This window comes from Pecten maximus, chromosome 15 (genome assembly GCF_902652985.1).
Source record: "Pecten maximus chromosome 15, xPecMax1.1, whole genome shotgun sequence".
NCBI classification, from domain to species: Eukaryota; Metazoa; Mollusca; class Bivalvia; order Pectinida; family Pectinidae; genus Pecten; species Pecten maximus.
The window spans coordinates 5,628,860-5,700,948 of NC_047029.1; the positions used below are offsets into that span (position 1 = coordinate 5,628,860).

At 36.8% G+C, this 72,089-nt stretch overlaps 3 protein-coding genes and 1 long non-coding RNA gene across 4 annotated transcripts in view; 3 read left to right on the plus strand and 1 right to left on the minus strand.

Moving 5' to 3' along the window:
• Nucleotides 1-18,368: 18,368 nt before the first annotated feature.
• LOC117344111 (protein SPT2 homolog) lies at nt 18,369-20,683 on the minus strand. The gene is made up of 2 exons (XM_033906759.1): nt 20,584-20,683; nt 18,369-20,119 (listed from the first exon to the last, which is right to left on the minus strand). Exons 1-2 carry the CDS (start codon nt 20,681-20,683, stop codon nt 18,369-18,371), a joined length of 1,851 nt encoding a protein of 616 aa, XP_033762650.1.
• A 15,406-nt stretch (nt 20,684-36,089) lies between these two features.
• LOC117344378 (solute carrier family 23 member 2-like) lies at nt 36,090-49,852 on the plus strand. Its single transcript, XM_033907124.1, has 11 exons — nt 36,090-36,339; nt 41,710-41,867; nt 42,760-42,848; nt 43,552-43,658; nt 43,944-44,125; nt 44,559-44,679; nt 46,876-47,032; nt 47,399-47,652; nt 48,153-48,426; nt 48,723-48,818; nt 49,139-49,852. The coding sequence occupies exons 1-11, from the start codon at nt 36,163-36,165 to the stop codon at nt 49,357-49,359; spliced, it is 1,836 nt and encodes a 611-aa protein (XP_033763015.1). The 5' UTR covers nt 36,090-36,162; the 3' UTR covers nt 49,360-49,852.
• Nucleotides 49,853-54,279: 4,427 nt separating this feature from the next.
• LOC117343189 lies at nt 54,280-55,252 on the plus strand. Its single transcript, XR_004536003.1, has 2 exons — nt 54,280-54,467; nt 55,053-55,252. It is a non-coding gene; the product is annotated as an uncharacterized LOC117343189 (long non-coding RNA).
• A 6,316-nt stretch (nt 55,253-61,568) lies between these two features.
• LOC117344112 (solute carrier family 23 member 1-like) overlaps nt 61,569-72,089 on the plus strand; it is a 17,190-nt gene continuing 6,669 nt past the window's right edge. The window contains exons 1-8 of the mRNA XM_033906760.1: nt 61,569-61,742; nt 63,156-63,313; nt 64,940-65,031; nt 65,166-65,296; nt 65,504-65,685; nt 66,049-66,169; nt 67,259-67,415; nt 67,656-67,850. Coding sequence (XP_033762651.1) covers nt 61,569-61,742; nt 63,156-63,313; nt 64,940-65,031; nt 65,166-65,296; nt 65,504-65,685; nt 66,049-66,169; nt 67,259-67,415; nt 67,656-67,850 — 1,210 coding nt within the window. The remainder of the gene's footprint in view (nt 61,743-63,155; nt 63,314-64,939; nt 65,032-65,165; nt 65,297-65,503; nt 65,686-66,048; nt 66,170-67,258; nt 67,416-67,655; nt 67,851-72,089) is intronic.

Sequence of the window (72,089 nt, forward strand, 5' to 3'; positions counted from 1 at the left end):
TCGCTCGTCAAGATGTCCATGACAGAAACAACTAAGAATACAGACATAATAACGAAACACCTATTTTTATGTCATTTGTGATATTTTTCGTCAGAATTTGACATATGTCAAGAAAATCGTGATAACGGAAACAAGTCGACTACAGAAAAAAATAATTTCAGGCTTTAAGAGATGCAGGCTGATAACGACCAAAGGAAAGTTTCCATGATCTACATTGGAAATGTTTTATTTACTTGTGCGATATGAAGTCTGAAAAGAGCGATGCTTGTTGATATGCCTGATGGCTCCGCTTGTCACCACCCTAGTTCTCTATTCCATGATGCGACATAACCCGGATATGGGCTAAATTTGCATAATATGTGTCATTGGACAAACAGTAGACGTTTCCCCCTCTGAAACGCCTGTATTATTATCCTTTTAAGCGTCGCAATGTAAATGAATTTTGCTAGTATTTTTTCTTGTTTAACGATTTCGAGTTAGAACTGCAGTTTCGTTGTTATTCACTGTTGTTTTTGTAACATGCATTGTAAAGCATAATGTGTGTATTCTCTGATGAGAGGGATATAGGTGATGTATAGCAACAGATCAGTTAACCCTTGACTTGTGGACATAATATATAAGCAATCAATGCATCAAATCATGGCTTGCTTTTTTCTTTCCCTTGTGTTTGCCATTGTGAAGAGAATCGGAATTGAAGGAAGGGTTTTAAGTTGATTGGCGCCGTGGAAATATAATCCAACGTGCATGTATGTGGCTTAATACTGCACATGCTTTTGAAATCCACCGATTTTGCTGTATATTTAAGTAAACGTGTTGTTCTCTCTTCTTCTCGTTAATTGTACACGTTTGTTCATGTGGATTCGACCGTCGACTTGCAATTAATGTGCCAAATACATGTCAAAAGTACAAAAGCTATCATATGATTCGTAATTAAATATTATTGTTTTATCCATTCCATACTAGCATCGGTGGTACCAATTTGTGCATGTTTGCCCAACAAGAATACAAGTTATTGCATGGAAACTGACTGGTGACTGCAAGAAACCGTTAAAATCAAACGTAACGAGTATGGGACTAAACAACCAATACGAGCAGAATCAGCAGGGAAACCTAACAATTTGTCGTTGTAATTAGTTGGAAATAGCTCGGTGTAATATACAGTTTTCTATTTATTTTGTAGAGACTCTGGAGAGCCGCTCCCTCTACAACGTAGCGTTGAATAGACCAACAAGTCAGTCGTCGACATTCAATAAATTGGGATATAAATGTTCATCTGGGCACGCCGTGGATGGCGTTCTTGATCCTGTATGGGGGCATAGATCGTGCGCATCGACGAAAGTACCTAGATGAAGAAAACTGGTGGCAGGTGGATTTGGGTTGGAGATACAATATAACACAAGTAACCATTTTAAACAGATTTAAATATCGTAAGTATTTGTTTAGAATGTATTCATTAATATTTGATAACAGCAGCCCGTATACAATTACAATATTGTTTACGCTAAATGTAGCATTTTTTATTATCTTATAATTTTGCTTCGCTCATTAAGGTTTTTAGCTCACATCCCTCATTTAAATCCCTACAAGACCTGATCTCCAGAACTAATTTTGATGAAATTTAGTCAACAGCATTGTTTTGGCAAAGAAGATTTCATGTTGTATAAGCGGAGGATTTGACTCCCCATGGGCTGTAGTATCAAGACCAAATAAAGGGAAATAGAGATAAATCATTCAAATTGCTACTTCTCCTGAATAACTGAATATAAATTGATGAAAGTTCGTCTGAATCATCATTCGGCAAAACCGATTTAAAGTTGTATAAACGAAGGATGTGGTACCCTTGGGTCAGGAAAGAGGAGTAAAATAGCAAAAGTAAAACGCTTTTAAAAAATTTTTACTTTTTAAAAAATGACAGGACTGTGTTCACCTGTTGTTTTAACTATTGCTGGGAGAGCCAATTCAAATCTAGTAAAATATTTGAAATATAACGGAAATGAGAGATTTTGCCTTAACTGTTGACATATCCAGATACATGTAAGATATGCATTCCCTCTGGGTCTCTTGTTTCTGGTTTTCAATCTAAAAATGATATTAATTGATATGCTGTATCTGTGATTTTGACTCTTTTGGTCTCCTCTGCAATTTATGACAACAGTTTCAATCATAGAATTTTTTTCAATCATGTCAATATTTGTATATTGTAATATTAAAGGTGTAGTATAAATGTACATAATTGTAAAAATAAGGTCTGCCTGGTTATACACCATAAAGAGTTAAAAATGTACTCGACACGGGAGGGCTTTTATACTCCATTGACCTCAGCTTCATCAACACATTCCTTTTTCAGAAAATGTTGTTCCTGCATATTTTAACACATTTAACCTTTCTGACATTGAAAGTAGGTCAAAGGCTTCCAAACTGAAAATTTAAAAAACTTTATCCCTTTATATAATTAAGTAATAGCATTGCCCAAGCCTCCAGTTATTAAGAAGTATTTTAGCAATTTTGATACATTTGATATCTGTAAACTATAATGTGGTTAAAACTCATTTATTTGATAAAACGTTAGACCATATTGGTTTTAATAGACATAAAATATGTACATTTTATATCAAAATTAGGCCGTTGACACTGCGCTATATAATCGGTTATGAAATATGTTTCGAGTGATATTATAAAGTTTTTATGTCAATCATGTTTGCAAACAATTTTTTATAATTAATTTTAAAAATTGATTTTTTTTAAATTGGAACATGTTTTATGCACAATTTAACTGATCTGGGGATTCTTTTTCGTAAATCAATACGCAACGCCAATGGCCGTGTTGTAACGTCACTTTTTTCGTGCCATTTTGTGGATTTTTCTTCACTCAACCAAACATTAAAAATTTAATTATAAGAAAATATCACTCGTATTCTTCGAATACTAAAATTATTATAACCACCTTTGGTTCAATTCTCATGTGTTGTAGCTGAACGCTTGTCGAATTTCAAAATAGAAGTGGCTGAAGACATTGAAGTATCGACAGATAGTATGATTGAACCACAACTGTGCTACCATTACGCTGATAAAGATATTGAAGCAGGGGAAATAAAGACTTTCCAATGTCAAAATAGTACAGACGGCCGCTATGTGAGGATAACAAAAGTCAAACCCCATATCACATCTGCTGTTCTAACCCTCTGTGAAGTAATCGTAGAAGGTTAGTATTGTTCTTCTGTGTACCTGGTTTTTCTATTACAACATCAAGTATAATTGCTTCTTTTCTGTTTATTACATGTATATTTACCTGTAAACAACACCTCTATATACAAATATAATTCTTAAATGTTTGTTATCTTATAACGTTGTATCATAGCGACAGCTAAGTCGATAGAACATCAGCCAAGAAGACCTGAAGTGATTATCCGCGTGGATAAATATTCGATTCATATCCGGAGAGGTCCATTTCTCATGAAAGGTCTTAGATAAAATTAGTCAAAGTTGTAGTTTAGTATTGTTTGCTTAGCTTCTATCAACAGCTAAGGTAATTTAAGGACGTCCTCGCCTGTGTGCAAGATGCATGCCTGTGGCTGTATGTTCGATTTTTAGGTGGCTGCGGTATGTTGGTGTTATGACTCCTTGTTACTAAAGCCCACTGCCGGAGACACCTAACAGGACACACCACACGGTCACATTATACTGTCAATGGACGAACCAGTTGTCCCACTCCCAAAATGCTGAGCGTTAAGCAAGAGAAGCAACTACCATCTTAAAATAATCTGGTATGTTTCGGGCAGGGTACAGAGCCAAAAGACATCTTGTGATCATGCAATCGTGGCAGGGCATGTGTCAGAGAGAAAAAAATTGTGCAAGATGGCAAAACTTAAAGACAGGAATTACCAAGGACATTACCAAATATCTGTAGAAAGCATACGACATGAGAGCCGATAGTGAATGTGTTACTCCAGAATACCAACCCCTCTATTCTTGATTAACGGAATCGAAATTAGTCTCTCCGTAGTATTATATTAATAGGTCAATTGAAAATTTAAAATGAAGTCCGCTGCACTCCCTTTGATCTTTAGGTGCCCAATTGAAAGCCATTTTATTAAACAAATGATATCAAATTAATACTTTGCTGGGTTCCAAATCAATACAGAAATATAGGTTGACAACACTCACATAACCGATTCTCTAACAACAAATGTGCTTCCAGAAAATGAGTGGATCTGTGTTGCTCCAGATTGTGTTCCCTTTACAACGAAGTTTCGTGCGAGAGTTTTTTGGATGATTTGGCATAATCCATTAAAATATATATTTTGTACTAGTTTTTATTTAACGCTATTTTGATAATTCAAATGGTATTGTTACTAGTTTGCATGATTAGCTCACTTGGACCGAAAGACTGGTGGGCTTATGCGATGGCGCGGCTTCAATCCTCTTGTTATTGTTTGATATCGCTACTTGTCATAAAGAACAGAATATGTTTTTACCAAATATGGTCAGATGCATCCTTACCAGAAAAAGCGGTCTTTTACATCGCTACATTACATGAACGACTTACAGGATTTTGGCAAACAGCTAAGGTCATTTGATTGGGTTGCCTCCTCTGAATGTACAGCTAACGTCATTGGTCAAACTAGGGTCATTAATTAAAGGAAAGTGTTGACTACAATACATAGTACCTAGAGGCAACGCTGAAAAAGTATCTGTGATAAGTGCTTTGACATACTCATTAAAATATCCAGGTGAGCAATTCATCTCCCATGGGCTCTTGTTTCCTTTACAAGTGAGAGAAGATCTGTGTACCAACCTAAACTTGGCTGTGAATAAATCGGTCATCCAGACATCCACGTACAGTGATGCCAGTGGTATCTATGGAGACGCCTGGAGATCGGTGGACGGAAACCTAGCACCAGATATGGATGTCAACCAGTCGTGTTCCCACACAGGGAAAACTGGGTATCAATCGTGGCAGGTTGACCTCGGCAGACTTTATCATATCCAACAGGTGTCCATCCAAAACAGAAACTCACATGGTAATTACGTTCTTACATTGGGAAGCGGGTTTGTATCCCGGTTTTTTGGTCTTCGTTTGAATTCGCCTTGGTTATATGTAAAATCACGCAAAGGTGACGATAGAAGATACCTTTTAAACACGTGCCCAAGCTTCGCTTCCAACTCTGGCTCCAATTCTCTTTTGAATAACCGTAACAGGTTGAAACCATAAGTTTGAATGAAAGGGCAATGCCAAATATTTGATCGACAATACTGAAACAAAGTATAGCTCATCACTGTTGACTACTTATGTGGCATAATTGAATATAAAAATGTTGACGTTGACAAGGTATTTTCAATTAAAACTTGCATATTTCGTTTTAGCCCATAGGCTGAGTAACTTTACTGTGGAGGTATCTGCCGCAAACCACTTTGACATCAATGACCAGTTCCGTGATGTTACTCTGTGCTACAACTACACAGGGTCTGTCCCTGCTAGTGTGCTGGTAAATCTACCGTGTCCAAGTAACCTAGTCGGACGGTATATTAGGATCTCGAAGTTCGTTCTACCATCGGATGATGCTTTGACTTTTTGTGAAGTCGTGGTGGAAGGTAAGCGGAATGAATAATGAAAGAAAAGCAAGAACGCTGCATCGTTTCACAGTCGTGTGGCATATAAATTTTTAATTGTGACTATAGTTAAACAAATCAAAATGTCATTAGGACAAAAGTTGGTTGATAAAAGTTTTGTAAATGGAAAACTAACGTCGACGTTCCTGAACAATAATGTATATATATTTACATTTGCTCACTAATGTCAATATATAAACATACCAATCAAATTAGAAAGTTACATTGTATATCATAATTATCATATTTTTCCCATTGGTGTAAGGATATGACGAACAATGTTAGCGACGTTGTTAATAATGACGTCGTTTTGTCTGACGTCGCTAATGTTAAGTGTATTTGACGTTATTTAAAAACCCCGATTGTTCAATGTTACTTGCAGCAATGTATATAGTTCTGTTTTATAAAGGGTGAAAATCCTCACGCTGGAATATATTGGTAAAAATGTTTGAATCTAATTGTTGATTTTGTGTTTATTTCAATGAAATATTAATAAATAAATATATACTATATATTAATAATGCTAGGGAAATAAAATATTTGTATCAAAATATATATATATACAATATAAATCGCTTCCTTCGAACGTTTTTGTCCTATAGTTCTCATATGATTGAAGGCAAATTAATCATAACGCGCGTTTTATGAGAATTATAGCACAATATATATTCAAAGAAGGCAGTTTATTGCTAAAGTATAACATAACACAAATGACGAAGGGAAGCACTTTTTTGATTCGTGACCTGACCGGACGTCGAACTGACAACAGTCCCTATCAGTTCATAACGGTCCCCCTACCATGGAAGTCCCTAGAGATCCCCGTTTGTGCCATGGTCCCCGTTTTAGATATATATATAGAATCTATATATTGACTGAGGTGTCTGTTCGTTTCAATCGATGGCTCAAGCTCACATCGACCAAATCAAGAAAGAAGACATCAGTGTAACAGACATTTCAACTATTTGATGCACCTAATCGCTGGAAATTCCCGTCCGCAAACAGATTTTCAAAATAGTGACTACAGTTAATTATTTCGTGTCGAAAGAAAGATTTCAGGTGGTCTAGAATATTGTTACTGTTGGGAGTTTTAAATGATTTTATTTGCGATGAGGTGATACAATCATGTCGTGGTTACAAAAGGTCAGTGTAGTCCAGTGACCAGAGCAACTATTTACTCGTTGAAGGATTTTATAAAAGACGCAGCAGATATTAGCATCATTCAAACCAAATTGAGAATGTGATACATTACACCTATGAATGGATCATGTAGCTGATTTGTCCTTCAACAAAGGTGCCACCGGTGTTCAATCATACATCATCAATTATATTTGATTATAAAGATGTAGATATAGGATCGGGTGTTGATGATCCTATAGCTACATATCTAAATAATTTAATATCTTTTATGGCGACGCGTTCTGCATTGCTAGTCAGTTTAATGAATAAGGAATCGATATTCCTGAAGTGAAACGAGGAATAAAATGCGAGTTTTTTTAATTATAAATGTACCGAACTACTCGACAGGTTCAACAAGACAATAAAATGTATCCAACTGAGACTATGATGTTGTTAATAGTTTTCAGTGAAAGCACAAACCACCACAGGTAGAGGGTACCGCAACACACACTTGGGATCTTCACTTTATGTGGCCATCACTTTAACCAACTGAGCTATCGTAGCCCCTTAATGAATTAAAGGCCAAGACCATTTTGGTCCAAAGCTCAAAGACAATGGCATTGGCTCTCGATGGAGGAGGATTGAAAATAAAAAAGCAAAGCAAACAAATTAAGGGTAATGAATACTGCAAAATGTACATGATTTTTTTAAAAAGTTTTTTTCTCCAAATATGTTGAAAAAATATATAATGTGATATATCAAAATGTTCGTCTAAGTGTCTTCTATTCATCGGTGTCAATTCCAAAGAGGCCAGTATTACTGACAGCAACAAATACTTGCAAGAAAAGTCCTTCTTAGAAGTTTCTAATAATCCTCATAAAATCACAATTCTGAAAAAAATGAAAAGTAACACAATTTTCAGATATAAGTCAAGTTTGTGGGACCCCTAAAATATTATTTTATGTCTAAAGTCTTAACAAAGGAGAAGCTTTTATTATGGGTGATAACATCACCAGAAGCCATTTGTAATTTATATAAGGGAGGCAACTCCTATGGGACTACTTTATACTACAATGTATGGTGGCCCATCAATGCAATATTATATTTGTTTACAACATTATACATCATTAAAAACGTTATGTGAATTTAACTGTGTGGATTAAAAAAATGATTGTGTTTATATTGTATCATATCAATACATACTTCACATTGTCTTTTTTATGGTGCAAGCTTAAGGAGGAGGGAGTGGGAGGTGTACACTGTACAGGAAGGAAGAGGGGGGGGGGGTTCATAACAAAAATCAAAATGCTATAAATTTACAGGGAGTGTTGTAGGATAGGGAAAGAAAGAAAGGAAAAATACTTACACATTTCAATGAAAATGTTCAAGTTTCTCATAATCTCCATAAAGTCACAGTTCTGAATATCTGTATACAAATGGTCTATGTGGTCATCTCCATCACACAAAACTCCATAGACAGCACTGGGGTCACCATTTCTTCCAAATATATATACAAAGTATATACATCAAAATGTTCAAGTTTCTCATAATCTCCATAAAGTCACAGTTCTGAAAAAAATCAAAAGTAAAACAATTTTCATGTATTAATCACATTTGTGGAACCAATAAAATATTATTTATTTGTGAAGTCTTACGAAATGAGAAGCTTTTATTATAGATGGTAACATCAGCAGAAGCCATTTGTAATTTACTTACACATGTCAATAAATTTCATCAATAAAGACTGAAAATATTTATACAAATGGTCTATGTTGTATAACAGGTCATCTCTATCAGACTTGGAGTCAGTATAATGTGTCTTGGTGTTGTATGGTATAAGACTGTGATACTGTACTTCAGTGAACTGGCACTCAAGTCAGCATCAGTGTGCACCAAACAATGCAGTCCATAAGCACACACCCTACACGTATCATGCACACATAATACCATCTACATATGACCCCCTAACAAACAAACTTACACATGTCAATGAATTTGACCAATGCTGACAGAAAATCTTTATGCAAATGGTCTATGTTGTAAAGGTGGTCATCTCCGTCATACAAAACTTCATAGACAGCACTGGGGTCGCCATCTCTTCCAGATGTAACAGTTGTCACTGTACCGTTGTACCACTTGGTAGTGCCTTTTTCGTCTTCCATCCATTGATGCGATATACGTCGACCAACAAATTTTGTTCTTGGTAAGCGACGAGACCTGCATGACATAAACATATATCACATGAACCTTTAAAATTGAGCTGGATCAAAAATGCATAGCATGGAATTTATAACTAAATGGTTGTGTTCAAAATTCAGACACTGCTTGTTCACTGCTTCTATGGCAGCACACCACAGAAAGACTGGGTGGCCATGGGTGGGTTTTTTTGTTAAGCAAATAACTGTATTATGATATGTATACAAAATTTAAATGAAACAATAAATGGACACTGATTTTCCAAACGTGTGTTTACATAGGAAATTTAGTTGTGCGAAAAAAGAAGTGAGGCTCATAATCAAGGTAAGATAGCTGGATAACTGAATGTAGTACATATGTCAAAATAAGATTAATTCTGTCTTTGGGATACGGATGTTTAATTTCAAATAGGTTTCAGAAAAAAAAATTGTAGAGAATTGTGTCATTTTGGGTCAAATATAATATTTTGTATTGTTTAAGTTATTTTAAACTTGTTACCATTGTATTCATAGGTCTGAAAGACATAGACAAAATAAGTTTACTTATCCTTCAGAGCTGTATTAGAATTGCAAATTTACATACTTTATTAGAGGTCATATGTATGGTTAAATGGCAATGTTTACATATCTAAAATATGTGCCATATTTTTCAGAATTAGGTATTTTTACGGTACACTTTTACCTCTATATCAATTATATGTTGGCACCTGTCATGAGAAACCACCTGCTGTGTAACACCACTTTTCTTTAACAGAAGGGGTGGTGTACAAATACAGGTTTCACTTATTCCATACGAATAGTTATAAAGTACTGAAAAAAGTTGCCTCTGACTTGGAGGTGGACAAGCATTAGTTGACTGCCTGTTGCTGGTACTACTACGGGTACTTGATGCAGATGGTTTTGGGTCCTTATTTGAGGCTTTCTCTGTTGATTTTCTACTCTGCTTCACTTGGAGTATTTTCACAGTAGCAGACGTGGTGGCTTTGGAATTTGTAAACTGCAAAACATGATATAATAGGATTGATAATATCATATATACATATGCATTTTCAACAAATCATATCTAAACAATAAATGTTTCACATAAATTAAAAATGTAATGGTTACTATTATTTGTCATAGGTGTGCAATAAATAACTTTTTTCCAATTTTTAGCAGGTTATCATAAATGAGTGCACATAAAGGTATTTTTCGTTAGAAACAGTTGTTTCAATTGAATCTAAACATATTTTAACAATGAAATACATTTATAAAAGAAAGAATGTTATGCTTCATTTTACATTAAATTCATGAACCAAAAAACAAGAAAAGAGCAACAAAATATTACGATGCAATGTACAAAGCCTGTGAATGGATAAATCATGTAGTGTCAAATGACGGGACTGTAAACAAATTTGTTATTTGGTATGACATGTGACGCTTTTATGACCTATATAAATGTATATACAATATGCACTCATCTATGTATATACATTTAAGTGTGTTTACATTTCCTTACATACCCAGCATCCTGGTTCCCTGATCCCTAATACAGTGTTGTATGTTGGAACTGCCAGTTCGGGTAACACGGCCAGGTTATAGAACGCATCAAGCTTAGGTAGCATTAGGTTTCTCCATAAACTCTCATCTCTATCGATCCGTTCAATGAAAAGGTGATATGGATTTTCAGTTCTCACCACAAAATCTGTCCAAGGCAAGTTTGCGATGTTCATCTGACCTTGTAGCTGATTATAATAATCATGCGTTTTCTTTAAATGCAGTGTATTGTCATTCAGTTGCAAACAAAAAGCACTTCCGAGAGTATTTGCTGCTTGGAACAGATTAATTGGCTTGTTTTGTAGCAAGTTCTTGATTTCTAAAAGCCCAGTGTCACCATTCTGTTCTATGACTTTGCCATCGGGACTTGTTGCAAGGAATTTCTTTTCCGGGTAAACAATGAGACCAACTGGTTCTACTTTCACCATACAATTTTCTTCTTGCTTTTTACAAACGTACTCTCTGATGGACATATGTTCTGCTTGGATACCTTTTCTAGTGAAGCTGTTACCTTTGAAAGTGCTATACAGCAACTTTTTTACCAAGTTTTGGACTTTTATTTTGGGATTCCGCCTTACCACACAGCCAAAATTTGAGGATGTTATTCTTTTCTTGCGTTCTTGCTGCCAAACCGAATACTGTGATTGCTTTCTTGTTACCAACTCAATAGATCTTATCTTTTTTTCATCCAAGTCAATGTGCCTTTCCAAATACTTCAGCTTGAACTCCTCTAGCCTGTCAGGTCCAAGATTAGGGGCTACATCTAAAGCATTTTCTCCATATTGCTGTTTTGCCTTCTTTGATTCGGACTGCTTACCACTTTCCATTTTCCTTTTCCAACGCCTGGCTTTTCGTTCTGGCTTACTCTGGTCTTTTGTTGTCTGGATGAGTGCAGAATATCTAGTCCTGTACAGATTTACAAAGTGCTTTCCAGCTTTGGTTGATGTAGACTGCTCCCAGATTTTTGAAGACCATTCTGGACCAAGGTTTTTTCTAAGTGCCCCACCATAACATCGGGAGTGCCACGAACCACGATTGCACCGGTTGTAAAGTTTGCCTCCGTCAAACTTTGATCTTAATGACATCCATGATTCAGCAAGATTAGTTGTTGAGTTACCCAAAAGACGTGACGACTTCATTGCTACCCTATTTAATATCACACTTATGTCCTTGATCATTATTGAGTCTAATGTGCTGTCGATGTTACAGTCACCCCTGGACATTTCTTCTTCCTCAATGTTCACAGTATCCGACCATATATTTGATAACTCCTGTAGCACGGCTGGTACATTATCTTCTTCCTCGAGCTCTGTGGTGTCGATGTTGTCATAATCATTACTTGTGTTGGGCTGCTCACATGCTTCAACCTTCCTTGCCTTACAGAAATCTGTGCAGTTGGAGTGTTGGCCAAATACATGGTGAACAGAGTTGGTTATGTCATTTTCCAACAGTCGCGCTGCTACAGTCTTATTTGGTTCTTTTGATCTATACCGAATGGCACTCCGAACTGCACTGGTGATTTTCATTCTGCCTGCTTTTACAAACGTGATTTGCACATTCTATTTTGTTAACTTTGCGACCCCATATTGGCACTTTCTCTTGTATGCTGGCATACACTGATGAGTCACCGTCGGCAATAAGTTTGGTATATCTCAATCCATGCGTGGTTTCTGCCTTCATGAAGCCCTCAACTATGATATCTGCCTACATAGCTTGTGAACTTTCCTTCCAATTACGAAAGCATCTATGTGGAATAGGCTGAGTATGTGTGGTCTCGGCTCTTGCAAATGTAGCAATGCTTGTTTCTTACACCAATGTGCAATAATTTACCTGTTTCGGCACCAATAATGACCCCCTACACCACCAAGGGCATTGTACGTATGTTTATGTGCACGTTTACTCCAGCCTCCGTCAGCTACGACTGTTATGCATGGAATACCATCATCATAGTTTCCCTTCTCGATAGCAATTTGCCTCTCTTCAGCTCCAGCATCAAGCATTTCCTTTTCCAGATTTGCTGCCCACATATCACCAATTTCTTGCTCTTGGTGGTAAAGGTACTTTGTGACATTCCTGGAGAGTTGATAGTACCCATTAGCTCGTTCAAATTCGACATCCCTCCTCCAGTAACCATGGACCCCCACACTGCACGCACATTAATGTCATAATGCCTAGTGTTACTGGGTAGCGGTAATTGGGCACTAGATTCAAACCTAAAAGTTTGCTTGCATCCTTGACACTCCGTTAGCATAATACTTGCCAGTCCATTGTTCCTAATTTCCCTTACAAGCCTTAGTGGGGGTACATTTGGACACACTTTATGCATTAATGCAAACCTTTACATGTGATAGGGAACAACCAACCAATTGAAAAAATATATTTTTGAAACAGCCCCTGTGTATAGAAAGTTGAGCCAAGGATAAAATGTCTGGCAGCCACTGATTGGCCAGTATGTTATGAAGTGAGAAAAAAGATATGTAGCCTGATAGGTAACTATCAATAAGAAATGTTGATATAAATTTCGTAAGCCCGATTGATTTTTTCCCCAAAAGTTCACGTAATAATAGCAAACAGGTAAACATTTAAAATTTTTGAGAATTTTTACTGCGAAATTCACCCATTTTCAAAATGGCTACCCTGGAGAAAATTTGAGCTGAAGGCCCCAACTTTTTCTTTTGATTAGGTGTTATATCAGACCCTAAACTTTTGTTATAAACCATAATCGTCATATTGAATTCAAGGGTTTGAATGAAATAATCCAAAATGTTAACACTAAAGTCTATGGGAAAACAATTGGTTGGTTGGTCTCTATAGAGTGAAAAGTAACAACACTTAAAAAATCTTGAAGCTGATTTAAACTGACCAATCGGTAGCCTTCATATTCCGATGAACTCAAACGTTTTAGCTTATATTTCAATCCACCGTCCACAGAATCGACCACCACCTTTTGTATACTGTATAAATTTTCAAATTCACTGTTGAAATATAGGCGTTTCAATGAATTGTTTTTTTGCCTTGCACGGATGTTATATTTTTACAAGCAATTTGTCTCTGAAAATTATCAATTTGCTCTTGTGTTTATTTGTTGTTGGATTTTTAGTATGTGTCACCTTCAGTTTGTAGTAGTTCCTTCTTCTCCATTTTCTCTCGTTTACATATTTCCCAGTGGCTAAACCAAATCGTCTTTTGTTGTATTTTTTTTATTTATTTGCCATGTTTAAATTTTACCATAATGACAGTAGCTTGGTTTTGTTGTTTGTCACGTTGATGATAAACTCCGAACATGTTGATGAATTGTTGATACCTGTGACTCTCCACACATTGTTGATACTATTTGCTGCCTTATCTTTTATGAAAAAACGTTGGCTCTTGTTAAAATTACTTTTTTTATAGCAATTATTTATTCATTTTAATACATAATTTCATTTCAAATAATTTTTAAGAAGTCATATTTGATAGCATAACAATGCAATCAAATGCGGAATTGTCGCGGCGGCCACATGTCAACACCATCATCTACTTACCTTTTAGTACCTATAAAACTTACCCAATATAAGATCGAACAGAAATCACATTTGATTATGGTACACATTGTTTACCTGTATATACTTCGGTAGAGATGAGCCATGATCAGTATATTGGAAGTTCTTTTTCAGCTGTGTTTACATTCTCTCGTTCGACTACAATGGGCAAAGCACAACGATACACACCGTTCCGGAAGTAGTTCCGCTGCCAAAAAATGCACGCTAATTACACAACTATTGTCAATATAAATTTTGAAAGATCTTCCAAAATTCCTTAAATCAATATGTTGTCAATTACTGAAACTAATTGTGCTAAGAATTAACGCTGACAATGTTCAACTTACAAGTTTAAAGAAAAGTTAACCCGATATCACTGCGCGGCAAGATGGCCGCAATGAAGTTTCGTGTTGTGATTCCGGCTGGTGCAAAATTGGCTGTCAAAGCGATCAGATCCGCCAAATGACATTATTGAAGCAATGGATAAAGAATTTGTTGTTCATGCATGAAATCTGCACAAAGGTTAAGTTGCCCCAACTCATAAATATCCCAGATTGGTCAGGGACATTTACCACGTCAATCGAAAAATACTGCCATTCTGTACATGACTTTTCCATGGTGTACAGAAAGAGAATGATCGCTTGTTTTATTAAGGTCCATTAGGCACAAACAAGGCCTCGCACGTACTGCCTTATATTCATAACAATGGATATACACAAATGTTATAAATTTTCAAACTGTATTGAAAGAGTCTTAAAACTTATCCAGAAATGTTTTTTTTTTAAAGTTTTTACACCAAAAATGGATTTTCCCAAGATTTTTTTTTAAGTACGTTCAAAAAGTTTAAAATATACTTCATTAAAAGTGATATAATTTTGGGAGCTAGATATTACTAGTTCTTTGTTATATTGCAAGATTTTCATATAGGCTTTATTACACTATTTTGCAGTATACATTACCCTTAAGATTGCACAAGTATTGAAATTTCAGTTAGCCCAGCAAATATGGAGGTGAAAGGAAAAAAGAGTAAGAGTAAATGTGAAAATGTATATTTTACTTTCTTACTTTTTAAAATTTAAATGTCAAACGTCAATTTTGGATATATTGGCAGTTGTCTTTTTGATAATTAGAGGGCATATATTGCCACAATTTGGGGCCTTTGCTGACCTTAAAGTTTTAACGTATAATCACCTCGTTGCATATAGCAATGCTTACGTATTACAACGTTTAACGATTACATCAAGCCATAGCTCTCACGCGGGAAGAACTGACGCCAGGGTACCGTTTCACAACACAGACGTAACTTTACGTGCCGAGGTTATTGTATAAATGGTTCGTAATGAAGTTTACCTAGGAGTCCTTGTTGGTTATGTCATTGGACCAAATCGCTCCATTACCATGTGTTCCTGCGTCGTTAGCAAGACAATCAATGGAAATACACTCTTGAATTTAATCATAACGTACTCAGTACGAAATGATTACATTAATGTATACCATTTTTTCAATTTATTTCCCTTTTATGAGGATTTTTGAAAGATAAATACATTAACTTGAACTTTTGTTTCATTTTAGGCGGAGACCCATCCTGCGTAGGTTTCACTACTGAAGGTTATTCTACTACGACAATGTTCGAATCGACCACACCAGTCCATACAACAGCGACAACGAATACTGAGACAAGTAGTCAACCTTCAACCTCACTCCCTCCGCGATGTCCCTGTAGCTGCAACAAAACAGTAGCACTTCAGAAATATTTTAACAAGACCAAGGAGATTCTTGTTCAGGAACTGAAAGAAAAGTTGACGGTGAACAAGAAGCAAACGAGCTCCTACATACGGAAGCTGGTTAGTGTTGACGATGGTAAGGCGTCTTCACGGAACATCGGATATATAGGTATCGTCCTCCTGGTGACCGTGGGACTGACCATCGTCATTCCCGATGTGGTCAGTCTGGTAACATACATCAAAAACAAATAAACTAAACATGCCATTACCGGATGTGTTTAGTCAGGTAACATACATCAAAACAATTAATTAACAATGGCATCACTGGATGTGGTGAGTCAGGTTACAAACATCAAAACAAATAGACTAACCATGACATTATCGGATGTGTCTAAACAGGTAACATACATCCAACATAAATAGACTAACCATGACATTATCGGATGTTTCTAGTCTGGTAACATATACCAAAACTAATTTACTAGCCATGTCATTTCCGGAGGGGCGACATATGAAAAAGTAGGCTGTCCGTCATCTTATAGGATATGGTCAGTCTGGTGAAAATACACTTACCATGACGTAGCCGGATAAGGTCAGTCTGACAGCGTACTTCGAAAACAAGTGAACTGGCCATCATCTGATCAGACGTGGTCAAACTAGTATCAATTATACAAAAAAAAAAGGATCTTCGTCTTCACCGGACGTGGTCAGTCTAATGACACATAAAAAAATGAACTTAAAATCATCTTATCGGACGCGGTTTGCCTGGTGATATACATCAACACCATTTAAACTAACCATACCACTGGAATCCCTCTATAGTGATATGATGAGAGTCCCTCGGGGTCCCTCTATAATGATATGATGAGAGTCCCTTGGGGTCCCTCTATAATGGTATGATGAGAGTCCCTCGGAGTCCCTCTAAAATGATATGATGAGAGTCCCTTGGGGTCCCTCTAAAATGATATGATGAGAGTCCCCCGGGGTCCCTCTATAATGGTATGATAAGAGTCCCTCAGAGTCCCTCTAAAATGATATGATGAGCGTCCCTCGGGGTCCCTCTAAAATGATATGATGAGAGTCCCTAGGGGTCCCTCTATAATGATATGATGAGAGTCCCTCGGGATCCCTCTATAATGGTTTGATGAGAGTCCCTCGTGGTACCTCTATAATGGTATGTTGAGAGTCCCTCGGGGTCCCTCTGTAATGATATGATGAGTGTTCATCGGAGTCCCTCTATAATGATATGATGAGAGTCCCTCGGAGTCCCTCTAAAATGATATGATGAGAGTCCTTCGGGGTCCCTCTATAATGGAATGATGAGAGTCCCTCGGGGTCCCTGTGTAATGATTTGATGAGAGTCCCTCGGGGTCCCTCTATAATGGTATGATGAGAGTCCCTCGGGGTACCTCTATAATGGTATGATGAGAGTTCCTAGGGGTCCCTCTATAATGGTATGATGAGGGTCCCTCGGGGTCCTCTATAATGGTATGATGAGAGTCCCTCGGAGTCCCTCTATAATGATATGATGAGAGTCCCTCGGGGTCCCTCTATAATGGTATGATGAGAGTCCCTCGGGGTACCTCTATAATGGTATGATGAGAGTCCCTAGGGGTCCCTCTATAATGATATGATGAGAGTCCCTCGGGATCCCTCTATAATGGTTTGATGAGAGTCCCTCGGGGTACCTCTATAATGGTATGATGAGAGTCCCTCTATAATGGTATGATGAGAGTCCCTCGAGGTACCTCTATAATGATATGATGAGAGTCCCTCGGAGTCCCTTTATAATGGTATGATGAGAGTCCCTCGGGGTCCCTCTATAATGATATGATGAGAGTCCCTCAGAATACGTCTATAATGATATGATGAGAGTCCCTCAGGGTCCCTCTATAATGATATGATGAGAGTCCCTCGGGGTACCTCTATAATGATATGATGAGAGTCCCTCGGAGTCCCTTTATAATGATATGATGAGAGTCCCTCGGGGTCCCTCTATAATGATATGATGAGAGTCCCTCGGAGTACCTCTATAATGATATGATGAGAGTCCCTCGGAGTACCTCTATAATGATATGATGGGAGTCACTCGGGGTCCCTCTATAATGATATGATGAGAGTCCCTCGGGGTCCCTCTATAGTGATATGATCAGAGTCCCTCGGGATCCCTCTATAATGGTATGATGATAGTCCCTCGGGGTACCTCTATAATGGTATGATCAGAGTCACTCGGGGTCCCTCTATAATGGTATGATGAGAGTCCCTCGGGGTACCTCTATAATGATATGATGAGAGTCCCTCGGAGTCCCTCTATAATGATATGATGAGAGTCCCTCGGGGTCCCTTTATAATGATATGATGAGAGTCCCTCGGGGTCCCTCTATAATGATATGATGAGAGTCCCTCGGGGTCCCTCTATAGTGATATGATGAGAGTCCCTCGGGGTCCCTCTATAATGGTATGATGAGAGTCCCTCGGGGTCCCTCTATAATGATATGATGAGAGTCCCTCGGGGTCCCTCTATAATGATATGATGAGAGTCCCTCAGGGTCCCTCTATAATGATATGATGAGAGTCCCTCGGGGTCCCTCTATAATGATATGATGAGAGTCCCTCGGGGTCCCTCTATGATAATATTACACTCTGTGTAAGGTCCCTTACAGTCCCTATTGTTTCATAATAGACTCTACCATAGAAGACCCTAGGGGTGCATGTTTGCGCCCTGTAGAAGTCCCTAGGGGTACATGTTTGCGCCCTGGAGAAGTCCCTAGGGGTCCCTGTTTGCACCCTGTAGAAGTCCCTAGGGGTACATGTTTGCGCCCTGTAGAAGTCCCTAGGGGTGCATGTTTGCGCCCTGTAGAAGTCCCTAGGGGTCCCTGTTTGCGCCCTGTAGAAGTCCCTAGGGGTCCCTGTTTGCGCCCTGTAGAAGTCCCTAGGGGTCCCTGTTTGCGCCCTGTAGAAGTCCCAAGGGGTCCCTGTTTGCGCCCTGTAGAAGTACCTAGGGGTCCCTGTTTGCGCCCTGTAGAAGTCCCTAGGGGTCCCTGTTTGCGCCCTGTAGAAGTCCCTAGGGGTACATGTTTGCGTCCTGTAGAAGTCCCTAGGGGTACATGTTTGCGCCCTGTAGAAGTCCCTAGGGGTCCCTGTTTGCGCCCTGTAGAAGTCCCTAGGGGTCCCTGTTTGCGCCCTGTAGAAGTCCCTAGGGGTCCCTGTTTGCGCCCTGTAGAAGTCCCTAGGAGTACATGTTTGCGCCCTGTAGAAGTCCCTAGGAGTACATGTTTGCGCCCTGTAGAAGTCCCTAGGGGTCCCTGTTTGCGCCCTGTAGAAGTCCCTAGGGGTCCCTGTTTGCGCCCTGTAGAAGTTCCAAGGGGTCCCTGTTTGCGCCCTGTAGAAGTACCTAGGGGTCCCTGTTTGCGCCCTGTAGAAGTCCCTAGGGGTCCCTGTTTGCGCCCTGTAGAAGTCCCTAGGGGTACATGTTTGCGTCCTGTAGAAGTCCCTAGGGGTACATGTTTGCGCCCTGTAGAAGTCCCTAGGAGTACATGTTTGCGCCCTGTAGAAGTCCCTAGGGGTCCCTGTTTGCGCCATGTAGAAGTCCCTAGGGGTACATGTTTGCGCCCTGTAGAAGTCCCTAGGGGTACATGTTTGCGCCCTGTAGAAGTCCCTAAGGGTACATGTTTGCGCCCTGTAGAAGTCCCTATGGGTACATGTTTGCGCCCTGTAGAACTCCCTAGGGGTGCATGTTTGCGCCCTGTAGAAGTCCCTAGGGGTGCATGTTTGCGCCCTGTAGAAGTCCCTAGGGGTCCCTGTTTGCGCCCTGTAGAAGTCCCTAGGGGTCCCTGTTTGCGCCCTGTAGAAGTCCCTAGGGGTACATGTTTGCGCCCTGTAGAAGTCCCTAGGGGTACATGTTTGCGCCCTGGAGAAGTCCCTAGGGGTACATGTTTGCGCCCTGTAGAAGTCCCTAGGGGTACATGTTTGCGCCCTGTAGAAGTCCCTAGGGGTCCCTGTTTGCGCCCTGTAGAAGTCCCTAGGGGTACATGTTTGCGCCCTGTAGAAGTCCCTAGGGGTGCATGTTTGCGCCCTGTAGAAGTCCCTAGGGGTGCATGTTTGCGCCCTGTAGAAGTCCCTAGGGGTCCCTGTTTGCGCCCTGTAGAAGTCCCTAGGGGTGCATGTTTGCGCCCTGTAGAAGTCCCTAGGGGTCCCTGTTTGCGCCCTGTAGAAGTCCCTAGGGGTCCCTGTTTGCGCCCTGTAGAAGTCCCTAGGGGTCCCTGTTTGCGACCTGTAGAAGTCCCTAGGGGTACATGTTTGCGCCCTGTAGAAGTCCCTAGGGGTACATGTTTGCGCCCTGTAGAAGTCCCTAGGGGTGCATGTTTGCGCCCTGTAGAAGTCCCTAGGGGTCCCTGTTTGCGCCCTGTAGAAGTCCCTAGGGGTACATGTTTGCGCCATGTAGAAGTCCCTAGGGGTACATGTTTGCGCCCTGTAGAAGTCCCTAGGGGTACATGTTTGCGCCCTGTAGAAGTCCCTAGGGGTACATGTTTGCGCCCTGTAGAAGTCCCTAGGAGTACATGTTTGCGCCCTGTAGACGTCCCTAGGGGTCCCTGTTTGCGCCATGTAGAAGTCCCTAGGAGTACATGTTTGCGCCCTGTAGAAGTCCCTAGGAGTACATGTTTGCGCCCTGTAGAAGTCCCTAGGGGTACATGTTTGCGCCATGTAGAAGTCCCTAGGAGTACATGTTTGCGCCCTGGTCCCCAATTTAGATTGATATGTATGAATGGGCTGAGGTATCTGTTTGTCACAATCTATGGCTCAAGCTTACATCAAATCAAATCAAGAAGGAAGACATCAGTGTAATAGACATTTCAGAGTCGTTCGTCGTCTCAGTCTTACACAGGAAGTTATCGTCAGAAATCTTAGAGATGAGCTTAGGATTTGTTTGATTGAAGAAGGAAGAATTTCTAAAGAAACTTTTAACTTTATCGGAGAACATGTGGTGTATCTTTGCATTTGTAGAAAAATAGTAGAGACAATGTTGCAGACAATTTGAGTGTTAATTGTTGTTTATCCGTGATAACACCCCGTCATCCATAATCATATTAATGTTGTGATCGTATGAACACTTTTGTACACTGGTCAAGACATCATCATCAGACTCCTCAATAACTAGGCACAGCTGGATTATTTTATACTTGAATAGAAGACTGGATGGCACATGTGGCGTCATTTAAAGCATAATCAAGTAGGACATTCATTTGTGGTGCTTTCAGGTGATGATTCTATTGATTAATGTTTTGACGAAGCACTGGTTTGTGTTAATCATTTAAAGGTTGAAAATATTTCTTGATGTGACTTTGTCGTAACCCGTGTATACATTCAGATAAATTATATCATTTAATGCAGGATTAAAGTTCACGAGACGGGAATGTCGTGAAAAAACGTTATTGTGATAAAATAAGTGAAGAAAATGAGTGACGCTGAAAAACATCGATTCATATGACTGTGAACAGTTGTAGATAACAGATGTACATATACTTCATTATCTGCGGAGTCCAGTATGTAGACATTGAAGTTGATAGTGATCAGATTTCCGTAACCGTTGACGAATATGAGAGACGTCGTAGGTGCATTTGCCCTACTGTGTGTGTTATCGTGAACACTCCTCTGACAGAGGTGAGAAACGACTAGTGAAACACATATTGGAAGAGCACCTGAAAGATACATATAATGAGGTAACAATATGGGAAAACATTAGCAACGTATCTATTCATTCTACTCAAAGATGAATTATGTTACCACTCACTCAGTTCATTACCATATGACAAGCTTCGTTGATCGGTTATAAACGTTTTATTATTGGAACTCTAAACTTCATCAATTTCGAATTTTATCAGCTAGCTGCCGGTTTTTTTTGTTGTTTTTTTTTGTTTTTTTCTATGATTATGTGACTTGTTATAAGTGTTGGGGGGAATATTGGAAACCTACAAACTTTCCAGTGGAATTATCAGTTATAAAACATTTTGTTTTACCATATCTTCCTGGTTCAATCATTGTGTAAATATGGAGTCATCAGAAGTCTTCATTATGGACAACGTATAGAAACTGTCATATGCAAATCATATTAGCGAAATCATACGTGAAAGACATTGTTATCTGAAAGATGTTTTTATTCACGTAGACGACATAAGATTGATACGTGTCAAATTCAGCCTAGTCCTACAAACAGTTTCATTTCACAGTTGTGTTATGTGGAGTGGAGAGTAAAGGAACTCAAAACAGAAAAATGGGGGGGGGGGGGGGGGGGGGGTGTTAGTGTAATATGGTAAAATATATTAATCGCGTTTAGACTTGTTTCACACATTGTAAAATTCATAACAACAAAATCCTGAATGTAAATACATGTTGTAATAAATCAATGAATATAGATATTTTGTCTGATTGTCATTGTAACTGTTGACGAGGTGTAATAAGGTATATTACAATTTTAAAATCGGAGGTAGTTTTATGAGTTCAACAAAAGCAACATCAAGTGATTCACTTCTCTATGTATATACAAGATTATACTATCTTTTCATAGTCTGGACGATTATATCTTACAACAACCAGTCAAGCGTTCCTTTAAGAGAGCACGAGTGGAAGAAGCCGGTCCTTACGTGGAATCCCAGCCGATCTTGCCAATGTTGCAAACCTTTCAAACACAATGACGGTAGCAGGTTCCTTCTCTTGACATAGATGTATTCAGTCGCTTCTTATGAGTGTAACCTACAAAAGCAACAAAATATGTATTAGATGCATTCAGAAACATCATCGATAGGAGCAGAAAGCCGAAACGATTATTTACAGACAAATACCAGGGATTTACCGGTAAATTAATGAGATGGTTTTGTAAAGACAATTACATCAAATACTTTACCAGTCAAAATGATACCATCGCTTCTGTGGTCGAGCGTGTCTTAAGAGCGCTAATGATAACAATGTAAAGTTATTTCTCGAAATATTGGAGTAATGCATATGTACACAAATTGCAAGATTTTGTCCAAAATTACAATGCTAAACCTAACAGATCATTAAACGGTACAGCTCCAAAATATGTTAACAAAACCAACGAAGCAGACCGTTTTTTCCTATATGCACCTTAGAAGGACAAGACGTAGAAAAAAAAGAAAACCATTGTGTAAAGGAACCAAAATTGAAGTTCAAGATAGAAACTCTGGTTAAAATATCACCTTTAAAACAATCATTTAAACGAACCTAACATCAACGATGGTAAAGATCAGCAAACGTTTCTCACGACAAGGGATACTACAATACCAATTGATTGACATTTTAAACGAACCAATAACAGGGAACTTTTATTAATCTGAACTGTAGGGAATGGAAAAGGACGAAACTGTTTGATGGAAGTAGATCTTGAACATCCAGACGAGCTCCACGACAGTCATTCCTATTACCCCCTTGCCCCAAAACGCAAAAAAAAGTCTCCGACAAAGAATTGTCAACTATCATTAAAGAGATGTGGAAAACATTACATCCAAATCCTAAACACGCCGATGACAATTTACACGGATGCGTATACACGTACCTACAGAAACACTTATACCAACTTTAGAAAACAAGACCAAGTACATCTGCCGTGGTAGAAATATTCAATTGTACGCGGAACTGAATCGAAAAACTACAAAAAAAAATTACAGAATTCTGAAAATCAAACAAAAACCTTGGTTACACCTGTAAATAAAATTCAACACATCCAAAAAAGCTTCGTGTAAGAATAAATTCGAGAAAGTTTTCTTTAAACTCATGAATAAAATGTGTTCGGTAAGACCATGGAGAATGTGCGATCTAAAGGTGTTCGGTAAGACCATGGAGAATGTGCGATCTAAAGGTGTTCGGTAAGACCATGGAGAATGTGCGATCTAAATGTGTTCGGTAAGACCATGGAGAATGTGCGATCTAAATGTGTTCGTTAAGACCATGGAGAATGTGCGATCTAAAGGTGTTCGTTAAGACCATGGAGAATGTGCGATCTAAAGGTGTTCGGTAAGACCATGGAGAATGTGCGATCTAAAGGTGTTCGTTAAGACCATGGAGAATGTGCGATCTAAAGGTGTTCGGTAAGACCATGGAGAATGTGCGATCTAAATGTGTTCGGTAAGACCATGGAGAATGTGCGATCTAAATGTGTTCGGTAAGACCATGGAGAATGTGCGATCTAAATGTGTTCGTTAAGACCATGGAGAATGTGCGATCTAAAGGTGTTCGGTAAGACCATGGAGAATGTGCGATCTAAAGGTGTTCGGTAAGACCATGGAGAATGTGCGATCTAAAGGTGTTCGTTAAGACCATGGAGAATGTGCGATCTAAAGTCGACATCAAGCTGGCCCACACGGACAAAAATTAAATAATATATGCAAGACCTTCGTTTCGAAGATTCACCATTTTTAACGAAGACTTAAAAGCCAATTCAGAACGACAAAATCAAACTAGTTTTCAACAAACCCGTATATGTAGCACATGCCATTATAGATCTGTCGAAATGAATAATGTTTTATATGTTTTATTACAAGTACGAGGGCGGATTGATATGTTGTCAGCCTCATATTGAAGAATTTGAATTTTACCGGACATATTGTATTATTTTTCAACATAATCCCCTTCAGAATCTATACATTTTTGCCAGCGGTGTTTAAGGGCCTCAATACCACTTTTATAGAACTCCTTTTCTTGGCTGTTAAGAATGTTATCCACTTCATAAATGACGTCATCATTGGACTGAAAATGGGTGCCTGAAAAAAGCTGTTGTCAGTTATGGAAAAAGATGAAAGTCTGATGGAGCGAGATCAGGTGAATGAGGCGGATGCTCAATCAATCTAAAGCAACAACCGTGAATGGCAGCCATGGCAATGACAGACTTGTGAACAGTAGCATTGTCCTGATGGAATAACGCACCTTTAATGAAGTTTCCGCGACACTAATGTTTAATATTTCCCCGTGACTGCCTCAGAAGTGGAGCATAGTATGTGCCATTGATTGTTCCTTTTGAAGATAATCTATTAGCAGAACACCATCTATGATAGTAATGTGCGCCTGGTGTGCTATTGAGCAACTGTCAGTAGTCTTGGTACCCATCGGACCGAAAGCTTTCTCATTAGAAGATCCTCGGAAAGAATCGAAAGTACTTTTTCTGTGAAATGCCAACTCTACTTGTTATACAACTTTCTGTGACTCGTCTGTCAGTCTTAACAATATCCTGAACTATATTGACCATTTCTAGGGTTGCAACATCAACAGCCCTTCCAGGACGGAGTCATCCTCAAGGCTATGCCGGGAGCGATTAAATTCTGCTAACCACCTTTGCACTGTATCACATGAAGGGGCATCTGTCCCTAGTGTTGCTACCATATCATTATAGATATCCTTAGGTGTTAAACCTTTTTACGCAAATATTGGATCAGTGCTCTTTCATCGGTTTTGTCAATTTTGCAAAGGCCGTTTGTCTTGTTTACTAAAGAGTGCTACTTCGTCGATATAAACTAACAAAATGATAGCAGTTTTTAGGTACACGGTCCTATATAATCAGAGAATAGTAGGATTTAAAAAGAACAGCATTGAGTACCTCCTTCAATACGAGGCTCACAACACACGAATTAGTCCTCGTACTTAAAACCCATCTACGTTGATGGATGAAATTACACATGACAGATACGGACAGTCTAGTATAGCACGTCCATTGTCCAGACGTCTATGACGACTTGTATCGGAACAGCAGACACCTGTTTGATCTGTCAAATTATCCGACAAAACACCGAAAGGACACCTGGATATATTTAAGGGACGAAACGAGAAGCGAACAATTTACAGTGTGTTTAAAGATCCATGCAAAAGTGTGCTAGTACGTCAATGACGTGCGTACACATATATAGATAGAAGACATTTCACAGTCACTCAGAACGATAAAAAAGACAATCAGGGGTAAGCTGGCGTAATTTCGACCACGTGGGTATTTCCGACCACTTTTGTTAAGTATCTCATACTGTAATAAATATACATATGAAATTGTACTAGTTTGGCGAATAGTACTCGTTTTCACTTCTGTTTGTCGTAAGCAGTTTCCATGGCAACTACTGTGTATCAAACTTTAAAAAATCTCGCGTGATTTTGCGTTATTCTGCTGACATCCGGTCATAAAGTTGAAAGCCGCGAATTTCAGAAGGTAAGTGTTATAGCCATGCTCTGCTCCATTTGAGATTTAATGCAAGTTTTTGATATCTTGTCGATGTAATGTGTTTGTATAAGTTATGTCCGCATTGTTTACTTCATAATTATATGCACTGTTAAACTAAAAGTTGAAATAAATAACGATTATTTGATTTTTTTTTGAGGGGTCGAAATTACCCCTATGTGATTTATATAGATGGCTTAACTTCGACCACCTGCTCTACGAATAATTTACTAAAATTGATGTCGTAGCTTAACATTCTTCAAAACTGTATACCACATATTGATGGATTTAAAAAACTAAATATTCTATAAACTATTTCATAATTTTCATATTTCATTACAGGTCTTTGGTCAAAATGCCACGAAAATCGAAGAATATCTACATGCAGTACACAAGAGAGGCGTTAGATTCAGCGGTTTCGGCAGTGCGCAGTGGGCACCTTAGTCTTCGCAAGGCCTCAAAGAAGGATGCTGTGCCAAAAACTACATTGATCGACCACGTTTCTGGACGGATCGAGTCTGGGGCGAGGCCAGGGGGGAAACCATACTTGACTCCAAAAGTAGAAGAAGCACTAGTTTCGAAAGTCATCAGTGCAGCTGACAAGGGCTTCGGAATGTCAAAGTCCCAACTGATATTAAAGACGGCCCGTCTATGTCAATCTGCTCAGATTCCGCTACAGAAAAATGTTCCAGGGCACGATTGGTGGAGAGGGTTGAAACGCAGGCACCCTGAGCTAGTTCTCCGTAAACCGGAAGGCTATTAACATCTCGTATTAGAATGTTGAACAAGCCTGTCATTGACAGCTTCTTTGTTGATCTTAATAAAGTTGTCACTGAACTGAACCTCCAAAAGAAACCCCATCTCATTTGGAATGCCGACGAGACAGGCAAACAATTTGAACATTCACCAAGCAATGTCTGCACCAAGAAAGGAACAAGGGCTCTGCAAAGTAGGACCAGCAATTCTAGGGAAAATGTAACCATTCTTGCCTGCATCAATGCCACCGGAAATGCCATGCCCCCGCTATGTGTTGCCAAAGGGAAAACACGAAAATGTTTACAATCTTTCAATATACAGTAGACGCCCCAGATGGTACCTTATGGACTTACCAAAACAAGGCGTGGATGTGCGATATTCTTGGGGACGAATGGTTTAACAACGTTTCCCTAAAGCACTGTGGTCCAGAACGACCTCAGTTGTTAATAATGGATTCGCATAGCTCACACGAAGTTCTTTCTCTGTTGGAAAAAGCAAAACAGGAAAATATCCACATTCTGGCGTTGCCTCCCCACTGTACACATGCACTACAACCACTGGATAAAACGGTTTTTGGACCTTTTAACAAAGCTTATAATCGGCTTTGTTCAGAATTCCTCGCTGCAAATCCAAACCATGTGGTAAATAAGGCATCGTGGCCTCGCCTGTTCAATGGGGCATGGACAGCAGCAATGACGAGCGCTAATATAACGAAGGGCTTCAAAGTGTGTGGCTTGTATCCAGTGGATCGTTCCCAAATTCCTGATTCAGCTTTCCTCCCATCATCAGTCTATGATACACCATTAAGCGATCACACTCAACCCAAAGACGGAAGTTCTTCCGGGACATCTCTTAATGCTTCTTTCGTTGAAAGTACAGCCACAACATCTCCCCGCCTGGTATCCCAAACAATTCCTGACTCAGCTATAGCATCACAAACAGCTATATCTCAGATTTCGCCCGAGTCTCCGTCACATGTACCTGAAACAAATCCTATCTCTGTTTCTACGATTTCGCCCGAGTCTCAGTCACATGTACCTGAAACAAATCCTATCTCTGTTTCGTCAGCGGCAGCTTCCCCTGGTGCCTATGAAGGAGTCAATATTCCCAACGAAGATATAGAACCTTTGTTACAAGCACTTGCCACTGGAGCAGTGTCTGTACACGAAACAGAAGAAAAGGAAAATTTGAGTCTGGAATATACAGTTTACGATGATATTGAAAACATGTTTAGATTACCAACGCCGGTGAAGAAAACTACCGCAAAAAAGACCGTAACAAGTCATCGTTTACTGACCAGTAACGAGGTTATACAAGAAAAACAGAGAGCAAAAGAGTTGAAAGAAGAAAAAATGAAAGCAAAGGAAGAACGACAACAAAAAAGAAACATCAATAAAGCAGCAAAAGAAGACAAAATGAACAAGAAACGCCGTGTTAAGAAGGAAAATGTGTTAGACAAAATTTGCTTCATTTGCCTGGGGGAATATACCATAGGCTGCAAAGAGCTAGACTGGGCAAAGTGTGGATCATGTAAGAAGTGGATGCATTTGGAATGCATTCCCACTTCACATGAAGTAAATGTACCATTCCAGTGTCATCTTTGTGGTTAAGATCACATTGTCGGTATACATGAATATATCAGGCCTCGAATTTGACATTTTTTGTCACTTGCTAAAAACAGCAAGTGCCCAAAATTTCTACTTGCTAAAATACATTTTTACTTGCTATTAAGCCTTCGTTTGTATTTAAGGATGTATATTAATATACATGTACTTGTTTCTGTAGTATAAACATTATAGTAATATCTAACCACATATTTTCGTTTGAAATCAATTTATTAACAGTAGCATGCATTGTAATACAGTCTCAGATACAATCAGTTTGTAAATTGAAGAGTCAAGTAAAGTTGATTAAGAAGAGAATATATAATATATTAGCATTTATTAGCATGAAATAATGGACGCAGGCTTGCAGTCTCTATATCCATATCAATATCAATACATAGTATAATGTAAATATTTCCTTCGTAATTAATGGCTTTATATTAGTTCCTGTACATTCATGAATAAAAACGGTTATTTTTCCAATGATCATCTAACATTATTTCAAATTTTATGACATAATCAGCATCGACAACAATTTGTGGCAAACTATTCCATAAATCAATAACTCGGTATCCTATTGTTTTATTTGCATTTTATGCACTTTTTAACTTTGAAGAACTTATCCTGAAGAATTAAAATATATATTAGTTTAAACATTGAAAAGTAAACTACAATGTAAAAGTATTGAAACATTTTAATGAATTTACATGTATAGTAGTATATATTATGAAAAGCCCAATACACGTAAATGTGTTTCTGACATCCAGTATCCTATTGTTTTATTTGTATTTTATGCACTTTTTAATTTTGAAGAACTTATCCTGAAGAATTAAAATGAACAAGAAGGTATCACTTAGTGTGAGCAAATTCTTATAAGTGGTCGTAATTATTTATTTATTTGATTTATGTTCGATCTTTATGAACATCTGTCGTACCATGTAAATCATGCCGATCTGTTGAACAAAGTCTGGTCGCTGTCGGTTCGGTTACAAAATGTCTGGTATTCGCGTACATCAAAAAGTGAACATTTGAATTGTAAATGAATAACAAAAATCATAGATTTCCTGAAGAAATCTCTTTCCGATAACGATCAGATTGGCCGCAGATGACGACCTCCGATCTAGGTTATTTCCTAACCTGAATAATGTGTAGTGATCTCAATTATAGGCGCAATCATATGCTACCGAACGTACAGCGTAAATCCTTCGTGTTTACCTCATTATAATATGAAATGCGTGTCAAAAGTAAAACTCGTCGGTTAAACAAATAAATCGTGTTTTTCATTTCTTCTTTGAAATTGATTTTGAGAATGAATCATTATTCTTGTTGTGGTCGAAATTGCCCATGTGTGGTCGCAGTTACCCTGATATGGTGGTCGAAGTTACCCAACAGTGGTCGACATTCCCCCCTGATAGACCTATATGGTTTTAATATTGAATTGGCATCCATTTGGGGAAAATCACTTTGGTTAACAGCTATGTATGCACAGGAAGGATAGGTCGCTTTTATGAAACCGGCGACAAGGTCAAGAACGATAACTCCAATTGCAGGCTGGACGGTAGATCCAAAGGTGGTCGAAATATGACCACTCTACCGTGCCTAGTCAAGGACATCATACAAGCGAACATCAGACGCGATCTAAGACACAACATGTAAAGAAAGTGTTTACTCGAAGACCAAATCAAAATGTGTAGAATTAATTATAAACAACAATAGTACATTATCCAATACAAATAAAACGCGAATTCAGAGAGTAACACGTTGTCCACGTGTGTCGGCTGTGTACAGGGGATCCCCACGTAGAGAAAATTCCAACTTGCAGTATTTGCTCAAATTACGATATCTGTGAGATTGTGTATAACAATGGTTGACTGCTAACTAGGAAACCTCTTTCAGGTTAGAAAAAACAAAACAAAAAGCATATTGTTGCTCATTCGAAACAAGTAAGACAAAGATGACGAATATTTCTGACTACAGCCACGCTTCGTCTTTAATAATTCAACACCTAGACCTAGCGGGTCTCTGCTAGATGTGATCATAGGGACTTATGCGAGTGGATGTTATTATTAATTGAAAGTAAATATAAATGCATAACAGTCCTGGCCCCGAGATAAACCGCCACTCCAGTTCAAATGCCGATAAAGATCGCAGATTTTGTTGCAACAGTACTAGTACTAACGGTGGACCTGATCATGACGGTACTCAAGCACGTCGGGGGTAGCGACAGATCTATTTGCGATTTGAACTCGATTGTCCGAACGACGAACAAGATATGCTGTCAATAGTGTTGTTACTCTGGATATTTTAAAACCCTATTTCTGTCGTTATTCATCAATAGTGACATGCATGAATACAAAATCATGTGCCGAATTTATGTCTCATTTCCGGGTGTTGTCAACGTTTTAATTCGAACTCCGCTTCCTTCAAGTACAGCCAATCACCGCCTTCGTAACACGAGTAGGATTCGGATTACTGGCTGTTCCAGTACATTCAATAAAATCAACACTTATTCAGGTAGTGAAGTACTTTTTTCTTCCGTAGATAGGGTTCAGTGGCAGTAAAACCAAAAACCAGAAATGAAGTGTTACAAATATTTATTTTGAATTCTGGACAGAAGTCGTCAAAAAAATATTGTAAAACTATGTATACATGCATTGGATATATCGATACATGGTTTTATTAACATGAAAACAATATCGACCGAGGACGAAGTCTATATACAATTCTGTGGTCAAATTCTGTGTACATTCAATACCAGTATTTAGGCATTGTGTTCATACCCGTGGCCGGTTGGGATCGCACTGAGTGGATAAATCAGATCTGATACAATTTACCGTGTTTTCATCTTTGGGAGTTGACTGGTTCCTGAACGTCCACGTAGGGATGTCTTTTCATTAGATGACAGTCGGATCCTGTCTCATCACTAGATGTCATAATTTTTTATTGTAAACCGATGCCCGTACTATCAAATTACTTGATTCAATTGTCCAGATTCATCTTAGTGGTAATGATGCGAGTCAGTTCGTACCATCGTGCTGCTTCGTATTTTCACTTCATGTCACGTTTTCTCACGAAGTTTTAATGATACCGATGAATACGTTACTTAGCTGGTAAAGGTATTAAATTGTATCACTGGACAATTGTATTTGAAGACCAAATGAGGAAATCGAAAATAGAAAATGAACAAACAAAGGCTTGGATCCAAAATCCTCTCAACAGCTATGGACATTTAAGGGCGACCTCGTCTTTGGGCAAGATGCATGCGTATGATGTTTGCGGGTGTGTTGCTGGAGGCTGCGGCACCCTCAGGACACCCCATCCGGTCACATTATACTGAAAACGAGCGAGCCAGGCGTCCTAATCCCAAAATTATGAGCACAAAGGAGTAGTATAACTACCGATTTTTCAAACTATTTTTCGCTCAATAGATAACCCAAAGCTTTTCTCAACAGGGGCGAACGATCGACAAAAGGCCAAAAGTAAGGTAATGTTAAGGGAGACATTAGAAAAAAGACGTTGAAAAGAAAGAAGAGTAAAGATGAGATCCCAAATTTTGTCGCCTCCTATGAATTATACAATGGGACAGCAGATACACTTCTTACGCATTACCAGCAGGGAAAGAGGCAAAGAGGCTTCTCATCAGTCGCTTAGGATTTGGTATGGATACTAATAAATGATGATGTTTTGCTTTTAAACTAAGGTTTAACCAATCTTAACACCGTAGGCCTTTAAAGGGGGGGCCACGATAGCTCCGTCAGCTAGAGCGCCAGAGTGGTCCGGCGCTCCCTACCCGTATCGATTAATTACCGGGAAGCTGACAAACGGGTCGCTATGCGCCAGGTCCTCCGTTTGTTGTTAAGAGAGGTAGTCACCAACTACTACAAGCGAACCCCGCCTCAAATTGAACCTGGTTGTTCACTTGGTGATTAACCCAGAAAATAAACAAACATCCTTTAAATTATATCAAGGTTTTTTCATCCTAGCGATAGGTAATTAAGGTTTTCTACTATTCATTTGTTTATTGGCCCCGTCAAATTTTACGAGGTATTACGGTATGGTGTTGTCCATCCGTCCAGCGTAATTTTTTTTATTTGTCCGGAGATCTCTTTGAAACCTGGTATACATATTGATTATGATATGAAATGTGTTTTCCCGAATAACAATTTTATTCGACTATTTTTGCAAAAGTTATTATGTTTTTGATATTTTGTCCGTAGATCTCCTCCTACATTTCTCGACGATTTCTTTGAAACTTGGTTTACATTATCCTAATATATTTTTGTTTCACTGAAAGTATTTAATTTTTTTCCGTAGATCTACATTTTTGAGCGAATTCTTTGGAACAAGGTAAACAATAGTCATGATATGTTTTTGTGTTTCCCCGATAAGAATTTTGATTGGACTATTTTTGCGAAAGTTGTTGCCGTTTATTCATTTCGGTATATAATTTAATTCAAACTCCTACATTTTCGGTTACTCTCAAACTTGAAATTCATTTAAGTCATTATATAAAGTCAGGTTTTTCCCAAAATAAATGATTTTTAGATATTTTTACACAAGTTATTGCCCTTTGTTTATATCAAATACATATATATCTTGTCTGGAGATCTCCTTCTACAGTTGTAATTGTTGTTTTGATTTTACCAGGTGATGAGTTCGATACGGTGATATTTTTCATTGGATATCTATACCAGTTTTAATCTGTGACATCGATTGCGAACATCTGTAGAAATATATGTTAAACTTTAATGCTGTTACGTATTCAAATATTCAGTAATCGACACGCACTGTATATATTTAAATTCTAACGCGCGACCTTTGTTACGCCGTTTCTTTAACTATATGAGTTTCCTTTGTAAGCGTCAACAATGGTACATTCATTTATAAATTGTAACAGGTGTAAGCATGCCCATCAACATATCAATATCTATACACTTCAGATAGCAATGGAGATATAAATATTTCAATCCAACCGTTATATGTGATTGAATGTCGTATTAGACAACATTAGGTTTGGTTTAGTATTGTTAAACGTCAGCTTTGGTCAATGAAGCTTCCGAAAACCAGTTCAGACTACTATTTCACTATTAAGATTTATTTCTTCTTCTTTTTCTTTTTTCTTTTTTGTTGTTTTTTTTTCGGAATCCTGCCATAAATAAAATGAAAACACTTATATGGAATTGAGAAAGAGTGTTAAATTCTTTGTGTTCAGAATAATCATGCGTTTTTTCTGAGTCATATTTGAGCATATTTGTTATTTTTGTAAAATGATCTATAAGACCAATTCTCAATTTTCTTTCATATTATGACACTAGATGGTCACTGAAATTTTTTTTCCACAGCAAAATTGTGATGGTAGGTGTTGGCAACTACCTTTTTTGGACGATGTAAAAAAAATCTACAGTTTATATGTCTATCAGATCTAGTACATCGAGAAAATATCGTATAAATATTACGCTATTAAGTCTGATTTTAAGAGAGAAGTAAAAGCATCCAGAGTTTTTAAAACACTTGCGTTTACATTGTGATATTCATGTCACGTCCTGGAATGGTCTACGTATTATTCATATCACGGGCTTGTCATTGCACGAAAAATTTACTTTAAATGATGTAATACCCGTGACTCTGAACATTCAGTACACAATGGTGTTGAAGGGGAGGTTGTGATACATTAAGCCCAGACATTAGCGGACGATAACCCATATAGTCGGGTGACAAAGGAATAACCCTTGGATCAAGGTGAGCTATTGTTTACAATTTTTAAATTAAATATGTTACTATCTGGATAATCTCGCATCCTCTGGTGTAAATGATTCTTTAGATAATTATAGGTAAACGTATTTGCACTTTTTATGCACCGGTCCAGACGCGAGTATGAAGGCATGGCCTCGTGCACCGTAAACTTGTCGTTGTCCAAAGATCTTCATTTTAGGACCTCCAATTGTTTTACCTTTATTTTTGGAACTTTTTAGACTCTTTCAAATCTTTGATACATTAGCATTTGGCAAACTTACATATTTTTTTTCGATTTTCGTCTAAGGTTATTTGGAACTTTCCCTTTTTTATGGACTATCTTTAGCACTAACGTCTGCACGGGACAGGTATATTGCTTCTTTGATAGAAAGCATTGGGATTACTCGTGCTTGTCCTCTACTTAGCTCTGGAAAGATTTGATAGTTTAAACTGATGACTTATCATCAATATCCTAATGTTAGTTCCTTTTCCGCATGTGTGGCAATATGATATCTATGGACTTTTCATAGTCGCATGGTCCTAATATCTCGCAATGTGTGCATGTGTAGACAACATCCTTCATAGACATGCCTGAAAAATTAAAAGGTGTCAAATCGTGGCATTTGCTAGCTGTTATATGTCTATATTAAAACTATGACCTCGTAAATCAAAGTATCTAAGCTATATCTGCAGAAACCAAATTTCACTGAATTTAGATTCGAGTGACTCGAGTTATCGTCATTGGTTTAACGGACAAGAATGTTTATATACTTGGGTCACTACTAAAATTATAGTACTCCATAGGTGATAAAAAAATCGACATTTATAGATTATAGATAATACCTTAATATGTGCTATAGTCGAACGTTCGCCAAATCGAGGAAGGATTTTGGTTCTGTCCCCTGTCCCTGTCCCCTGTCCCCTTTTGTAAATAGCAGTTTCTATTTCTGTTTCACCCCTTGTCAGTATAATGGGACCGGATTGGGTGTCTGCTGGGTGTCTTCGTGAGAATCGACCAATAATTTTCATGACCCGTGGTGACCATTACATTGACTTTTGGCAAGAAAATGATATTCCAACATAGCTCGTTGAGGTTTATCAAACAGTCTACATCTTCCTTATCTTCCAAATCGTTGTGTTAAAATGCGAATACAAATTGCGATCAATTTTCGAACTGTTTAAGTCCCAGATTGGGTGTAAACATTTGTGATATTCATTACAAACAAGACTTTGAATATTGCCAAATGCATTATTTAACATTCCCAGAGACTGAAGTATGTGTCTGTATTGTTAATGTAAATATCATGGCATTCTTGGTAGTACATCACAGTTGATTGATTGATTAATTGATTGAATGACTGATTGATTGATTGATTATAGGTTTAATGGTCAATTTGGTCATATAGGGACTTTAGAAAGAAATAAAATGACATCAAGCAAAAACTACAGTCTTCAACCAGACACACTTCAAAATGAGTTTGATTGAATGACAATCTTTACCAATATGAGGGTGGAAATAGTCATTTTCTTATTTTGCAAGTTGTTGTCATAAAGCAGTGGTAAATATACAGTTGGTAAAAAAACGCATGTAGTATCTTTTATAAGAAACAGACTATAATTGCCCTTATAAGAAAGAAACTATAATTGCCGAAATAAGAAACAGACTATAATTGTCCTTCCTTTTATATGAGAACCTATTATTGTAGACATGTAGATTTTCAGAAAGCAGTCGAATTAGCCGCTTTGAGAACGATATGTCGATTGTTCGAGTTCCTACGCGGGCAGTGCATTTTTCTTTACAGAATCCTATTAAACTATTGCACATTAATCATATGTGATCAATTTACAATGACAGGACATTTATATAATGGCCAGTCAGGTAAGGCTTGGCGTATTAACTACACGGTTATATTGCCATATTCAATGAAGATATGCAGTGCATCAATTTAAAGTTGTTTTTTAGCTTAAAAATAAATAATATTTCCTCAACATGTACTCATATGCATGTATCATCATGTATCATGCTCATCTGCTGAATTTGTCGCTTGAGTGATCACATTCACAATGTGTTTCATTGTTCTCTTTCATTTAATTCACGTCTCCAAACCACAACTTTAAACATCCCAATCATAGTTTTACTACCAGACACCGGTCAGTATGGATGACGGGAGACGCGACATGGAGAATGGTGGCAGTGTGTTGGACATTGAGCTAGATACATGTGACAAGACCTCTGATGTACCAGACATAGAATACACAGATGTCCAGGAACCGCTGCTGTACAAAATCTCGGACAGACCCCCAATCCATATGACATTCTTCTTTGCCTTTCAGGTAAAGTATAATTACTTAAACCATCTGAGTATATACCGAGTGAAGTTGTTGTCTGGTCATATCAATTGGGGTATCAATATTTGTGAATGTCTATTTTTCTAGTGTTGTTTTTGCTCTAGATGACTCGTCTGTTGATGAGCCGTAAAACAATAGAAAAACAAAACAAGAAAAAACCAAATCCGTCATAGTTGATGTTCGTACATACTGTAAGGAATAATAAAATGCAGGGGTTTAGTTTACATTTATCAGACAGTTTAACATATAATGCATTACTACTTTTAATTGAAGTCCATTGACCTCAGTAGAAACAAGACAGTTTGATTAATATAAAGTATCTGAAGTCTTTTTCCTTGATTAAAACAGTCAACAATATTCAAACTTCATGAGACCGGCTAGTCCTTTTACTAGTATACTAACAGTATATATGTATTTACTAACAGTATATATGTATGTACTAACAGTTTATATGTATGTACTAACATTATATATGTATTTACTAACAGTATATATGTATTTACTAACAGTGTATATGTATATACTAACAGTATATATGTATGTACTAACAGTATATATGTATGTACTAACAGTATATATGTATGTACTAACAGTATACATGTATATGTATATACTAACAGTATATATGTATGTACTAACAGTATATATGTATGTACTAACAGTATATATGTATGTACTAACAGTGTATATGTATGTACTAACAGTATACATGTATATGTATGTACTTACAGTATGTATGTATGCACTAACAGTATATATGTATGTACTAACAGTATATATGTATGTACTAAGAGTTTATATGTATGTACTAACAGTATATATGTATGTACTAACAGTATATATGTATGTACTAACAGTATATATGTATGTACTAACAGTATATATGTATGTATTAACAGTATATATGTATGTACTAACAGTATATATGTATGTACTAACAGTATATATGTATGTACTAAGAGTTTATATGTATGTACTAACAGTATATATGTATGTACTAACAGTATATATGTATGTACTAACAGTATATATGTATGTACTAACAGTATATACGTATGTACTAACAGTTTATACGTATGCACTAACAGTATATATGTATGTACTAACAGTTTATATGTATGTACTAACAGTATATATGTATGTACTAACAGTATATATGTATATACTAACAGTATATATGTATATACTAACAGTATATATGTATATACTAACAGTATATATGTATGTACTAAGTATATATGTATGTACTAACAGTATATATGTATTTACTAACAGTATATATGTATGTACTAAGAGTTTATATGTATGTACTAACAGTATATATGTATGTACTAACAGTATATATGTATGTACTAAGTATATATGTATGTACTAACAGTATATATGTATTTACTAACAGTATATATGTATGTACTAAGTATATATGTAGTACTAACAGTATATATGTATTTACTAACAGTATATATGTATGTACTAACAGTATATATGTATTTACTAACAGTATATATGTATGTACTAACAGTATATATGTATGTACTAACAGTATATATGTATGTACTAAGAGTTTATATGTATGTACTAACAGTATATATGTATGTACTAACAGTATATATGTATGTACTAAGTATATATGTATGTACTAACAGTATATATGTATTTACTAACAGTATATATGTATGTACTAAGTATATATGTAGTACTAACAGTATATATGTATTTACTAACAGTATATATGTATGTACTAACAGTATATATGTATTTACTAACAGTATATATGTATGTACTAACAGTATATATGTATGTACTAACAGTATATATGTATGTACTAAGAGTTTATATGTATGTACTAACAGTATATATGTATGTACTAACAGTATATATGTATGTACTAACAGTATATATGTATGTACTAACAGTATATATGTATGTACTAGCAGTATATATGTATGTACTAACAGTATATATGTATGCACTAACAGTATATATGTATGTACTAACAGTATGTACTAACAGTATATATGTATGTACCAACAGTGTATATGTATGTACTAACAGTATATGTGTATGTACTAACAGTATATATGTATGTACTAACAGTTTATATGTATGTACTAACAGTTTATATGTATGTACTAACAGTATATATGTATGTACTAACAGTAATTGTATGTACTAACAGTATACATGTATATGTATGTACTTACAGTATGTATGTATGTACTAACAGTATATATGTATGTACTAACAGTATATATCTATGTACTAACAGTAAATGTGTATGTACTGACAGTATGTATGTATGTACTAACAGTATATATGTATGTACTAACAGTATATATCTATGTACTAACAGTATATATGTATGTACTAACAGTATACATGTATATGTATGTACTTACAGTATGTATGTATGTACTAACAGTATATATGTATGTACTAACAGTATATATCTATGCACTAACAGTAAATGTGTATGTACTAATAGTTTATATGTATGTACTTACAGTATATATGTATGTACTAACAGTATATATGTATGTGCAAACGTCTCTATGTTAGCCATTTGAAATTTGTCTAATGCTTGAAGATGTTTCAATGATTTTTTATCGCAAGATTTCATCACAAATAACTTGTTTGTGTTCAACGACCGTGAAGAATGAAGTAACATAATGTCGTTATATATCAAATCACTAATGAAATGCTTCTGTGAATAACATCAAATATATGATTATCTTATCAATATAAAATTGATTTGTTTTACAACCATTGCGAAACAAATTATACAAAAGTATGTTAATCACGCTGATGGGCCCGGATGGAATCGCGCAAGGGGTGGGAGGAAACCGGAATACCCGGGGAAACCCACGTGGTCGAGCAATTTACCCCATTCTTCATTAGCATGTACATTGTATGTGTTATACATAAATGTTCAATATTGTTGAGACGCGGTTGTCTAATGGTACGACGCAGGGCTGAGTGATCGCTAGTTCGAGTCCCGGCACCGGCGTAGTGTTGTATCCTTGAACAAGATACTTTACTCCGTTGTGTCGGTCGACTCGGCAGTAAATGAGTACGTTGCTAAAGGCTCAATAAACATGGATAATAATTTGTGATTTGAGACAGCTACATTTTGTATGTTGCCCTGATACAGCGGCATATAAAACTCCATATTATGATACCTTTTCACGTCCGATCAGGGAATCGAACCCCATTCGCCTAGGCGAAAGTGTGTTACTATTGTACCATCCGACAACCCATTAAAACAAAAAAATATTCAGTGAGTAAAGGCGCGGAACGGTAATTATAGTTTAAATAACAAGTGGTTACTTAAACTACAATTTATATATTCAGCATTTAGTTTTAAAAGCATAAAACATTACCGACAAAGTATATGGTATCACAAAGACCTAGCGTATTGTATCGTATCCATTAAATAAATATTTGTACACTCGAAAATTTCACGATGCATACATACATAATGCAGAAAAAACTCTTATAAAGCGCAGAAATAAGGCTAACACAGTCGACCCAATCATACCTCCTGTCTCTGATACTTTACAGCGGGTTTTAAGAATATACACGTCTTAAAGTGACCCAGGACAGGAAACTGATATGCATTTAGATTTATTCCGTTTGTTCACCAAAATGAAGTCGAAAACGGTATCAAAATTGACCATGACACCAAAAAGTAATAATATTATTTGAGAATTTATAGAACCACGGAAATTTTTTATCGTGAATAACTTTGAATTTGGGAAACCACTGGTGTTCTAGATAGGTGAGAACAGACGGTATCTACCCTACTGTGGCCTATTTGGCACATGTAAAGCTTCATATCGCTAATTGGGACGCCTGTAGATAGACAAGAATGCTAGGCAACAAAACGTGACAGGTTGGCTGAGTAAGTACTTTTCTATTCAGTTTAACCGACTCTGCCAGTCATGGTCAACAGGGTGCCCTGACAGGTTTTATTTGGTCTTAAATACTTGACAATACACGGGTAAATTTATAGCCTGCAATATAAATTGCCATCAGTATCTAGTTATCTGTACGTGTGTATCAAATTCTAGTTTTCTTTTCTTTTTTTAAAGACTAAGCTAAATAACAGATACATGTATAGAATATGTATGAATATCCTTTGTAAAGGTTTCTGCTGACAAGTATGAGCACCTTTACACACGAGTAAGAAACATTTGCTGAAAAAAATATATGAATAGTATTATTGTAACTGAGTGAGTTTTGGATGGAAATGGTACAGTTATTGTGAAAAAATATGCTTAGTCTAGTCTACTAGTCGGCCTGATGAGCTATATACAGAACCACAATTTAAGAGTATGGTGGCCTTAGGGGAAATAATACAACCTTACTTGTATCTAATAAAAGTTCATTCATAAAGTTTTTGTTTGCATATTTTTCATGTATAGCATTATAGCTACACGTATATTGTTAGTTAAATATCATTTAAGTAAAAAATCTCTAACTACCTTCATTGAAATCTGTAGATATTTAAGTGTAATGTCAAAACCAAAACCACTTTGAAGGGAATCAATTCTGCAGTTGAAATTGCATAACAATGATTTTACATAATTTATATAAAAATATCAAGAATTATTATTAAATGGTAATAAATTAACACAAAGATAATGTATTTTTCTTATAACAATAAATATGTAACAGAAAGTAGAACATTAACACAGAAAATAAATCGACTCTTTTGTTATTTCATCATTTAAACATTTAGGGAAATCATTTTAAGCGGGCACTTTTTTCTACAGCAGTTTTATATAGGGTACCAAATACTAACATGTTTTTTTAAATCATAATTATATGATACATATTTGTAATTTTGAATGACAAGTACTGCTTTATTGTTTCATAAGCATGGGGGATGATAATGCATTATTTATGGCATCTATGTAGTTCCATGCATTACTTGTATTACGGGGGATATTTGACAGAAAACTCGACACTATTGTCTGGATACTAATGCCAAGGATTTTAATTTCTTAGATATCAGTTGAGAACCTGGACCAAAGCATTTCTGAAGATACCTGAAATATAAATAGCCATTGTCACATGTTTTAACGATGTATGTGTGCATGCTGATTTCTTCTGAGCTTTTGTGATATTATTCGAGAACGTCAATACAAGCATTTACTTTTTTGTTTCGTTTGATGTTCTTTTCTTAGCCACATTACATATTTAATGGCCCTAATTACCTTTTCCTGTCTTGACTGGCCATGAAGAGCAACATGATTAAAACGAATGAATAAAGAAAACCCTTTTACCCAACTTAATCCTATCATCAAATTAACAATAGGTGGAACTAATGAAGTATATATATGTGTATTACAGCAAGTGTTGGTGGCATTGTCGGGGTCTTTAGCCGTGTCTTCATTCGTTGCGGACGTTGCTTGTGCGTCCGAGTTTAAGGACATCAGGACAGATCTCCTCAGCTCTACACTTTTAATGAATGGAGTCACGACCTTGTTGATGGTCACGATTGGTGTGCGGTAAGTGTCGTTGTTTCACAAAAAAAACATCAATGTTAGTATTCTCGTAACCACTATTTGAAGACCACATATTAAGATTTGAAAATAACTCTTGTTAGATATGGTTTCTGTAATATCTAGTTTTGATAGGGTAAAGATGAACTTGCATAATCCTACTAAGGGAATAGACTACTCTCACGCGACTGGTTTCTTTAAAGATTCATGCATCACACTATGATCACTTTATGCAGCGTCATGTTGCCTTGCTCATACACCGTCGATAATGGTATTCAGTTTATCATCATATATTTAAATACACTGCAGCCCCACTATATAACCATACCAAGCTCACTTGAAGGTTACGAATCCATAACTTCCAAATCTTTATTATGATGTCATTATTATAGTGACGTCATAATTGTCACGTCGGCGATAACAAATAAAGGCTGTTCCGTCTTTGACTATACTAATTTGTTCATTCATCATAGGAGCAACATTCCTGGATATAGTCTTTAAAAATTGTTGTAAAATGTAAATATAAGCATTGAACTGCTTTCAGTTGGAAGTTATGGGCTGATGAATGCAAACTGGACAAAGGCAAATTTAATGAAGCGCGCTAGCGCTTCATGTTGAGTATGCCTTTGTCCAGTTTGCATTCGTCAGCCCATAACTTTCAACTGAAAGCAGTTCAATACTTATATGTAACGACCGGGATGTGCGGGGGAAATTATCTCCTGTACATGGTGTAGGCAGATATCCATGTTAACGAGGCTAGGAAATTCTATTGATGAATAGCCATTCTGACGTTTGTTAGTGTCTTCTTTTATTTAACTACCGTTGATAATACCGATATGACTAAGTACTCCTGTTTTCTGTGAATGTCTATTAGCTATATGAGTGAAATCTGTTCCAGATTGCCGCTATTTCAGGGTGCAGCATCCGATTACGTGGTCCCACTTCTTGCCATGCAGGTCATCAATAAAGATTTTTGCGCACTGCCAGGTTGGTAACAGTATACTGGTACGGATGAATCATTTCATCACGTGCGCCGGATAAATTTTCATCAACAACATAAATGGGTATTTTCGAAAATGCAAAAACATTTTGTTTTATAACAACACATGTTATGACAGTGTTGAATCACATATTCATCTACTCGCGATATAGAAATTCATTCAGAAAAAAACTTACTATGCTATTAAAACGTTGAAATCAACGGTTCAGTCGGAAGGACGATCTTTTTCCATTCATTTGCTGGCATAAACTTTCCAGTAAGGAATATTCGATTTATTTTCGCCATATTCGCGGCCATTGAATAAAGCGCAAAAATAAAAACGCAGCTAATATATGCACACAAATGATGAAAACTATTTACTGCCAATTTTTCACACAAGTTGCGGTTGCGCGAAATTCAGTACCAATGCATTAGTTGTTACTGGGACAACTACGAAATATTTTCCCCTCAAAATTGTACAGCTATACAGTAATTACAGTAATTATTGATATATAAAACATCAGATATACAATTATTTAACTGCATTATTGTATCAATTTGTGTCTGTCATTTAAGCAATTTTGCCTGTTAACGTTTTACCAATGATTCTAAACACAACCTTTTCGCATTTTCGTTCTATTATGGTATAAATATGTTTTTAAGTTTAATGACTGTCTTTACAGAAATGATCTCAGATTTACATTTTTTAAGATTCGGGTACAGATATGGGAATGACAAATGGAACTCTTTCAATGACAAATTCCACGGGAGTGGACATAAACTTGAAAAGACAACTAGCATTTACCAAACTACAAGAGGTAATTGACTTATTTTCATTATAAACATGGAATTACATTATGACATAATAATTGTTTTATTAGTCACATGGTAGCTTATTGTAACCGTTGCTGCAATTATAAAAACAGTTACTTCCATGTCAATATCTTTCATTTCGCCTAATGATTTCTTGATGTTACAAAGCTTAATATTATTGTAGAACATGAAATAATGACAAACATGTACATTTTTCTCGATAGAAATATGTTTTTATCAATTCTATGTACCTTTAACTTACTGTGTATCAAGTTGAAGTGAATTTTCAGTTTCAGGGCTGTTTGATCCTGGTCGGCATTGTCCACTGTCTGGTAGGACTCACAGGTGTCAGTGGTTTCCTTCTCAGGTTCATTGGGCCTGTTACTGTCGTTCCAGCCATCTTACTCAGTGGTATTTTTCTGTCTAGGGCGACAGCGAAATTCGCCCGATCCCACTGGGGCATGGCTGCTGTGTATGTATGATTTAAATAGATGGTAGTATTTAGTACGTTTAGATCGAAAAATGCAGATGTGATGCGCCTTTAAGTACGAATTTAGATATGTGTAGATGATTAGTGATTATGATGTCAATATTAAGATCCAGACTGAGAAAAGATATTCTTTGTTCATAAAGATCATGGGTAAATATTAAATGACAACAGTGCAATGCTTACAGGGGAGTTATTTTAATTAGATATATAATTAAACATTTGAGACTCCCATACCTCCGACTGCAATTAAGACATATACAACGAAAGTTATATTCGAGCCTGTATAAATCCTGACTAAAGTTTATCTCGCAATATGAAATGATTTATTTTTAGCGAGTTAAATCAGCCATTGATCATCAGTATGATTGTATTCTGGTCTTTTGTAATAAATCTTCATTTTACTTGTAATGTTTAGAACTGCAGCGACGTCCATTTTCCTGTCTCTCTATGTCGGCCATAAGAAGATGCCGTTTCCCGCCTGGTCTCGACGGAAAGGATTCTTCATTTACTGGTATCCTTTCCATCAGGTTTTCTCGGTAAGATGGTGTTTATAGAACTATGTTGTCAAAGAACTCGTAGCATATGCCATTTCAAGTTATATTTATTTCAACGTCTGCTAGGGATCGAACCAGGGGCGTCTGGGTTCCTAGTCTTACGCTCAACGGATCTTGCTAGAGGAAGTTCTCTCTAGCCAGTATAATTCTAATTCAAATTACAGTGATAATTAGAAAATATCAGATTCAATTATCAATTTCATTCACTCTTAAGACTACAGAAGAAAGTATCATTGAATAAGGGAAACATACAACTGTCACCACAGCTCCTTTACTTATAGATAATAAAATATATCACAAAGAAATTTCCCTCAAAAATGTCTCAATAAAATTAAAGAGTATCTTAAATGTAATAGCGAGATCAATGTAATGCTGGACATTACCTATATATATCATGTGCAGAGGACATGAAGGGTACGTGCAACACTGGACAACACAAAGAACCCTTCGGATAAAGCAGTGTACATTACTCGCTATCATTCAATGATGTAAACAATAGCAAAGTGAAAAAACGTAAAATATATGAATACATGTTATTGTATCATATTATGTAAAGAAAAATATGATAATGACCCAGTAATGGCTTTTTCATGATAAAATTTAATGATTTTTATCGTGAATAACTTACTGCATTTAGGAAACCACTGGCGTTCTAGATAAGTGAGAACCGACGGTATCTACCCTACGGTGGCCCGTTTGACACGTGTAAAGCTTCATATCGGTTAATGACACGTGTTGAACTGTGTATTGAATTAAGCATATGTCACCAGAACAAAACGTCGTCTGCTTACACGTATGAAGTTTGCATCCGACTTTTATGGCTACGGAATGTAAACAAACTATCCGTTACGTACTTTTGATATGTTTTCCGCCGGTTCAATTACTTCCAATGACACATAAATATTAACATAAAATCGTATGGTATTCCAGTTGTATTACTAGTCATGACGCACGATATAAACAAACACTTTGTCACGTTTATTTTAGATTTTTAACTTCTTCTCAACAGCTTGGGTCAAACGAGGTCTGGTTTCAAAGAGATACCTAGAGTAAAAAAAATAATATAGCACAGAATGACAAAATTGAGGAAAGATTTAAGATCCCAAGTTTTCAATATGGCCGTTTTCAGTTTAATGTGACCGGATGGGGGTAAAGCTGGATGTCTTCGGTAACTTCAGTGAGATAGCGCTATAAAGTAGGGATCGGTTTCGCGCTATTATAATGAGACATATGGATTAGTCCATATCGGTTTTTTTTATATAGCACAGCTTTTATTACAATGGTTGAACTCCTGGTTCTGGTAGATTACCTTCATGATAGTTTTACCTATTTTAGTCCATATCACATTTTGTAAATAATATGATATTACACTACCTGGGTTTCTGCTTGTGTGATCACCTATAATAGTCCCTATCTGATTTTGTATATGATATTAGGTTTATTCACCTGAATGAACTCTTGGATTGGCGGATCGCCTATTAAAGTCCATATAACAGTTTGTATATGATACTACTTTTATACCAGTGGCTCGGTTTCTGGTTTTGTGGATTACTATTATGGTCAGTATAATATAACTCTATAATACAGGCGGGGCTTCTGTTAAGTATCTGCCCTGCAGGTAGGGCATAAGAATTGTACCTGCTGCCCCCATTGCATGATCGTATGAGGCGACTAAATTTGGGATCTTATCTTTTCTCTTCTTTCTTAACAACTTTCTTCTTCCTAATGTCTCCCTTGACAATGCCTCACTTTTGGCCTTTAGTTGAGCGTTCGCCCCTGTGAGGAAGGCTTTGGGTTCTGTCCCCTGGCCGAGACACACCCAAAGTCTTTAAAAATGGTAGTTGCTACTCCTGCTTAGCGCTCAGCATATTTGGAGTAGGACGACTGGTTCGCCCGTTGTCAATATGTGACCGGGTGGGGTGTCTGCGGGTTGTCTTCGGCAGTATGCTTCGGTGAGGTAGAACTATAAATCGGCAAAAGTTCCGGCCTATCACAAGGAGACTTAACACGAAAATACCGCAGCCTCCCAAAACACATACGCACTCACCACACGCATGCATGTCGCACGCACGGGAGGCCGTCCTTAAATGACCTTAGCTGTTAATAGGACGTTAAACAAAATAAACCAAACCAAACTGTTAAGTATAAATCATCTAAGTAAAATCATCGTTGTTACAGTTACTGATCGGTATACTGGTCGGATGGATGATGTCGGCTCTGATGACTTGGACTGGTGCTTTGACAGAAGACACAAGCAATGCTCAGTACATGTCCAGGGTTGATGCCCAATCTGGAATCATCAGAGACGCCAATTGGTTCAAAGTTCCTTACCCAAGTAATAACACTTGCACGCGCACCATCATCAAAGATCACAGTATATCTTGCTATATTTGCCTATATCTGTCTTCGGAAATAACGATTGCTCACAACGTGTATCTTTATAATTCCGAAATTAAGAGATTATTAAAAGACTCCCTATGGTAATATCCCGTTCTTTTTTTCTGCCTGAAGGTTGTGACTGAATACAAAGTAACAACATTTGCGCAGATTTAAGTGTTATGAAAAGAATTTCGAAAAGAATCTGTAGCTAGGTCATGTGTGTATTAATGGTTATTAGTGTTAGTACTTGTTCCATTTTTATGATATAGAAGTAATAATCCTTGAAAAGTAAAACAAACTAAACGTGCCATTTTGTTTTCAGGTCAGTTTGGCGCGCCATCATTCCATACAGGTGTTTTCATAGCTTTTCTTCTCGCCACAATTACTTCTATCCTCGACTCAATTGGTGACTACTACGCATGTGCAAGGGTTTGTAATGTGTCCCCGCCACCAAGACATGCCGTAAATCGTGGGATCGCCGTGGAGGGTTTCGCTAGCACAATATCTGGTTTATTAGGCTGTGGTCATGCAACTACCACCAACGGAGGAAGTATCGGAGCCGTAGGGGTAACGAAGGTACATACCAAAATTATCCCAAGTTAAATGCTGAATTTATTACTGAAATCGGCTATAACTGTAAAATGCAGGCGTAATGATACATCATTAAACTGAGACATTCCCTTAACTATAAAAAAAAGTAAAATAGTATTTACAACCTAATGTTATCGAGAGCTATATCTTAAATCCATTTTACAATTTATAAGAGGTTGCCATTTAAAAAATATGAAATCTCCAGTTGCAGTTACATCTGCTAGTTTTAGTAGTAGAGTCAACTATTCATAATATTTAAACTTTAAATGTGGTTAATCAGTTTTATTAATATTTATGAGATAATTTTAAAAGTTTTAAATATGAAACCGCGTAGTTGATAACAATTTACCGGCATTGTAGTTTAACAGACCCAATGTATCAATGGAACTGTTATTAGGAGTTTGAGTAAATGTGCCATGACAATGACCCTAAAACTCAACTACTACTTCAAGCTTATTTAGTTTCTAACAAAAACATGTTTCCAGGTTGCCAGCCGTGACGTTTTTGTGTGTGTAGCTGTGATTTACATAATATTTGGTCTTGTTGGGAAAGTATCTGCCATCTTTATAACCATACCACAACCGGTCCTAGGTGGCGCCATGATCGTCATGTTTGGAATGTTCAATGGCATTGTCCTGTCAAATCTCCAAGTGATATCACTTTCATCTACTCGGAACCTCGCTATTATCGGAACCGCTTTACTTGTTGGCCTGATGGTACCCTACTGGTTGGAAGCTTTTCCGAATGATTTCAGCACAGGTACGTCATATACATTTACTAGTAATACGATTCGTTAGGTAAATTAAAGTCTAGATGCATCTCATAGCCTATTTAAAACTTCATCAAAATATCTCTAATAGACTCTTCTTTTCGAAACGAATCATCGAGAGTTGTGTCCCTTTCTTGTATTTCTATGTATCGAATGTAATTATTCCATAAATTAAAAAACAAAATGTGTTTAATTTGACAAATCTAACAAGTTGTCTTTATTGAACTTACGGTAAGATGGCTTCTACAAAAGGTGTATGATTGATTGCGATCAACTGTTCTTTCAGGAAATGCCTTTGATGACAACATTATCAAAACGATGCTCGCCAACCCAAACCTGTGTGGAGGGGTAGTCGCTTGTTTCCTAGACAACACCGTTCCCGGTAATTACACGAAAAGGGCATTTCAATAATGATTCATTAACAACGGCATTTCTAAATAAAACATAAATAAGAAATATTTACAAGGGAAACTGCTGCTTTTTATTATAATATCATTCAACAACTGCATGTTCACAGGTCTTGAAGAAAGAATATGTCGCAAATAAGAATAATAGATTCTCCACTAACGATTTGTGTTGAGGAAAAGCTTTTAAAAGATTTTTTTCCGGTGTAGTTATATCAAGATGCCTGTATATGATGTGGATTTTCGTCCACATTACCGTATTTGTTATTTATCTATTTTCATTATTATTCTTTCACAGGAACCGCCAAAGAGCGGGGTATCACAGCGTGGCAGGAGTGTGAGAAACAAGAGGAGGTCCGGAATTACAGTGAGGGACCGGAAGTATACGTTCCCCTTCTACCTGGGAAGTGGCTCTCGTGGAGGGTGATGAAGTATCTACCCTTCTGTTATTATCGACCAAAAGATCAGAGTGTACATACATCGACCCTACCAGAACAATTACAGAACCATACAGAGTAGCACATATTGTATCGACTTGATTCCTTCAGGACTACAGGAGTTCACCGTATCTAGTTTCAGGTGTTATTTTCTATGTATTTCGGTTATTCCTTAAATCTTCACCTGGCATGAGCAGACGCATTATCGCAGCATGCCATCCACTATTGGTGTGTTAATGAAGGGGGATATTACTACCGCACGACTTTACTTTACATATCTTTTAATTGTGAACATATATCCTTTTATAGGATCAAATATGAACTCTTTAAATCAGAATTGTTACAATGAAGCATATTTGAAATAGCATAACTTGGACTTTTGCCTCGGTCATTATGTTGTTGTATGATCCAGATTGAGTTGGTCATCCGCCGATATTACTCTATCAGGTCCATATAACAATTTATTAACTGAGACAGAAATCCTTATTTAAATTAAATATGCAATATGTCATACATTATTTCAGATCAACTTGTCAGAGTATGGTGCTTCTAATTAAAGCTTCAGTGAGATTAATCATTGCATATTTGACTTCATTTTATCTAGGCCTTGTAAACAATAAACTGCTCCGAGAAGTTTTATACTAAATAGAATGACGTCCGTTATACAACACCTGGTAACCGTTTATTATTTATATCTATATTACAGTGACTTTATAATGCGGAACCTTTTAACAATATTCAATACATTGAATCTCAGAATGACTTAGGAACTTCATCGTAAATGAAAAAATACGTTTCGGTAAATTAAACTTTATATGATTTACGAAAATAGTAGCATTTACGACAAAAAAGTTTTGTTAGCAATGCATTTTAGCGGCCAACCAACAGTATAAAGGACATAATGGACAAAACCGAAGCGATATTAAACAAACCCTCATATTGAAGGATTTAAATTTTTCCGGACATATACAATGTAGTAGTATTTTTCAACATAATCCCCTTCAGTATCTTTACACGTTTGCCAGCGGTGTTTGATGGCCTCAATGCCACTTTTATAGAACTCCTTTTCTTCGCTATTTCGAAAGTCATCTACTGCATGCATGACGGCATCTTCAGACTGAAAGTTGGTGCATGAAATAGCTGTGTTCAGTTTTGGAAATAGATGAAAGTCTAATGGAGCGAGATCAGTTGAATAAGGCGGATGCTCAATCAATTTAAAGCCATCATCCTGAATGGCAGCCATAGCAATGACAGACTTGTGAACAGGAACATTGTTTTGATGGAACAATACACCTTTAGTGAGCTTTCTGCGGCGCTCAAGTTTATTTTCCCGTAACGGCCTCAGACGTGAAGCATAGTATGTGCCATTGATTGTTTGTCCCTTTTGAAGATAATTTATCAGCAGAATACCATTTGCATCCCAGAAAACCGAGGTCATAACCTTCCCAGCTGATGAAACAGTCTTTGCCTTCTTTGGCGGGGGAGGCGGATAGGTTGCTTCAATTGTTGCGATTGTTGTTTGGCCTCTGGTGTGAAATGATGGACCCATGTGTCATCAATAGTGACAAATCTCTGAAGAATGTGCCTCAAAAAGGTTAAGATTAGCACGCGATAATGTGCGCCTGGTGTGCTGCTGATCGACTGTCATAAGTCTTGGTACCCATCGGACCGAACACATTTTCACTGTAGCATATGAAGGGACATCTTTCCCTAGTGTTACCACCATATCCTTATGGATATCAATACGTGTTAAACATTTTTTTATACAAATATTTGATCACTGCTCTTTCACCGATTTTGTCTATTTTGCAAATGCCGCTTGTCTAATTTACTTTAGAGTGCTACCTCATCGATATAAACTAACCTAATGAGACCAGTCCTTGGGTACATTGCACTGTATAATCAAAGAATAGTAGGACTTAAAAAGAACATCCTTCAGTATCTCCTTCAATACGAGGTTCACAACATCTCAATCATCCCTCATACACTGTGCTAATAAAAAAAATATATAACACAGCAACACAACTGACGAAGTAAGACAAGTGTATGTCTCCAATATGTATACATATGTAACAGAGCGCAGGAATTTACCAGGGTTACATACTCCCCCTCCAGAAATGAACTCGTCCTCGAGTTTCCAGGGGTAACAGCGATGCTTTCGCAAGCAGCGATGAGTATCATTCCTGAGTCCCTACATGGGCGCCAATGTAACAGAGCGCAGGATTAATTTAATTTAAATCACTGCCTCCGCTAGGGATCGAACCCGGGACCTCTGGCTTACTAGTCTTACGCTCAACCGATCGAGCTAAAGTGAAGATCTCTCTAGCCGAGCGGTATATTGCGGCTAGTATTTACCAGGGTTACATATATTTAATTGGTCATTTAGTAATAACGACAAGTCAAACGTCACATTTTTGAGGCGATCCTACCTTTATCAAAACACAAGTAAATTACGTTCGATCACATTCAGATATAGAACATAACACAGTTACTCAAGTTTAGTAGATAAACAACAAACACTATCGGTATGTTTGTGTTAAAGATCCCTTCGGTCGATGATTAATTCGCCGAAAGCCTATTGTAATAAATTAGAAAACTTCTTAGGTGGTATACAGCTAGTATAAATAAATAACAAAATAAAAGGTTTAAAAGTAACAGTGCAAGTTAAAACGATGTGATGACAGCGCGTACTATGAGCAAATGCTTTGTTGATCTCCGGAGTTGGTTCATTTCGTTCCACAAAACTTCCACAAAAACTGCGGGCAACGGGTAGCAATGACAATGTCGGGTCGCAATCAGTGTGATTAAAATACCATATTCCTGACTAAAATAGTATGTTTTAACATAAATTCAATAGATATCAAAGTGGTTCAAAGGTATTTATATAGAAAAGCGTAGTTTGAACATTTAAAAGCAATTACAGGTTAGCCGAAAAGTTTTTATTAGACCAAGAAATTCCGGAGATACATAGAACTAAAAATAAATGAATAAATAAATAGGTCGAAATTGTGGTATTGTTATTGTAGTATCGACTATGTACACCTGACCTGACATTGCTTGCACACGTACTCACACAACTTATTCAGCCAATCAACTGCCGTTTCGCACAAACTAAATATAGTGTGTTTCTGAGGTTTCCAATATATAAACATATGGCGTGGGTATTCTTACATATGCGAATAAAACATAATGATTTGAGGTTCGAAACAAACATATACACTCCTACAAAAAAAAGAATTATCTCATATATGTCATTATTATTATTACTAGTATTTGTAGATTTAATGAGTTGTTTGAATTGATTTAATGTATTAGCATTTAAGACTTCTACATCTAGTTGATTAACCTCATTAAGAGTTGACAGGAAAACACTTTTTGAGTAACTTTCAGTTCTGCAAAGTTTATTTCTAAGTGGATATCTACTGTGTGTGTTGTCATTAATGTGTAGTTCAACAATATCTGCAAGGTATTAAGGTGTTTCATTCTTTAGTATTTTCTACATTAATACAAGTTTATGATTCTTTCGTCTACAGTCAAGGGTTTCAATTCCAGTTTCGATGCAAAACTTATCATTGGATGTTCCCCTTCTTAATCCTGTAATCATTCTCAGAGATTCTAGTTGGATTGATTCTAAGCAGGTTTTATTTTGGTTTGTACAATTATTCTAGATTACATCCTCATATTCTAAAATTAGTCTTATGTATGAGGTATGAATGGTCAGTAGGCTTTTTCTATCAAATTTGTGTTTTAGTAATCTTAGCATGTTCATTCTTGTATACGCTTTATTAAAAGTATTGTTTATATGAGTGTTCCATTTTCCATCATTACTAAAGTTAGTCCTAAATGTTTGTGATCCAGAACACAATTGACTAAATCATAAGCAAATAAAATATTTGGATTTAGTATCTCCCTTTTTCTGGAGAAAAGTACAGATTCTGTTTTTAATGAATTAAATTATATATCCCATTTTATTGCCCATGTATTTATATTATCTAAATCATTAGGTAATTTTTTCAGATATTTCAATTTGGTTATTGTCTATTATTATATATAATGAAGTATCTGCAGCAAAGAGTTTAATTTTTTTTCAACACAATTAGTGATGTCATTGATATATATTAGAAATAAGAAAGGACCGAGCACTGAGCCTTGGGGAACACCTGCATTTACAGTTTTGAATGTTGAGTAAAAGCCTTCTGTTGATACTCTTTGTTTTCTATCAGTCAAACCACTGCAGTATTTTACCTTTAATATCATATTTTTCTAGTTTGTAGAGTAAACCTTCATGCTAAACTCTATCAAAGGTTTTACTAATGTCACAGAATATAAATTTAATTTCATTATTTTTATCCAGGTTACTTACAATAGTATCATATATTTCTAATAATTAGTTAATAGTGGAATCTTTTGGTAGAAAACCTTCTTGGTGTTTTGTAATTATGTCAGTCTTTCATATAATTAAACAGCTATTTAAAAATAGCTTTTTCGATTATTTAACTGAAGCAAGGTGTGATAGATATTGATCTGTAGTTAGTAACATCACTATTTGATCCTTTTCCTTTGTAAATTACATTTATATTAGCTGTTTTCCAAGAAGATGGTATAATACCTGTTTCTAAAGTTTTATTGCATAGAAGCGTTAGGGGTGTATTAGAGATGGGGTTAATTGTTTGATTATTTTAGGTATCATGTTGTCGGGACCAGGTGGTTTTTTATCAATAAGAATAACTTATCTTTAATGTCTTGCTCTGTGATAATGATATTTTCTATACTAAATGGAAAGTTATTTTCAGGTGAATAATTCCTTTTCGCTTTTCTTACTAGGTCAACAATTTCATTCAGCTGGTGTCTAAATTAGCCCAATCTGTTTGATGTTGCTTTTCATCCAGTTTGTCATTCGGGCGTATGGTTACGGTTTTACTAGGAATACAATCTATTTGCTTATTTATGATATATGTGTCACGAAGCATATTAGCAAAGTAAGTATCTTAGTAGGAGTATATAGTTTATCTTATTATTGAGTGTGGTATTTCGTTCCGATATTTATTGGACGAATATTTCGGACATTATACTGATCATTGTACAGGTAAAAGTATTCACACACAGTCACTGACCGCCATACCGGTAAGACGTGTGTCATTTTTGAGGCCATAACCAGACATAGAGTCGCAAAGACCACCAATTAACGGGGTAAGTATCTTTTACTACCATCTTATTCACTCTATGCAAACCTGTATTACTATATTTTTCTATTTCCAACGGGATTTTAGATCATTTACAGTGTGCATGTATTAAACAGGTAGGCTAGTCTAGGTACGGGTGCGCGTCACTCAAGCGTAACTTGTTTACATGTACATTGCGTGATTACTGTTGGCCGCATCGATGTATAGTACACATTATAGTAATTGTAGATCAAAATACTAAATTCTACCTGTATGTTTTAATATATAAGTTGTATATATCATCATCATTTATTCTACTGCGCAGAATTTGTCATACATATACAGTACAAGTTGTATAATACATTGCAGTAATTGTTTGGTCAATTCTGATTCATTTATCTATGTATTCATATAGAATATAGTCTATTATATAGATAATAATATAAATACATGTATATATAGAGAGATATATAGACATGCGTTTAGTCGTTTTGTTGTTTAGTTGTAGCTTGATGTATTTAGGAAGTGTAATTATCAATATGAATGGTTTATGTATGGTGTGTAAAAGTTCGTATGGCGCGTTTGTATGATTTTATACGTCTGTGCATTACAGATGTCTGGTTTTTACGTTGGGACATGGACCCAAACATACACGGCCTGAGGTGGATGGATTTGTGGGGAAAACAACTGACGGTGGATTATGTCAGTTCCACATAGAGGAGCACTCGCGGGACCTACTATACGATAGGTGCAGCAGTGGCACATAGAGGTCAGAGTGGCTTGCTGGAAACAGGCTGCGGCTCCAGCGGTGCATGTCATCATCAGATGATATAGGGTTTGGAACGCCCTTATTTGGTTAAGGGGAACCATGGACTGGTCAAACGACCAAGTTTCGTCATTGGGTCGTATCCTATGATGGCCATAGGGATGAGACAACATTTGTGAAGGCCAGGAGACAACATTTGTTAGGCCAGGAGAACTTTTCTGAGACATTTATATATATGCAGTGTAAATACCAGTTGAGTGAGTGAAAGAGTTGTGTGTGTAATGGGTAGAGTGTATATTGTGTATATTTGTAGTAAATAAATTGTAAATATTGTAATGATCATCTCCCTTGTTTATTTTGAGATTCACCGCCGCTCTCCTACACTACAATATGTTAGGTGGTTATTAAATTCATTCGAGTTCAAATTATTTGCTAATGCATCCCAATCAATGTCATTTATGGTCATATTCATTTGATCAAAATCTGCATGAAAATAAATTAATATATTTTTTGTAGGCTTTACATTTAAATAAAGAGTTTAAACAAGTGAAGTGAACAATTGATGATCTCTGCATATTGGTGTTTTCACTGTAGTTTTTTTATTAGATTTATGTTATCAGAGAAAAGTATATCAACGGCAGTGGTAATAGTCTCTGTAATTCTTGTTGGTTCATCAATTATACTAGTAAGATTATATTTAATTAGCAGTCTTCTTTTTATCAACAAGCACTTCAATCCATATCATTTCTACATCATCATGTTCAAGATCCTGTCTTCTAATCGTGTGTACAGTGTTTTTGTAGTAAATGATTACTCCTCCCCTGGTCCTGTTTTTCTATCACGCCTGTGGACATCATTAGAATAGGAGTTAATGATGATTTCTGAGTCTGTAATATTAAGGCTAAGATGAGTTTCTGTTAGACACAATATACCACTGTCATATTATTCTGCCTCAATAGTATCTGCCCCGCAGGTAGGACGTAAGAATTGTACCTGCTGCCCCCATTGCCTGATCGTAAGAGGCGACTAAATTTGGGATCTTATCTTTTCTCTTCTCTCTTAACAACTTTCTTCTTCCTACAACTGTAACGTCTCTCTTGACAATGCCTCACTTTTGATCTTCAGTTGAGCGTTCGCCCTTGTGAGGAAGGCTTTGGGTTCTGTCCCCTGGCCGAGACATACCAGAGTCATTAAAAATGGTAGCTACTCCTGCTTAGCGCTCAGCATATTAGGAATAGGACGACTGGTTCGCTCGTTGTCAGTATAATGTGACCGGGTGGGGTGTGCTGCTGGGTATCTTCGGCAGTATGCTTCAGTGAGGTAGCAATATAAATCGGCAAAAGTTCCGGCCTATCACAAGGAGACTTAACACAAACATACCACAGCCTCCCAAAACACACTCACCACACGCATGCATGTCGCACGCACGGGAGGCCGTCCTTAAATGACCTTAGCTGTTAATAGGACGTTAAACAAAATAAACCAAACCAAACCTCAATAGTATCTATTTTATTTCTGAGAGATCGGACATTAAGATGGAAGATTTCAAGATTACACTGAACTACAGGATATGTTCAATATCATTGTCAAAGGTTCAGTATTTGAAGAGGGGTAAAGATGAGATATTCAATATTTTTAATGGGTGCAATGAGGATGTATCTTTTCAAAATGTAAACTTTGTACCAACAGTCCTCATAATAAGAAGAATATGTCCCGGTTTGAGAATCTATACACAATACATACTTATCCATTATCAAAAACACGATTTTTGTTTGAAGTGGGACACATCAAAAAATTAAGTACACAAATGCAAAACGTGAGACAAAAATAACAATCTAAGCTGACCACTGGTTAAGACTGGACACTGGATGGACATTGTATAATATTGTATGAGATGAATAGGAAATAATAATACCTGTTGTAAGGCTTTGGTAGGTTTGAGTAAGTTAATCACTGGGATGAGAAAATCTCAATGTTGTTATTTATAGATCTAGATATAGATTATAGATCTAGATCATGCACGATGCCAGAAAGAATAGCATTTCAATATCAACAAAATAAGTTTATCAGTTACATAGGCCTGATACGGTTATGGCTAATGTCTATATATAGCTACATGTACAGTTGAAGTTAGGAATAGACAAACAAGAATAAATATAATAGTAAAACATGTATATATAAAGTAAAGAGTAGTATAACTTATTATTAACGATATTATTAATGATATTTACATACGAGACAATAAAACACCTGGTCAGTATAGCCAATAAAGGTTAGACGTATACTGAACGTATACGAGTTTCCGAGCATAGACACAAGGTCGCAGGAGCAGGTGCAGGAAAGGTGGCGCAATATCCCAAACCTGTACCTGGGGGTGACAGCTCTGTCACTCAGAGCTGTATCCACCCGCCTGGCCTTGCGGGAGCACAACTCCAGCAGACTATTGCTGGAGTCCGACGCTCCCTACCTGGTCCCCTCTGAGGCAGGGAAGGGGCCCAATACTTCCTGGCTCCTGGGGCACGTGCCCCGGGAGCTGGCTTCACTGAGGGGGTAGATCCCGGCAATCTGGTGAAAACGCTGAACAGCAATGCCAGGAGGGTATATTCCCTCCAATGAGGGCCCTCCGAGCGGCCAGTAATAAGTCATAAAAGTGGCCGATCCAGTTACAGTCACCCTTTTTTAAGGGAGGGGGGGAATGATATAACGGATTTCTTTTGAAACTAAGAACAAATAACGGATTTCTTTGAAATTTTTAAACATAATCCTGATCTTTTGAAACTTAGGCAGTACTGTTAATAGTAGAGGAACCCCTGGGTTGCCTCAGGCTGGGGCCTTCGGAATTAGAATGTTAGTTACGAAATATGAGAGTAAGAACTCTCTGTCCCTCGTCTAATATAGCAGTCATATATATGACTGTCAATAGGAAAAATAAACTAGACTTCGGTAATAAACAATATTTTAACCCCTTTTTCCGTTCATACCCTACGAAATAATAAGGGATTAAAATAAATTGTCTAAGAGAAAATCCCATGAGGGGCGCGGTTCGAAACAACAAGTAACGTGCTCGCTCATGGGTAAAAATTACAATATTTAGAATTAGCTTAAGGGGGCTCTTCCCACTTGTTCCTCCAGTAGGTTCCTTGACCCGGATACCCAGAGGTTGGCCGCAGACCCATGGGCACCATGAACGACTCCTCATCACCTGTTTGGCCTGAATAACCAGCGTCCAAGTGTGCACGAGCTTGAGGTGCGCTCTCGTATATAATCCCGCGAGGTGACGAAGAGCATCCTCTTTTATCCTGAGCTCAGCAAGAACAAAGATCACAAAATGTGAGTACTCACTGCATTGTTTGAGTTTTGGGATACGGGAGCATTCATTAGTCTTCTAGTGAAGGCTGGTGATACCCTACACCAGTTTTCTCTACAACACTTTTGTGACCAAGATAATATTATTTTAACAATATGTAAACATGCATAAAACACCCGCCACGTGGAATATACAAATAATATATACAGTATTTACGCTGCGACAGCTTTCAGCTTTTAGAATAATATTGGAGGGATGTCAGAGGAAGACAATACTCAAAGGTAAGCACTACTTAGGAGTAGATGTATAGGTAAGTACGTATTTCAATGTATTACTTCAAATAGAATGGTAAATTAGGAATGGGTACACACAAATTGTAAGCATAATTTGAATATAGATAAACTGACATACACAAGTGTTGTGCAGTTGACCCATATCCCGTTATTTTGTAAGTTATTAAAACCTTTGTTGATGATTCAACACAATCTGTTTTGTTATAATACATAGATGTTATTAATTCTTTCATTTCTTGCATTTATTTGTTTATGTTTTGAAATTCATACATTATTTGGAAATTAAGTATCCACAGATCTATACATATTTTGTTCAATTTATATGTCAATCATACAATCGATATACATGTACATACTTATAAAGGTACATGTATTGCCATTCAATCCTATAATTTAGTATCTCATCAAAATGAATACATCTGCATGTACAATGTACATTCATGTATAAATAAATACTTAATTAGGTCATCTTCCATTATGACAAATGAAATGACATAATACATTGGCATGTTAGAATATAAACTTATGTTAAACATTGGAGTATGTTTATGTTTGTAGAGGTCATATGTCCACTACTTATATAACTACAGTTTCATAATGGCTAGATTCAGTTTATTTTATTGAACATTTATTTCCTCTGTGGTGGATTACCACGACCACGTCCTGGGGTTGCCAGTGTCCTTAGTCCAGTACCTGTGGGTTTCTTGGGAGGAGTGGGGTCAGGGTAAGATTACAGTTCCTCTAATTTGGTAGCCTGATGTTTTTTTGCTAGTATTACTGCGAATGGCAATTCTTCCGTCTTGTGTCCAGGTTCCCGAGATCAGACATTGTTGTTTGAGGTAACGGGCTTTGGAATATACGGCTGCTCTGGATCTGTTTAACGCATCATTGGTGTATAGTTTGCTACTGGGGGACTCTGTTGTTTTACTAGGTGATTGGTTCTTGTTGTTAAACAGGGAGAAACGCGCATCATATACTTCCGCTCGTGTCTTGTATGATATAAATCTTACAATGATATCTCTTGGGTATGATATACTAGTAGGACCCACTCGATGTGAACGGCTGATGTTGGCCTCTGTAATCACGACACCGAGTTCATTGTTACATGCATTCATTATGAGCTGGTCCGTATCCTCACCTTCATATTCTGGAATACCCCTGAATTTCAGACAATTCCGAGGCTGATATTGGTCCATATCGTCAAGTTTATTTTCTAACATTTTAATTTGTAAGGATATGATACCCAGACTTGACAATAGTGTATCTTTGAATAGCGTATTAGCCATTAGTTGGGTTACAACTTCTCGTACCTGGACTGGGTCACTAAGTTCACCAATAGCATACACTCCTTTTGTAACATTTTGGGTAAATCATGTGTCGATGCCATTATCAAAAAGGAATGTACGTGTATATACTTGGACGTATATATCTTACACAGGTGTCCAGCAATCAAAGGGAAAATGGCGGGATATGTATACACGTAGCAGTCTATTGATATATTATTGATACATACGAATTTCAGCACATTGCCAGAGCTCTAATTATGCATGATAGTCGATAATACCACTTATCTGGCACAGTGTAGTTATATTCCTGGTCATATTGTTGACAGCTTGACGGAAGTCCAAATGTCTCGCTTGATACTGACTCATTTTGGCCTTTAGGTTCGAGTCTATAGAATGGTATTCGCTGCTCTTGATTACAACTCAGTATTTTAGGAAATGGAACGACTAGTTCGACCGTCGTCAGTGTCATGTGGGGTGTCCTACTTTGTGTCTTCGTCATTTGTTTTTCCTTACATATACGCATAAGCTATATTATACAGTTATTGTAAGGATGTGAAGGAAATAGCTCTTTTATTGTCCCCGGGACAATAACTTTTTCCAGAGGCGAAGCCGGGGGAAATAGTAAATGTCTAGGGGGACAATATAAGTGTTTTTGCCAGAAATACTCATACAATAACTTTAAATCCTTCCATTTTTTTCCTCTCGAACCGGTGTTCATATCATCCACTATTCCTAATGATTTTTCCCGAAGATAGTCTTTCAGCATGCTAACTGCCGATTGTATAACATGTTGTGTGTTAGTGCTGTCTTTTTCAGAAAAAAAAAACCTCTCCAGCCCTACTTCATCCAGATTATCGAATCTTGTAGACGAAACCATTTTCCGAAATATAACTGTAGCATTCACTTGAAAGATTTTAGTAAACAAACTGTGTCTGCTTCGTCTTGGTTTCGAAAACGTTTATGTTCTCGAAATCGCTTTCGGACTTTATTGTAATACAAAGGATGGCGATAGAGACGATCCGAAGGGATATGACAAATGCATTGCCAAATCATAATGAGCAAAGCAAAACAAAACCAAAAACGCGAAAATATGAATGTACTCATTCCGGATGAATAACACTTTTGACTATTAACCTTGTTAATAGCTTTTTTGGAAGATGTGGTTCAAAATAGCATTTGTATTGTCTACTTTTTATATAGTGTAAAATAAGGAAAGGTATAACAATTTGAATTATTACACGGTTAAAGTGACTTGCACGTTCACGTGTGAACTATTGAATACCTGTCACGTTTCGGAATTCGGTCAGATGCAAACTATTGAACGCCTGTGACGTTTCGGAATTAGTGCTACCCATTCAAGAGTTTAAGTCACTCAGATGTCAACAAATATAAAAAAAATATTCTCGACTATTGCACAGACACCCATTATATACATGTATATTAAACATTCCCTACAGAAAGTCGCTCTAAAATCAAGATGAATAAGAAAGAACAACAGACTGACCTAATAGAAAATTGCAATGGGCCGGAGGACAAACTCCATCCGAACGGTGCAGACGAGGTGGTGATCGAGTACGAAGAGGTTCGTGGACTTCTATACAACGTGTCAGACAGAGTTCCCGTCCTGCTTGCTATTTTCTTTGCCTTTCAGGTAACTTTTATTTTCACCCTATAGTTGCACACGATAGGTGTTTATATCTTGTGTATCTTTTTCAAAATCCTGATAATAAATACATGCATATTTATAAGTAACATATTTATGCAGATGAATGGAATATTACTAGAATTTATTTATATGCTATATATTGTGACTTTTGAGGAACGTTTCTCTTAATGTATATATATGATGAAAAGATAAAGAAACGCAAATTCTTTAATTGTGAAATATTTTGTATTGAATATACACCGCTGTAAAAAAAAAGTAAGGGGGTATTGTGCGCCCTTGCCTAATTCCGGTTTAATATTTTAGTCCATCATCCATGTTTAAAAATATGCGCCTCAATTACCAACGTATCGTGACTATACAAATGCATGCGTTCTTTTCCATTCAAACTAGCGTATTTTCTTTAACTGTTGCCAAGACGCCTGATCGCCACTACATTTGAAATTTGAAAATATTTTTTTTTACAAATATGCCACGACTATCCAAAATTGATAGAGGACGAACTCTCGCAATGCTCATGGACGGCAGCGCTAAACAACAGGTCATTACTTTCTTAGGAGTTCGCAAATGGACTATAAATCGGTTTGTTAAACGTCTCATTACCACGAGAAAGGTTGATGACAGACCGAGATCCGGACGTCCAATTTTAACGTCGCGACGTCGCGATCGTTTCACTACCCTTGCCCATTTGCGTTTCAGCAGATTAACTGCAATCGAAACGACACGAAATACCATTGGTAATGTAAACCGTCGGATTCACCTCAAAACTATGAGAAATAAACTGCGAGAGTCAAATTCAGTACGTTTGTTTGCCACTGACACCTCAACGCCGAGCGCATCGTATACGATGATTGACGGCACATGTGTGAAGACGTTGAAGGTCCATGCTCTTCACAGATAAATATCGATTGGCATTATTTCGATCAGATGGCAATCAACGTGTGTACCAACGTCGAGGGGAGCGTTTTGCAGACGCTTGTGTCTTAGAGCGCGACAGATTTGGGAGTGGTTCGGTCATAGGGTTAGGGGAGAAATTTCTCATGTGCTAAAGACACCTTTAGAGATCATTAATGGTAATTAAACGGCTTTACGCTATCGAGATGACACCCTGAAGCCTTATTTTATGCCATTCATTAGGAGGCATCATCTTATTTTTTAGCAGGATATTACGAGACAACACGTTACGAGAGTTTGTAGCGAATTTCTTGCAACCCAGAACATAATTCAAATTGAATGGCCCTCATATAACACTGATTTATCCCGAAGTAAACATTTGTGGGATGAAATAGACAGAAGAGTTCGGAATCGGCCAACCATCCCAAGTAACCTCCCCAACTGACCAACGCACTTACCCAGGAATTGAATAACATTCAGTCAATGACCTGACTTTTTTTTCTTCAGCAAACATTAATTGCTGTTTCTGTCTCACTGGCCGTGTCGTCATTTGTGGCGGATATTGCTTGTGCGTCCGACTTCCCGGACATCAAGAGAGATCTTCTCAGTTCTACGTTGTTAATGAATGGCGTAACAACGCTAATGATGGTCACGATTGGTACAAGGTAAGAGAATATAGGACAAGGTAATGTATGGCAAGGCTTGTGGTGTTTTTGTCAACGTAAGCGGTGTGTGTAGGGCACGGAAGGCGGTGTGTATCTAAGGAAGTTGGTGTTTTGGCTAACTTCGGCGGTGTATATAGGGCTTGGAAGGCGGTATGCAGAGCAAATTAGGCGATATAAAATACAGTAAGCTGTGTATTTAGGGCAAGGACGGCGATGTGTAGACAAGGAAAGTGGTGTGGAGGGCAAGGTAGGCGGTGTTTCGACCAAGGTAGACGGTGTATGTAGGGCATGGAAGGTATGGTGTTGGGCAAGGAAGCCAGTGTAGGGCAGAGTTAGATAGGAGATGTGTATGGCAAGGTAGGTGGTTATAGGGCGAGAAAGGCTTTTTACACCGGGCTAGGTGGGTTATTTATTAATTATAACAACTAAAGGATTATCATTTTTGGTAGATAACCATCCAATTCTTCCTGAGCACATAGGCAGCAACAAATTTGTTATATTTTTAAAGATTATTAAAATTATTGATAGTTTTTGATAAAATCTTTTTACTTTTTCTGTTTGAACAATTATGATATGTGCGACCTTGATACTCAATTGTTTTTTCCATATGGAGGTACCAGACTTGCTTTGCATATTCCATATCAGGTCAACATTAATTATATATACAACTGTTAGAACATTCTGTCCTTAGAGACGACTGAATTTCAGATATTATTTTCTCTCTCCTTCTAGCAGCTTATTCTTCCTAATGTCTACCTTGACATTACCTCACTTTTGGCATTTATTAGAGCGAATTCCCCTGTGAGGATGGCTTCGATTCTGAGACATAATGAGAACAGCAGTTTCTAGTATCGAGCATTTTTGGGAGTTGTCAGTATAATGTTATCGGTGGGAGTGTACTGCTGGGTATCTTCGGAATTATGCTACAGTGTTGTCGCACTATAAAGTCGGCCTCAGATTCGCTCTATAATATGGAGTAAAACATACCGCAGTCTTCCACAACACAAATCCCGTTGTCAGTATAATGTGATTGAGTGATGTGTCCCGGTTATTTCGAAAGTACTCTTCAATGATGTAAAGTCGGTATCATTTCCGAAACACGAACATACCACAGCCTCTCGATACACGCATACTTAGGGGAGACCGTCCTCGGATAACAAACGGATATTGGGAGAAACAGTGCAAAGTCAAAACCACAAATCGTGCTTGTCACAATAAGGCATAAAACAACTAGAAATCATCGGAGCACTTATGGATTATGGAAAGAGGGTCACGCAACATTCTGGTTACACACGAAGCGTTCATGTAGAAATTATCACCTTCATGTATGACAGGTGTACCAGGAAATAATGATTTAAGACATGGTATTGGAACATAGTTAACTTTGTATGATGCTTGCTTGTGATCATTATTATACGGATACAAGTCGCAATATTGTTTCTTTATCGATATGAGATGTACATAACAAAGGTCCTAGTTAAATGGTATGCATAATTTGAAAATAATGATTTTACAGTGTTTTTCGCTTTTAGTATTCTCTTCACCATCCTAAAAGTTTCCACTTATATTTAAGTGATAGATATGGCTTAAATAAATTACTGTTTTTATCTCTTCGATCTTCTTCAGGCTTCCATTATTTCAAGGAGCGGCAGCCGACTATGTCGTTCCGTTGGTGGCGATGCATATGATAAATCCGGATGCTTGTAAATTACCAGATGGTAAGGACAATGGTTTTAACCTTAATATGTCTGTTATATTATTGTGTATTAAAGAAATGTTGGTGTTAACATATCATATAATAGTATATGTTATATAGTGGTGCATAAAATGACGATAATTTTGACTGTTGTAGAGTTGGGTACAAATCCGTTTTTCAATGTAAGTATGCCAATGGAAGACACTGGGTTCAGTTCCGAGGGAAATGCAACAAACCTGCATATCATTGAGATTAAAAGGGAACGTGCTCTTACAAAACTGCGTGAGGTAAGATTGGGATCTATCAGTCTAAAGACAGTAATCACCATCGAATCATACAATGACGAAACCGTTGTATGATGTTACTTTGTATTATAAACATATTTTTCCCGCTAGGTTTCACATACATATCAAGAGTATCCGAGTTTATCATTTAACTGCGCCGTTTAAATTAAAATCTATCAACCGGTTTTGAAATTTTATTGAAATGGACAGTTTCAGGGCTGTTTGATCCTGGTAGGAATAATTCACTGCCTCGTCGGACTAACAGGTGCGGCTGGCATCGTCCTTAAGTTTATTGGGCCTGTAACATTGGTCCCTGCCATGTTGTTGGGTGGCATCTTCATTTCAAGGGCAACAACAAAGTTTGCCAGATCCCATTGGGGTATATCTGCTGTGTAAGTATAAACAAATGAAAATGGTTAGTTAGTTAAATTCCTGCTAACGCTATCATTATTTACAAATTATGCTTTATCTTATTTATGCATCATGTTTACAAAAATTATTCCATAGCTTTTTAATTAGTTAGCATATAAAAGTAAATAATTATCGACCTTTTTTTTTACCTTATTACCAAACCTGCAATGGCGTTTTACACTGTAAAGCTGTTTTTCACCAGTAAGAATCTTTTCGGTGTCAAACGTATCCCTTTAACCTCCTTTCGTGGTAAATTCCTATGATGTCACGTGTTTTGTGTTAATACACTTTAACCAATCAGATTTAGTGATATCACATTACACTCCCCAAGAATCATATTGCAGCACAGCAGCCACCGCTCTGGTACTCTCTCTTTACCTCAGCAACCGGAAGATGCCGTTTCCGGCTTGGTCCAGGAAAAGGGGATTTCATATCTTCTGGTATCCCTTCCATCAAGTCTTTTCGGTAACTGTATTTTCCATTTTCTTGACGGAAATAATAGCCATATTTCCTTTGACATGAAATATTAAAGAAATGGCGATATCTTTATAATGTAATTTGTTAGGTATATTTTCTGGTTCTACTTTTTGTCCCTACCGTGTATCAGATAACTTCCATGTGTCACGTAATTTTTTAAACGACATAACTGTATGCCTTAATAAATCATTAATTAATTTATTAATACTTAATAACAAGTTTTCATATATACTCCAATAAAAGCGATAATCAAGAGGTTATAGAATAGTATTCATTATTCTGCGATTACTTGTCTACAAACAATGTGTGGTTCATTTACATACTTTTAATTGCTACTAATTGATGATGATTGCCGTATCTATCACTAATTAGTAACTTTCTTACTCCCGATACCATTCTCCATATTACGTACTTTTAGTATGAAATATATATGCGAAACGTATCCTCCATTTGTTAGATGTGTTTTCTGATTCCTATTGGTTTGCTTGTTGGTCTGAGTGCGCGTGTTGTATTTAACATACAAAAATGTATTTATATATGTTAAGAATCTCATTGGTTAACTTTTGACGGGTTTGAGGGTGTTTTAGTGAGCATATATGGATGGGCTACCGATTATGGTTTGTTAAACTTGCATGTTATTTAATTGAAAATTTTGGATGCGTTATGATATTCTGATGGTTTACTTGTTGATTTGAGTACGTTTTAAGCGTTTTAAGCGACGTATTTGGATGTATTACAAATCTTGTTATTTAACTTAATTGCTGCTTTGTGCTTGATTCGATTGGCATACTTGTAACAATCTGCCGATTCGTTTACTTGTTGGCTTGTGGGCGCATATTTAAGTCGTCGACATTTTTATATGTATTATATATTCTGATTGGTTTACTTGTAGTCTGCTGGGCGCATGTTTAAGCCGACATTTTTGTATGTTATAGATTCTAATTCGTTTACTTGCAGGCTGGTGGGTGCGTGTTGAAACCGACATTTCTGTATGTATGCGTTATAGATTCTGATTGGTTTACTTGCAGGCTGGTGGGCGCGTGTTTAAACCGACATTTCTGTATGTATGTTTTATAGATTCTGATTGGTTTACTTGTTGGCTGGGGACTGTCGGCTGTTCTGACGATAACAGGCGTGTTGACAAACGATCCATCCAAAGCTGAATACATGGCCAGGACGGATGCGCAAGCGGACATTATCGCAAAGGCCAGCTGGTTTAAAGTCCCCTATCCAAGTTCGTAGATATTGTGTTTGTTGTTGACGTACTTCGCTCTCGCAAGTAAACACGAAATATATGATAGAACTTAGATAAAATCATACCAGGTAATGTCAAATCAACACAAAGTTATGATGACTGTACATAATCAGAATGTCGTACTTAATGCTAAAACACTTTCGGGTCATGGCCTTATTCAGTGCCACAACATATCTGTAAATTTCTGTTTTGGAAAACAATCAATCTTTTTTGTTTCAGATCAATTTGGAACGCCATCTTTCGACACGGGAGTATTTATTTCTTTTTTCATCGGAACACTTACCTCTATTCTCGACTCTATCGGCGACTACTATGCATGCGCTAGGACTTGTAATGTACCTCCGCCACCACGCTATGCTGTTAACAGAGGTCTGGCTGTGGAAGGTTTCGGAAGTACCTTGTCAGGGTTATTAGGTAGCAGTGTACAGTAAAAATGCCAAATTCTGAAAAATATGGAACATGTTTTAGATATGTAAACATTGCCAGTTAACCTTACATATAACCTCTAATAAAGTATATATATTTGAAATCTGTACAACATTTGCAATTTTAATAGAGCTCTGAAGGATAAGTAAACTGATATTTTCTGTGATTTTTAGAGCTGTGAATACCATGGTAACAGCTTAAAAAATTCTCAAAAATTGCAAAATATTATGATATTTGACCCAAAATGGCACAATTCTCTACACAATTTTTTTTCTGAAACCTATTTAAAATTAACTATCTCTATCCCAAAGACAGAATTAATCTTGTTTGGACATATGTTGTAAATTAAGTTTTTCCGCTATCTTACCTTTTCTGTGGGCTTCCATTTTGCGCTGTAGGCAAAACTAAATTTCCTGTGTAAACACACGTTCGGAAAATCCGGATATTTAAAATCCGGAACCAATTTATTGATTTTTGTTTTAATAAATGTGAAGCCTGTATGTACTACTTCATACTGAATATACCAATTATAGTGTACATTTATTTTTTCATTTTTTATGCATATCATAATACAGGAGTTATTTCCTTAACAAAAAAATTGCCCATGGCCAGGCTGTCTTACTGTGGTGTGCTACCTTATACATCACTTTTTTAAATTCTAATTTTACTAAAAACCCCATGAATGTCTAGAATATGTTCCGACGAACAAAATGACATATCGGGTTACTGTGTATCTTTAATAGTCACCGAGTATTGCTGATTTCCCTGAGAGGTGTATTTTGACAACTTTTTCTCCCAATCCAGTAATAAGGGGAGGTAATTTTAAAGATGAAAACTCCCATAATTCTGTATATCTCTTGAATAAAGTTGTGTTTTGAGTTGAATGTGGTACTTTGAGTCTCTGTGCATGTAATCAAGCAAAAAATACTATACAGCTATCAAATTTAGCCCTGTAATATGACGTCATAGTTACCATGACGTCATCAGTAACTATGACGTCATCAGATTGTATCTATGACGTCATAAATACTCAATGGTGTCATAATAAAGAACCAAATTCCTTTCCAAACCTCAGCTTAGCAACACATGCAATATTCTAACTGATAAATCATGACATGACATCCAAGATTTCAAAATGTCATGCCTATGACATCACAGTCATCTGTTTCCAACCCGGTAATTCAGATATGTACCAATGATCATATGGAAGTGTCCGCTGATCCCATTTTATGCGGAAAATGCTATTTTTTCTGCTTTACCGAAGGAAATGACAATAACTGACAATATTGTATCAACCGTACACTCAATCAATTGAAATTACATGCTTACCATTGTATAAATAAACTGAAAATAATGGTTTCACCAAATATTTCAAAAAATAACACTTACTGTAATAGTTTCCATGGATACGGGGTAATAAATCAGGTAAACCAAACCAGAATTCAGTCTATATGGTTTGTTAGATACCCAATAAGTTATTTTGGGTTTGTTATGAAACATAGAATATCTTTTCAATTTATACTGACTCATTAACATTATGCTTAATTAACCCACCCTTAAAATGGGTAGTTATGCGAGTTACCTCCCTTGATTCCTCTAATATGACAAGCCAGTTAATAAACAAGTTTTAGATTGTTTTTATGCATTTTTGAGCAATAATGAATTAAAATGAAGCTTAATCAAGCATAATTAAACACAATTTCCAAAAAATAACATATTTCAGCCCTTATAAGGTAGCAGTGTACAGTAAAAATGCCAAATTCTGAAAAATATGGAACATGTTTTAGATATGTAAACATTGCCAGTTAACCTTACATATAACCTCTAATAAAGTATATATATTTGAAATCTGTACAACATTTGCAATTTTAATAGAGCTCTGAAGGATAAGTAAACTGATATTTTCTGTGATTTTTAGAGCTGTGAATACCATGGTAACAGCTTAAAAAATTCTCAAAAATTGCAAAATATTATGATATTTGACCCAAAATGGCACAATTCTCTACACAATTTTTTTTCTGAAACCTATTTAAAATTAACTATCTCTATCCCAAAGACAGAATTAATCTTGTTTGGACATATGTTGTAAATTAAGTTTTTCCGCTATCTTACCTTTTCTGTGGGCTTCCATTTTGCGCTGTAGGCAAAACTAAATTTCCTGTGTAAACACACGTTCGGAAAATCCGGATATTTAAAATCCGGAACCAATTTATTGATTTTTGTTTTAATAAATGTGAAGCCTGTATGTACTACTTCATACTGAATATACCAATTATAGTGTACATTTATTTTTTCATTTTTTATGCATATCATAATACAGGAGTTATTTCCTTAACAAAAAAATTGCCCATGGCCAGGCTGTCTTACTGTGGTGTGCTACCTTATACATCACTTTTTTAAATTCTAATTTTACTAAAAACCCCATGAATGTCTAGAATATGTTCCGACGAACAAAATGACATATCGGGTTACTGTGTATCTTTAATAGTCACCGAGTATTGCTGATTTCCCTGAGAGGTGTATTTTGACAACTTTTTCTCCCAATCCAGTAATAAGGGGAGGTAATTTTAAAGATGAAAACTCCCATAATTCTGTATATCTCTTGAATAAAGTTGTGTTTTGAGTTGAATGTGGTACTTTGAGTCTCTGTGCATGTAATCAAGCAAAAAATACTATACAGCTATCAAATTTAGCCCTGTAATATGACGTCATAGTTACCATGACGTCATCAGTAACTATGACGTCATCAGATTGTATCTATGACGTCATAAATACTCAATGGTGTCATAATAAAGAACCAAATTCCTTTCCAAACCTCAGCTTAGCAACACATGCAATATTCTAACTGATAAATCATGACATGACATCCAAGATTTCAAAATGTCATGCCTATGACATCACAGTCATCTGTTTCCACCCCGGTAATTCAGATATGTACCAATGATCATATGGAAGTGTCCGCTGATCCCATTTTATGCGGAAAATGCTATTTTTTCTGCTTTACCGAAGGAAATGACAATAACTGACAATATTGTATCAACCGTACACTCAATCAATTGAAATTACATGCTTACCATTGTATAAATAAACTGAAAATAATGGTTTCACCAAATATTTCAAAAAATAACACTTACTGTAATAGTTTCCATGGATACGGGGTAATAAATCAGGTAAACCAAACCAGAATTCAGTCTATATGGTTTGTTAGATACCCAATAAGTTATTTTGGGTTTGTTATGAAACATAGAATATCTTTTCAATTTATACTGACTCATTAACATTATGCTTAATTAACCCACCCTTAAAATGGGTAGTTATGCGAGTTACCTCCCTTGATTCCTCTAATATGACAAGCCAGTTAATAAACAAGTTTTAGATTGTTTTTATGCATTTTTGAGCAATAATGAATTAAAATGAAGCTTAATCAAGCATAATTAAACACAATTTCCAAAAAATAACATATTTCAGCCCTTATAAGGTAGCAGTGTACAGTAAAAATGCCAAATTCTGAAAAATATGGAACATGTTTTAGATATGTAAACATTGCCAGTTAACCTTACATATAACCTCTAATAAAGTATATATATTTGAAATCTGTACAACATTTGCAATTTTAATAGAGCTCTGAAGGATAAGTAAACTGATATTTTCTGTGATTTTTAGAGCTGTGAATACCATGGTAACAGCTTAAAAAATTCTCAAAAATTGCAAAATATTATGATATTTGACCCAAAATGGCACAATTCTCTACACAATTTTTTTTCTGAAACCTATTTAAAATTAACTATCTCTATCCCAAAGACAGAATTAATCTTGTTTGGACATATGTTGTAAATTAAGTTTTTCCGCTATCTTACCTTTTCTGTGGGCTTCCATTTTGCGCTGTAGGCAAAACTAAATTTCCTGTGTAAACACACGTTCGGAAAATCCGGATATTTAAAATCCGGAACCAATTTATTGATTTTTGTTTTAATAAATGTGAAGCCTGTATGTACTACTTCATACTGAATATACCAATTATAGTGTACATTTATTTTTTCATTTTTTATGCATATCATAATACAGGAGTTATTTCCTTAACAAAAAAATTGCCCATGGCCAGGCTGTCTTACTGTGGTGTGCTACCTTATACATCACTTTTTTAAATTCTAATTTTACTAAAAACCCCATGAATGTCTAGAATATGTTCCGACGAACAAAATGACATATCGGGTTACTGTGTATCTT

Excerpts from the sequence above, each read along its gene's own strand:
- LOC117344111 (XM_033906759.1), bottom strand. The coding sequence starts at position 20,683 with ATGTTCTCCGATAAAGTTAAAAGTTTCTTTAGAAATTCTTCCTTCTTC. Across the intron at positions 20,120-20,583 it reads TTCTGACGATAACTTCCTGT|GGACTTCTACAGGGCGCAAA; the intron begins GTAAGACTGAGA and ends ATGTACCCCTAG.
- LOC117344378 (XM_033907124.1), top strand. The coding sequence starts at position 36,163 with ATGGATGACGGGAGACGCGACATGGAGAATGGTGGCAGTGTGTTGGAC. Across the intron at positions 41,868-42,759 it reads ATGGTCACGATTGGTGTGCG|ATTGCCGCTATTTCAGGGTG; the intron begins GTAAGTGTCGTT and ends AATCTGTTCCAG. Across the intron at positions 44,126-44,558 it reads CACTGGGGCATGGCTGCTGT|AACTGCAGCGACGTCCATTT; the intron begins GTATGTATGATT and ends TGTAATGTTTAG.